The sequence below is a fragment of the Pagrus pagrus genome (genome assembly GCF_965226575.1).
Source record: "Pagrus pagrus genome assembly, chromosome: 10".
Lineage (NCBI taxonomy): Eukaryota > Metazoa > Chordata > Actinopteri > Spariformes > Sparidae > Pagrus > Pagrus pagrus.
The window spans coordinates 14,850,620-14,920,995 of NC_140194.1; the positions used below are offsets into that span (position 1 = coordinate 14,850,620).

Consider the following 70,376-nt stretch of genomic DNA (forward strand, 5'->3'; position numbering starts at 1 on the left):
TCCTGTGGTGTAGGTGCTGGAGTCCTCGGGGTCGTCTTCTCTCTGCAGTGTGTGTTTGTGAGTGTATGGAAGCACTGAGCGGCAGGGGAGTTATGAGATGGAGATGCCAGGGAGAGCTCAGCCCCCTCTCCTCTCTCTCCTCTCTCTCTCTCTCTCTCTCTTTGCTCTTAACAGTCAGTGTGAGCTGTTCATCTACTGCTCTGCCAGAGTCATTATTGTAACTGTGAGTCAACACGGGCTCCCACACACAGAAACACACACACACACACACACACACACACACACACACACACACACACACACACACACACACACTGATAGACACAGATGCTCTGTATTGATATCTGTATGAACTGCAAGTTCAGAGGCTGTAAACAGTGGAGATGTGAATGTTTTGCAAGCCTAAGAAGATGAGTTACCGATCAGGAACTAAAATTCACAGTCACAGCTCACTCTTTCTCTCTCCCTCAGAAATATTACACACCCAGCATGACAAAGCATTCTCGCTCTAGCCAACGCAAACAAGCAATTACTCCATTTACACACTTCACCCACATAATCCTCCAGATTTATTTCCTCCATGCTTGTACATGACCAGCACAAAAATGTTGTGTAAACAGCACACAGCCGTATTTTTTCCTTGGCCTCTCCTCACTCCCTCAAATGAGCAAAATCAATAAGAAAACAGAAACATTTGTTAAACTAGCCATAACCTGAAGTATACAATTATTACCAGAACAAAAAAAACTCTGCAACTTCCTCTCTGAGTAAAGCCACACACACACACACACACACACACACACACACGCACTGAAGAATTCCCCGGCCGAGGGGGAAACTGAAGGATGAAATAGTATCCGTATGGTGATGGCAGGTGAGAGGGCACGACTCACAGAGCAGGAATCTCACCCTGCATTCCTCTGGTGTGACAGGAAATGGAATAATTGTGCCTCTGTCAAACACCAAAGGCAAACATGCACACATAAGCCCGGCCCCCGTCACCCAACACGTGCTTCCTTTCCCAGTATCCGTTCCTGTGTGGTGAGTCAGCTGACCACGCGATGAGTCGCCTCTCATCCCTCCATCCTGAAGATGCCAGAGGAAGTGGCTGTGAGGGCTGAGTCAAATCAACCCCTCACCCTGGTCTCGCCCATCCTCGTCATCCTCATCCTCACTTTGATTCTGCTGTCAGTCCTCCAGCATCCTGCTACAGCGCCGTGTGCACCTGCTCTCATCTGATCTCCAACCCCCTATATTTCACTTTAATGCATCCTTACCGCTGTGTGTGAAACCGCAGCCTCAGTTTTTCAAGGAATGTCCACAGACCAGCAGCCAGCCTCCGGCCACTAACCGACATCCTGACCATCCTTGCAAGATCGCTAATCTTCCCAAGAAGACAACTCTGCTCTTAAGACTCTGAGAGACTGAAAATATCTCTTCGGTCTTCACTTGCTCTCAGTATTTCTCCCCCTTCTTCTTCTTCTCTCTCTGTTTGTGTAACTCTGACAGCCAGCACACAGACACAAGCTATATTGAGACTGTTTCAGTCCAGATCTTTCTCTCATGATCCAGCTCACTGAACTGTCAAGTGCTCAGTTTAACTTCACAGTCTGCAACTGAACTTAGAGCGGAGCTAAGATAGCCTGACAGCCCAGGAGGGTGTTAACTTTTCTCTATGGGCACGTTAAGCAGGACATGAAGAATCTAAGTGGCTTGTTTTGAATTGTTAGACTTCTTTGTTAGATGTATTATTTGCTTAAACTCTGGTGGGGAGTTTGATAATAAGATACCACTCTCATATCGGTTCATGAAATATGAAGCTACAGCTTAGCTTAGCAAAAAGATAAGAAACTAGGCTCAAGGTCAACCTGGAGAAGAATCAAAACACTGCTAAACTGTACAAAAAAAATGACAAGGAGAAAAAAACATGTTGCTTTAACACTTTAGACACATTTTAACTACTTTTTTAAGGAAAAATGGACAGTACATCTGGAATGAAGTTGAAAAACTACCCCTTAAACATAGAGTTGCAATAGCGACAATGATACTCTACACCTCTCTGTACCTACCGTGTATATGACCTGTGGCCGTGTGGGCTTCTTAAGATAACATCCCATCAGACGTCACGCTCTCATTCAGGTTGAGTCGGCAACAGGGCGACAGGACACTAAAAAACAAGCAGCGTTATGTAACAATCCTGCTCAAGTAGCCTGCAGGCTTCAGATGCGTCCTTGGTAACTATCACTATAGCACCATCAATGAAAGGACAGGATTGCATAACGACAAACGCAATGCCTTCCAAGAGAAGCTAAATGCAGCAGACTAAACTCAGATATTGTACATATAGAACAGGTGAAACTGTGGATAATTTGTCACTTACATCGTGATACTTCAGTAGCCAAAGTTGTGATGAACACAATGTACCTGTAGCCCTGCAGCTTCAGCAATGTTTTGTTGTTTCAACAAAGACATACGTACACCTCCCACACCTGCAGTAAAATAGATTAATAGTCACCTTTCAAAGGAGCTAGGTGTCTTTATTTCTGTTTCTAATGATAAAATGTGTTTAGTGCTGTGCTGTATTTTTCTTTCACTGGTTATTTTGTCCTGCTCTGAGGGCCGATGTTACTTTTTTGAATCAATACTATCACTGTTTCATAATTGCTTCCAGTGGAAGCCTTTAGCCATGTAGCTACATAGTGAGTGCAGACAACACATGCTTATAAACCACAGTGACGCTGCACTAACATCAGCAGTCACTTCCAGGTAACTGGCGTTTGATTTGCATTGTGGACATATGTGAAATTGCGACAGCATCGGCTGGTAATGTTTAATCTGTGTGTGTCATCATGGCAACGTGTTCCTGGAAGCACCTTTTGTAGCAGGAACTACCACAGAAGCATTTTTAATGTTTCTGTTGTGCGTTTGTTATGAACTGCGTTGCTTTGCTTAAAGGTGCACTATGTAGTTTTTGGGGAAGACATTTTAATCAGAAGAGGAAGATCTTCATTGACTGTTTTTTTTAAAATAAATAAACAAACTATCTATATTTTCATGACTAAATAAAGTGAATAAACAAACTGACCTTAAAGGACAACACAATTTCATACTGTTTCACTTTGCTTATATTTGGCGGACCCTGCCACCTTTCTAGCTTCACACAGTGTTCTGGGGACCTTATTTTCCTCTGAGAACAGCTTGTTTATTCAGTTATGGAAAAAATAAATATTTCTGAGTTTGAATTTCTTCTCCAAAACTACATAATGCCCCTTTAAACCAAAATGTACCCATAAGAAACATCTCAGACTAACTGGTAGTTTTGGGTAAACTCAAACTGTCATTTTTTCTAGTCTATGGCCCAAAAGGTAAATTAGGTCTCCAACCTAACATTAGTGAAAGTGTTATTCACGAGATATTAAAGCATCAAACATGCACTTTTCAATAGCATCATCATCGTCATGTCAGTTACGTAACACAGGGGACTTCTACTAGGATGTTATTGTAAACAAACATTGTGATTGGTTCAGAATTCAGAATGTTTGGTCGTATTGATTCAAAAACAGAATCAGTCAGATTCAATAAGGTTTCATTCAAATCTATTTTAGCTGAGCAAAATGGCGCATTTGGTTAATGAACAATTTCTTACTGAGAGAGAAGAAATATGTCTTTTCACTCTTATTTTTAGGTCAGCAGTCCACAGGAACGAAACTGCAGGTAGGCTAACTGCTGCACATTTAGCATAATTTAAAGAAAATCTAAGATTTAAATACAAGATAAGTTAACACTTGGAAAATGTATGACTTTGTTTTGGCAAATACAAAGGTGGTTATCATGAACAGCCAAGGCGAAGGGTCATCAAGATGGAGGTGTCAAACCTCAGCTCGTCTGCTGTGAGCGATGACCAGATAAAATCCTTGGCTGCCTGCTTACCTTCACTCCAGTGTGGACCCAGAACAGATGAAGAGCATTTTGACCAAATGTGGTATGAGGAAAGCTTCAATGTGCATCGATACGGCGCAACTTCCCAACTGAACACACCCCAAGCTTCAGCAGGAGCAGCTGGAACAGAGATGAGGAGGAGGAGGCCTCACCAGCCATACAGTAGTCTGCTGGTGACTCCAGTCCATCCGCAGCAGATCGACATACGGGCCCTGGCTAACAGCCAGAATCACTTCAACATGGTGGATTTTGAGGGGATGACGTTCGTGAGAGTCACCTCCTCTGTTCAGCCACTTGATATGAGACAGAGTCAGAGGAAATGGAGAGTGTCTGACTACAATCTGGAGGGTCAGAAGATCCTGTCTGTGATCTGCACCATGGTTGTGGACATGAATATATGAAGACTGATAAGACATGATAATATATTTTAATAAATACAGAAGAAAATATAGAAAGAGAGAGAGCCTTCATGTATTGCTTTTGGACACTTGGGAGAAGCAGAAAGAAGCCGTAAACACAACACTGACATATAAGTCAGTGATGAACATGTAGCAAACACTCACCTATTCAGCAGGCAAAGAGCAACATTAGCAGTAATTTGGAGTCGAGTTTTTGTCCATGTGATTAATGTAAACTAATTGTTCACGCTTGTTTTTTTGATCCCCACTCCTCCTGAGGGTCTCTTTAGCAGCTCAAAGCTCCATTGTGTTTACTCTGTTATTATGGATCCCACAGGTTTTCGTGCAGGACCCGTCCTACTCCACCTTTGATTGGCTTCCCCAGGAAGGAGGCCAAAGAAGTCAAGTGTAGAAATTGAAGGACACAAAGGGCCATTTTTCCATGTTTGCATTTTTTGCAGTAGATGTTTTCGCTTCATTTGACAGTAAAAACAGATCCAACACACACAAACACGCAGTTACATGCAGAGTAGAGCTATTTCCAAAAGGCAAAGGTGTATACAAATTAAATTACATGCAATTACATAATGTTCAACACGCACCACTCTTCTGCATAAACACAAGAAGCCACGGATAAACTTTGTAGAGTTTGGCCACTGCTTCCTCTGTGGCTAATGAAAGAACTTGACATCAGGTCTGGTCTGCAGACCACAGCTTTTCTTCTGTTTTACTTTCCTGGCCTTTCTTGTGCAGCGAGTAGATGAGGCTGTAAGAGGCCGATGCACTGAGCTGCAAAACAAACACCTAAGCGTCTGCTTCGATCCATCAATGTAGAAGTCCTTGTTGCAGGCATGGACGTGGTTACAATATCTTATAAAAATTAATTAGATTTATAAGATTGAAGCTTTGACAAACGATTCAAGTAATGTGAGGTTAAAACAACAGAACAAGACGATTAATGCAGTAAGACTGGAAATAAGTGGCCTAAATGGTTAAAACATAGTAAAAAGACTTTAACTCCAAAATGCCAAAATTTAAGGAACTAACAGAACCGGCCTTGTTTTCAGCTTGACAACCGTTCAATACTCAATGTATTCAGGAAGTTTCCATGTCTGTGGGACTTTCTCAACTTATGTAAAGAGCATGTAATCCTTTAATATATTCTCTTGCATGCAAATCACCAGAAGTGGAACATTACTCTATATAGTTGCATCCGCACACACGCAACTACATATACATGCAAACATTCACTTCCTCTTCATATCGACCAGGACGTTTGGTACCTAAAATTAGATGAGACGCTCACATGTTAACAGGCACGCAAGTCCCCGATTTAGCTGTGCTGCGTTTAACCAAAACTAGGAGCAGAAGGACGTGAGATTTGTTAATGTTCATTTCTATGGACTGAGTGTTGAAATTTAACTGACCACACAAAAAAACAGTACTGTACACTTAAGCACTTTTACTGCATATACTTAAACTCCTCCACAGTTCAGCAGCCAATATTGTGACTAAATTTATTTCAAGGCTGTGGTCAGTGTCGTTAGTCAATTTACACGTTACATATAAAACGTGATAACTTCATAAAATGTGAAATCAAACTGGCCTCAGCCTTTGTCGGCTAAACATTTCTATATTTGTATTGATGTCGATATTCTTATTTACAGGCTAAATCGAAGGAGACCTGTCACTGAACTCATTCAGCTGTTTGAGAAACAAAACATGAGGGACTCCAGCAAAAGGGGACACCATCCCTCCCTCAGTGAGGGACAGATGAGGAAGCAGCAGCAGTGTGTAGCTGCAGGTGGAGAGCCCTCTGCTGGTGATACTGCTGTTATCAGTGTCCTGTTGGTGTCAGACAGCAGTCGTCTGGGTCCTGTTTGACATTTGTTATTTATCAAAAAGAGGCAACTTATAATAAAAACATCTTCATTGAAACTGAGGAGTAAGACAGTTGTGAAACGACGTATTTCTACTTATGGCAAAAATTCCCATGAATTTTCAGACCATGAAGCAACAAGCAGCGGCACCCAATTAGTACTGTAGATACTGATATACACTACTATTTGTCTAGTCTATTTATTTTGCTGTTAGCTGAAAAATAAATCAAGATGCGTATCTGTTTTATACTTCTGTATGGAAGCCCTAAAGGGCCATGCATTCATACATTTTATTTCCTGTTTTCTCGTGATAACGAGTTAATTTCATTCGTTTTCTCGAGATCTCAAGTTATTATCTCGAAATAACAACTGCCGTTGATCTTGAGAAAACAAAACGATAGTGTAATATATTAAATCATTGCAGGAAACATCATTCAGTGTAGCAATGTCAGAGGAGCAGGAGCATATCGATCACCGCATCACATATCTTTTCAATCAAGGCCTGACACAGGCTGAAATAGCATTATGCCTTGCTATCTCGAATTAATTATATCGTTATCTTGGGAAAACAAAGTTTCGTTATCTCGAGATCTCGAGATAATAACTCGAGTTCTCGAGAAAACAAATGAAATTAACTTGTTATCTCGGGTAAACAAAGTTTCTTTATCTCAAGATGTCGAGTTCAGTTATCTCGGGAAAACGGCAGTTGTTATTTCGAGATTATAACTCCAGATCTCGAGAAAACAAATGAAATTAACTCGTTATCTCTGGAAAACAAAGTTTCGTTATCTCGAGATTATAACTCCAGATCTCGAGAAAACAAATGAAATTAACTTGTTATGGAGGAAACGGAGGAAATAAAATGTATGAATGCATGGCCCTTCAGGGCTTCCGTACGTCTGCCATATTTTTCATTGTTTATTAAAAATATTTAAATTACATATTATTCCATTTTATTTTAAGAAACATGGTCTCTCTACAACTGACCTAACATATTTATTATATTTACATCGGAATTAAATAAACTGATTGAAACTGAATCAGTAAGAAAATGAGGGAGAGAAAATTCTGTGCATGATAAACAAGAAACATCAGAAAATCCTCAGATGATAAAGAGAATTTAGAGCCAAATTTGACGGTAAGACAGTAAAGACGAAAGCTTTATTCTGCTGTTTTTGCTCCTGAAATTTGATGAATAGCTTCTATTCTTATGATTAAAAGTTTGTTTTTAATATTTGATTTTAAAAATGAGCCCTGATCTTCAACAGAGTTTGTATGAACTGCTTTATAACTGCTGCAACATGAAGTCGAGCTCTTTGAGATTGATGATTTAAAAATGAATCCTTTGTGTTGGAGATTAAACTGCAGACAGGCCTTTAAATCTTCAGCTGCCAAGAGTGAGCTCTAATCTCATCCATGGGTTGTTGGACGACGAAGGGGAATGCATGGAGGCTTAACATCTTGTTTGTGTCCCATGCTCTTTATGATTTATTGTTTTATTTTATCATCATTTTATCTTCTGCAGTACATCTCCCATTCTTTTGAATCTGTGTTCCATGTTTTGGATATTGTTTTATGACTGAATAAAACCAAACCAATAACAGTGAGTTGTGTTGTCTGAGAGTTCAGTACAATTGTTGCGACACTAACTTTTTAAATGAAGATAATTTGCCTCTCTGTAACTGCATCATCTTGTTTTTACAAAGCAACACTTTGCAAGAACAGAAAATCACTCCTTCATCCCTCTAATCGTCCTGCACGTGGAGGTTTTCAGCGACTTTGTGATCATTTATGCCGTGTGTCATCTCCTGTGACATCACTTATCCAGGGTATTATACATTATCATGCTGAACATTCACTACGTGGCACGTTTGCAGTGGTATGGGCCTATTCTATTTTTAACCACGGATTACGTGACTTTTTACTTTGTTGTGCCCCGTTCCACTTAATCTACATCCATCAGAGGACGGCAACCACCTGCATTTATTTATTTGCTTTAGTCACTAGTTACTTTGCAGATTACATGCTGCATCAGAGCTAGAGTAGCACATTTTTTAATTCATCTATTTTATCTGCAATTGGGAATGTAAAAAATGTATTCTGATAATCAGAGATGTTCTGCACATTGTGTCTGATCAGGCCAAAAAGCTGTTGACTCATTGTTTACAGTACTGTATATACATACATGTAAATATATGGATTTTTCACTTTTACTTATACAAGTACATTTAATATCAGATACTTTAAGACTTAATATATTCATATAGGTGACTCTCACTTTGACCAAATATTTTATTATCATATTTTAATATTTTAATATTTAACAGAATGTCTTTACTTTTACTCCAGTATGACCCCAAGGTACTTTTTTCTACAAGATTATAAATACAACAATTCGTTTATACTCACAGCAATCAATGTATATTTAGTTTATTTTACCAGCTGTACGGATTAACAGGGTCTTTCATTTTCAAATATTTTTGGTTTAAATAAGTGATTCTGTAGACGAAACACCAGATTATGTAGAAAATCAAGCATATCCCTGACCTTGAATACATAACAGATAAAGTAAGCGTATGAACCCTGAATGTCGTTCAACAACAAACTTTATTGTGATTGATTAAATTCTATGCATGCACCAGAAATAACCCCTGAAATAATTAATGTACAGTACAAACAACCTTAAACATGTGCAAGTCTTTGTTTCTTCACACTCACATGCATCTTCAATCTAATAATTAGCTCTCATAACTCAAAGGCACACATACATGATGATCCATTCAGTATATAAATCTCATACAAGTACCTCACTTGAATTCACACCTCGGTCCAAATGACAAACTGAAATCTTCTGTTCCTTTGTTGAGTTTCGCCTCATTCACAAAGACAAGCACTTCAAAATGTTACTGTTGTGGCACAAGTGGTTTAAAGATGATCCCAAGAACCAGAGAAGCTGCAAACACCAAGCTGCTAATGTTTGTAACAGACCAGACTACCAGCCTGACTGGTCTGAATGGCACTTCTTCTTCTTCTTCTGATTTTAAAGGCTGGAGCTAATTCTCCTGTGTTTCATGTGACTTGTTGAATTATGTCCATCAACTTTTCTAGTTGTCAGATGTCGTCTAATTCTCCAGATTAACCGCCAGTGCTCAGTTTATTCTGCAGACGGAGGAGAGAGAACAAAAAAAAGATAGTGACGAGTGGAAAGTGAGAGAGGTTAGAAGGAAGAAATCATTCTGTATGTTGATTCGTACCTTCTTGGCGTTGTCCACACACTGCATGTAGGCCGAGGCGATACTCGAACAGGACAGAGTCTTTCCTGTGTTCTCCTTGTAGCATTTCAAAATCTGACTCTGCAAGTCACCACAGACGGGCTGGATGTTGACACGCCTGAGAGAGAGAAAACGGAGCAAAACATCATGTTGGTTTGGACGTTAATACCACATTCAAACTATCCTATTATCTCTTTATAATGATTCAACCTCTTTTGTCCCTGTTCCATGTGTCACTGAACTCTACTTATCACATAAACTGTAAAAAAAATGTGTCTGAATAATAAGATTTGATTATAAAGAAAGGATATTTTGCAGATAATTACAGCGTTTATTCAAACACAGTGATTCTGGACTTACGCAAAACGGTTGTGCGTCTCCTCTTTGCCCTTCTGGAAGCTCTCAGCAGTTGCTTTGTAAAAGTCAGTGCACTGTCAAAGTGATAAAAACATGATGTGTTACCATCAAGTTCATACAATCACGCTGTCATTTGCACAGAAACACTGCGAAAACCACAAAAAAAAACTTGCTAAACAGTGAGATGAACATTTCTTGCTCCTATAATCTTTTTGAGTCATAAATATTTATCGTTATCAATAAAAACAGAGGATTTGGATCAAGTCTTGTGGGGCTTTGATGTAATCTAACCCTGAAAAGAGATGTATGAATGAGGAATAATCCAAATGTTGCCCACCTTTGCCTCAAGTTTTGCGACGTGTTCCTTGTAGAGTGTGTCTCGTTTCAGTAATTCTCTCTCCTTCTCCTCCAGTTGATGAGCCTGTTTGGGGTTTAAAATGTTTACGTCACTTCACCTCTAAAAACAAGTTTATATTCATGCCAGAGCTGCATTTCCATTAATATTTTGTAAATGGTGATGCACAGCTTCCACATGGTTATAAATGACTTTTTTGTCTCATCATGAAAGAAATACAGAGCAGGAAAACACACACAAAATGTAGATAAATAGAATGAAAGTGAAAAAGTGAGTCATGCACGTATTAACTTCTCCCGTCTTACCTTCACCTCCATCCACTGAAACAAGACAAGAGGGCAAGAAAGAAAAAGATATTAAGAGGAGGAAAGAATTTAAATTTACCAGAGAGATCCTGTCACACACACAGATCACACATGTTCTTACATAAAGCTGCACCATGAGCCTCTGATCTCCTGTCTTCAGCCGCTCCTTTGCGATGGCCTCCGTCAGGTTCTCGGTGTACGCCGCCTTCTCTGCCTCCAGCGTCGTCTTCACCTGCAGCTCCACCCGAGCCTGAGCTGCTGCTGCGGCCTCTGCATGAGCCTGAGCCCTCAGCTCCTCCAGACTTCACAAAAAAACCACAAAAATGAAGGTTGCATTATGGCACGATGGAAGCAGGTCTTTACTCATAGCGTATAAAAAATCTCCCTCCACACACACACACACACTGAGACATGACAGAAACCTTCACAGTAATTATTTCTTACTGCTGCTGCAGCTCCAGCCTCCTCTGGCTGATCTCCTCCTCCAGACTCTTCTGCATCTCGTCTTTGATCTTCACCCTCAACTCTTCCTCCACCACTTCAGGAGAAACAGGCGAAGCTGCACGTAAACACAAAGAAGAAGAAAGAAGAAATTTAGTTTATTTAGTTCAAACTGTGGCTACAATCATGAACACCGTGCTGATCAGCTCACCTGCTGCAGGTGGTGGCACTGAAGCGACGGCAGGTACTTCTTCCTCAATGGCCGCGGGCAAAGACAGGGTGATGGCGGGCTCCTCAGCAGGCGGTGCTGGATCAGGTGGAGGTGGAGGTGGTGCTAGAGGCTCGACGAGAGGTTCGCTTACAGGTGCATGTGTGGGTACGATAGCCAGCTCCAGACAGTGACAGGGCGGTGGAGGCTCTTCAATAGTGAGCTCTGGAGCAGGAGAGGGTGCTGCTACAGGCTCTGATGGAGGTGGTGGAGGTGGAACCAGCTCACATGGAGGCAGTGAAGCCACCACTGGAGGCACTTCCTCAACTGCAGCAGGTGGAGCTACAAGCTCAACAAGAGACGTCTCCATCGGCGGTGGTAATACTTCAACTGGAGCTGAATCAACAGGACAGGGTGGGGTTATTGGTTCAACTGGTGTAGATTCAACAATGGGTGGAGGTTGGAGTGTTTCCACTGGTGCAGTCGACAGGACAACAGGTTCAAGAGGTTCAACAGAGAGAGCTACAGCAGGAGGTTCAATAGCAGGTGGAGGTGTCACATGTTCAGAAGGCAGAGATGAAGCGAGAGGTTCAGTTGAAGCAACAGCTGCTGGTGCCTCCACAGGTGGAGGTAGGAAAACAGGTTCTGCTACTGATGGTGTAGATGGGGCTTCTGGTGGTGGAACGAAAGACTCAACAGTGGGTAGGACTACTGGCTCCACTACAGCAGGTGGAGGAGGAAGAGGAGGAGATTCAGGTGCCACGGGTGCTTCTACTTGTGGAGAAGGTGTAGATGGAGTTGAGACAACAGGGTCGGGTACAGGTGGAGTTACTGGTGGGGCTGCGGGCTCCAGGGAGGTAGGAGGAAGGGTTTGAAACTCTATAACAGGAGATGCTTCCACTGATGGAGGTGTGGATGGGGCTTCCTGAGGAGGTGGAGATGGAGGTGGGGCTGAGACAAGAAGGTCGGTTGGAGGTGTAGTTATTGGCTCTACAAGTGGAGGTGGGGGTGCAAGCTCCACAGAGGAAGGAGGGAGAGGGTGAAACATTTCAGGCAGAGGGGCCTCTGCTGCCACAGGTATGGATGGGGCTTCCTGAGGAGGTGGAGATGGAGGTGGGGCTGAGACAAGAAGGTCGGTTGGAGGTGTAGTTATTGGCTCTACAAGTGGAGGTGGGGGTGCAAGCTCCACAGAGGAAGGAGGGAGAGAGTGAAACACTACAGGCGGAGGGGCCTCTGCTGCCACAGGTGTGGATGGTGCTCCCTGAGGAGGTGGAGTGGGGGCTGAGATAACAGGGTCGACAAGAGGTGGAGTTTCTGGTGAGGCTGCAGGCTCCACAGAGGCTGGGGGAAGGGAGTGAAACTCTACAGGTGGAGGAGCCTCAGGTGTGAATGGTACATCCTGAGGAGGTGGGGGAGGGTCCATTACAGGTGTCATTTTTGGCTCTGCAAGTGGAGGAGGAGGTGCAGGCTCCAAAGACGGAGGAGGGAGAGAGTGAAACTTCACAGGAGGAGGAGTGACGAGCTTTACGGGAGGAGGAGGTTCCACTGATGGAGGTGAGGATGGGGCTTGCTGAGGAGGTGGAGGGTCGTTGAAGGGAGGTGGAGGAGAGGTCAGCAGAGGTATTAAGTGTTCGACAGAAGGGGCGGGAACTGGGGTGGGGGCCTGTGTTTCAGGCGAGGGTGGAGGAGGATTGTCATTCTGTGAGAGCTGAGGACAGACGACCTTTGAAGACTCTCTCATCCGATTGATGACTTTGTCTGAGAGCTGATAAAAGAGGGAAATAAAATATACGATAATTAGCATTTCTTTTAATTCTAATGTGTCCGCATCTTTCTGAAGTTGCTGTTTTTGCAGCTTTTTTGTCCACATTATTTCTACTGCCCCACACAGGTTAACTGTACGGTTTAGAGTTGATTTTAAGATTTTACCGCTTGTTTTTAAAGCCTTGAAAGTTCTGCCGAATTACTGTATGTGATTTGCTGACCCCCTATGAGCCTGACTGCCGTTTGAGACCCTCCAGCAGGGCCCTACTAATAGTTCCTAAACTCCATTTGGCCACCAAGGTGACCTTGCTTTTGCCGCCTTCCTGCCCGAGGATCTCAGCAAACTAAACATCCTCCTTTAAATCTCTTCCATTCTGGAGAATGAGTTCTGCAAAAGCAAATTTTCTCTGGAAGTTTGGCCAAATAAACTACACCCATTTCTCACCCAGGTCCTTTGTTTGCCATTTCTCCTTTTCCAACTCTGAAGCCAAAAACTGCCATATTTGAAAGTAGGGAAAGTTAGACAGCAAAATACAGATAATTAGTTACGCCTGCACACCTGACCTCTCCTGGACGCAGCTCGTTCCCAGCAGCGTTTTGCTATGACATAGATATCCAAACCCGCAAGTTGACAGGATTGGTTCCTTAGATCTGACTTGTAAAACACTGGTTGTCTGAATCTGTTTTTTTAAGACATTGGTACACTGGCCATGGCACTGACTGCTTCTTTTGCTCATGATATGTGTTGTATCATATAAAAAAACACTTGTAACTTGATTTTTATTGGAGGGGGTCTCTAACACTCAATTGTTGTAGTCATTAGATTAATTTATCTTGTTTATGGATCTTACTTACTGTAACCTAAAATAGTATAACAGATGATTGGTATTTGAAAGGTGCTATATAACTAAATTATTCTTGCTCATATTCTTATTATTATTATGATGTGAGGTGCCTGTCTACCTGTCATTCCCTCTTTTATTGAATTATGTTACCATCAAAAAATACTCCGAGTACCAAAAGTTAAAGTACTCTTCTGTCATGCAGAATGGCCAATTTCAGAATGATATGTATTATATAACAGGACTATAATTATTGACATAGCCTGATATTGATTTCATCATTTGAATGTTGCAGCTGGTAAAAGTGGGGCTAATTGTAATTACTTTGTTGACTGCTAGTTATTTTAACCTATAATAGTTTATTTATATTTTGTATTATTAACCTCAGTATGCAACTAGCAGCTAGCCGTGTCAAATAAATGTAGTGGAGTATAAAGTACAATATTTTTCTCTGAAATGTAAATCTACTTAGTTACACCACTGAGTAAAATAGTCCTTTTAAAGCTCCTTTAATTATGTTTTTGTCTTGTTTCTTGTTCAGGATTTTGAGTGTCTTTTTTATTTACCCTCAGAGGTATTTGTTTTTCCTGTTGTCCACGTGACACCTGACCATTGCCTTTCTATATTTAACACCAACACCAGAGCAGAGTGAACCATGAGGTCGAGATCAATACTTTCCATATCAGAGGATTAGGGGCTTTAAATTAAACATCTTCCAGGTCTGCACGTGTAAAAAAAAACAAAAAAAACCCCTCATGCACTCTGCAGCGACTGTGTCCCCCTACACACGTTTTGTTTGCATACTTTCTCCTGATTCAAATTCATGCAAAAGTCTCCCTGAGCTTTCACTCACCCGAATGCCCTTCACAAAAGTGACTCCTCCGCCTTCTCCATCCTCACGAGAGAAGTGACTCGGGCTGTTTCCCCCCATCCACGCCCGCAGCTGCACTCTGCCACCAGAAACACTGAGGTTACTGCGAATACTTTTTAATCCACAACGTGGATCTGAGCTCAGTGAAGTCAGCAGCTCCTGCAGCTGCAACAATCTGCCCTTCCCACCGCGGAGCGCCAACAAGAGCTGCTGCTATTGGCTGCAGCCGAACAACGTCCCTCTGGATTGGTCGACAGGTCAGAGACGTGAGGGAACATTGTGTCCCAGCCTGTTAAATGTGTAAAACTTACAAAACATAAACTCCACAAAGACTTTACAGTATTTGTAACCAGGTTGTGTTTAATTTCAGTGCGCAGGGAGTGTAAAGATTTATTCAACTAAACAATGAAATTCCTGTTGACAAGTACTGGATCAATACACCTGAGACAATTTGACACATGAGAAAAAAAAACAACAACACAATGTGCATAAATCACCTCCCTGTAGGGCATCACGTTATTGTGTAATCCTACTGATGCACGTTAGCATCAGTGCTAACATGGAGTGGAATATTAGCTGTCGCGTTTAGAAAATAAATATTCACACAACTTTACAGACAAAAGTAAGCTGCACCAAGATTTTGCATCTGTGAACGCTAACGAGGTACGAATGCTAACGACCAGAGCTGATGATATCCTTAATTTTTTTATAATCAATAAATCCCAACAAAAAACAAACTAACAAAGTAGTCTGTCATATCATTTTCTCTGTTATGGAGCTTTATTGTTCAAAAACAATTTAAAACACGTAAGTGCTGCTGCTACTGCAGATAATAATTAGCTTAACAATTGTGTATTAATCCGCAGCTGAAAGTAGTTCCCTACAAACGCACTATTCACTCGTGTTAGAGTAACGTTCATGAAAAACTACAGTGGCCAGATGTTTTAGGAAATGATTTGACCCCTAAAAAAAAATAAAAAAATATATGTATAATTGTGTCCTGTTTTTAAACCTGCATGTTTTTTTGGGCCACTTGGGGGCAGTGTAAACAGGCTGTGACCACTGCAGACATATTATCTACTGTGCAATAAGGCTGCAATTAAACTCTTTTCATTGTCGATTCATCTGCCTAATCATTTCAATCAGAAAAAAGTGAAACTAGCCCATCTCAATATCTTACAGCACAATTTGACATAAAAAATGTCTTGTTTTTTTTCCAACAATCCAAAGGCCATAATATTCAATATGTTTTAAGACCAAAAAAGGCAGCAAAATCTCACAATGACAAAGTGATCCATCAAATCTTGATCTTAAAAATTCCTTAAAATGGCTCTATGTTACAATCTGTAGGAATTTACATGTATTAATCACTTTTTTTATTGGCTATATGTGAGTAGATTGTAACAGGACATGTAAAATGAGACCTTTCCTGTTGCCTTCACAAGCCTGTGGATGATTTAAGTTGTATAATGCTGCTGGACTGTGGATTTCTTTGTGAAGGACTCAGATTTTCTGCGACAGTCCAAAGGATGTGACTTTATGCACGTTCTCGAGCGCCTCATCTCGGTGCGTCTCTCCGCTCCGCTAACAAAGAACTACAGCAGCTAGCTTTAATTTAGAAACGGAGTCGGCTGATGTAAAGTGATGACCTGCTTCCAGCACGACACAGAAGTTCCACAAAGCCCCTTTAAACAATGTTTTAGTTGATAATGAAAATAGTTGAAGATTAATTTGCCTTGAATCAAGAAATCGTTGCAACTCTAGAATTATCATCACATTTAACGCTGATATGGTGAAACAGTCTAGCAGCAATTATGGAGCAACATTATCATTCATCTGGAATCGTGTTTCTGTCGACATAATGATTGTAAGTCTAGTACTCTCTTTTAGTTCTGTTGTGGTCTTAACGACAAACCTCCTGAGGGAAATATCCAGCTCTTTAGCTGCTAAAAGCTCCACTATGTTCACCAGCTCGTCATTAACTATGTCCGTTTTCTGTTGGTGCTGAGCAGGAAGTATGCAATGTTTTATTAAAGCTTCTTTGCTGAAACCAGCTGTCGAAATAGACTCTGTGAGAGTGGAGAGAGTGTACCAGTGTGCAAATTATTTTGATTAATCGTTTCTGTAATTTTTTTTCAAGCCAAGTGTCCAATATTTGTTCTTTCTAGCTTCTTAAATGAAATGATTTGCTGCTATTCTTTGTCATTTATGATAGTGAATGAAGAGTCTTTGGGTTTTTGTTGGTTGGACAAAACAAGAAATTTGAAGACGTCACTTTGGGCTCTGGGAAATCTTGATGAGCATTTTTCAAAATGTTTTGACATTTTATCGACTAAACGATTAATAATGAAGAAAATCATTAGTTGCAGCCCTAAAGTGAACCACAACAGTAAAGTTGTGAGACAAACAGGTAAACAATGAGCTGAAAGACGGTAAAGATAACGCTCTGTAGAGTTGAGAGGAGTTGCAGATTCGGGCGATGACTCCGTTTGTTTCGTCACTACCAGCAACTTTTAATGGGATTTATTGACAATAATGAAAATAACAGCAGCTTTATCCTTTAACATGTAGTGTGTTGGTGTGAGGGGGGCTTACTTAAGTCCTATGATGTGCAATCAAGTATGAAAACGAAATGGCAAAAATGTATAAAATCGCTGCAGGATCGTCACTAAAAAACAATTACTAAGTCCAACACTGTGGCGGTTTATCTACTCGACCACCAGTCCCTTCTTCTTCTTCACTCTGCCTTCTTCTCCTTGACACTGGGTCCACGCAGTGCTGCATGTATGCTGCTGTGCACCTCCGTGTACAGCAGAGTTCCCAGGAAGACCACAGCTGTGCCCACCCAGTGCCAGGTAGTGAAGGGGTTGTGGAAGTAAAGGATGGAGAAAATGAGGCTGAGGAACTTCCTCAGAGTCACTACCAGAGTGACGGTCAGCGAGGCGCACTCTGTGGTCAGAATGAACACGCCGCGGATACACACATATCTGAAAGAACTGGTTAAAGTCTGAAACAAGAGAAGATTACACTTAAATTACAGGAAGGTGAGTTATATCTGTAAGGCAGTGAGATAAAGCTTGTTTTGACAGGATACTGTGTGATGACGTTGACCAGCAGGTAGACCCACATTATCGGCATCTTCAGTCCAATTTCAGGAACAACGACAGGAGCTGAGAGACAGAAGACATTTATTCAAATCTGTGAGTTGAAGATACAAATCATTAACTTTCCACCCGCTAAGTCTCCTGAATGAACTCACTGCTTTGACTGAAGTAGACAGCGTGGTTGTAGATGTTTGTGGAGAGCAGCAGGAAGCCCGGCAGAGGTAGGCAGTGCTGGACAGAGAGAGGAGAGACAAACTTACTCAACTCAAATGAAGCACAACTCTGCCTGAAGCCGTTTGAATTCTTTGGGTGTGTTTTGCGTGCCGGAGTAGAAGACTCACATTATAGAAGAGAGCCTCCTTAGAGTGTTTTCCATACTGCTTGTACAGCGTCTCTTGGAAAATACCCATCCTCGCAGACATCAGCAGAGCAAAGGTCAACATGCCGATACCTGAGTGGACAGAAGCAAACAAAAACAAATCTGTTTCATGGTGTCATTTTAATATCGCCGCTTGTTTCTATCGATTAAAAAAAAAAAGGTTTTCAAATTAGAGCTGAAATGTAAGTTGAAAGTCATTTATCAAGCGAAAATACCAAATATTTTCTGCTTTTCTCTCTTTAATGTCATTGTAGATGTAGCATCTTGGGGTTTTGGACTGCTGGCTAAAAATAAAAGTTATGATGGACATTTTCCCTACTTTCTGACATTTTATAGTCTCAATGATTAACTGATTAAAAAATCAAAATTAAACCTATGATGGAAATAATCGTTAGTTGCAGCCCTAGTCCAAATGAAACGTCAACTTAAAGAGTTTGCGACCTAAAAGTCACGGGTACCCTTTAATTTTAAAACGGTCAGGTCTGACTCAATTAACCAATCACAGAGGCGGAAGGCTTTGTAATGGAATGCTCATGTTGCATATTGCCATGTCATTCGGTCAATTAACCCTAACCTTCAATAAAAATGACACAACTGATTGAATTACACTTAACGACAACAGCCGTAAACATGCGTAAAGACTCCTTCATGTTCATGATAGGTGTCATGTCAGACCTCTTCAAATAAAGTGCTACCAACTCACCTATCAACCAGTGCATGACAGCATAAAAGCCTTGCTCTTCTGATCCCTCATTGGCCACATTCTGCAGAGACAAAATGACAACATGCATTAAATATATTAGGTATTTCAAGAGAGAAATTTGTAGTGAAAATATCACAAAATATACTTAATAAGTAAATTAAGCATTGTTATAGTGGTGCAGTGTGTTCTGCAGAGGACTCACCACTTGTTTGGCAGACATGATGGTGCAGATGAAGATGCCAGCTGAAACTAAAGCTATTGACAGGTATTTACTTGTTGAATACCTGAAAGGTGAGAAGACACAAATAACTGCAGTCAAACTGCGGACTAATACTGAGACATGAAGGTCATAGGTGTTATTGTTGTCAGAGTAAGCAGGTATTCACCTTTTCTTCAGGATTATTATTCCCAGGATCATGTTTGCGATCAGTGACCCCTGCAAATAAAAAAAAGGCAGCAGGTCAAACATGGAGATCAGACTGAGGTGGAGGTGAAGGATGGAGGTTAAAGCAGACAAACAACACTTCTTACTGATCTGAAGATCATGTGTAGCGGCATGGCGATGTTGAAGTTGAGAGCGTAGTTGTTGATCACACTGACTGTGAAGAACATGGTCACCATGATCACATAGTTTCTGGACAAAAAAGAGACATGAGGGGTTAGTTTTAACGTGAAATCTTTCCTGCAGTATGAATTTCAAACTCCATCAACGAGAGGATTTTTTTTTCTTACCTTACAGGGATTGCTGATTTCTTCCTCCCAAAGTTTGCTTCAAAGATGAAACCTTCTAATGCAATGAATAGAAACTGGGCGAAGGTGACGATGTTGCCGCATCCTGGAAACTCTCTGAAGAACACATCAGACAGAAATCAGGCAAGAAAAGACCAGATTTTACAGTATATGAAGTGAAACTAAAAATGTTTAGCTTTCAGTGATGCAGCTGCAAAACATTTACTATTTACTTAGTACTAGTGCTGAGTTTAGTGAGAGGCTCAACTGACTTCAAACACAAAGACACACCCTCAGTGCGAGCCGTCGCTCAGCAGCTTACAGCTTTACAGATGGTGAATACACCATTAAACAACCACCAGTGCTGATGAAAATCTATGTGATGTGACTCAGGCACAAAAAGCCATTTACTTGGCTGTGTTGAATAAGGATTAGCTGCTTTGTTTTTAATATTGAATCCATTCATGTTTTAATCAACGTTTTAGTTGGACATTTTTTATGTATGGACCCCATAAATATAGGCTAATGAGGATAAAACAGGCAAATAAATAACCAATGTTTTTTGTGCAACTTAATTTGTACCTTGTATCAACCTTTATTTCCCTTTTTTCTACTTTTGCCTGGTGTATCCATCGCCCATCCATACATCGCCTCGATGTATGTATGGATTTTATTTCACTATAGATGCATAAAGTATAATGTATATTTAAACTATGTATTATTTCCCTATGTAACTACAGTATGTTAAACATCTGGGCACAAAACCTACCTTTTAGATGAATTAAGTTCTCTAGTGTCTCATTTTATGAAAGTACCCGAGTGACCACTCATGAGAACTTAATGAAGAGTAAATAAAGGTTCAACACAAGCACAAGCACATGAGTAAAGCTACTTATTGAGTATCCAAATAGTTAGTTTCCACCTCTGACTTCATGCTAATGTGTCACTCTACTCTAACTACACTTTGCATACACTAACAGCTGCTCGTTCAGTGGGAAGTCACCAAGAATAAGTGACAGCTGTGAAAACTTTCATGTAATAAAGTCTACATGAGTCCATTCACAGTCTAAGTTTGTCACTGACCTTACAAGCAGCTCCAGAGACACCACATTGCTACAGCATCCGATAAAGACAAGACCAATGGCAAAAGCTGTCCCCATGTTGTCTCACTGCTGAGGAAAACTCGGTGGAGAAAATGTCACTTAATGAAGCGGATTTCTGATCGGAGCATATTTGCAAATAACCAGCGGTTAATGTTTACTGTGAGGTTTTTCTGCTTCCACTCAAACTCCTGTTTGAGAGAACACGTCTAAATCTGTGTTGACCTCTTCCTTATTGCGCGGGCTCATGGGAGTTGTAGTTCATTACTGAAATCAAGGAAAAGGGTGCGCAGTGTCCTTAAAAGTCTCTGTATTTAAAACACCAATGCAAATTAAATACACGTATTGTTTTGGGAGCAATAACAAGAGTACATATTAGTGAAATGTGTATAAAATAACGAACGGATAGCTTAAATTAACGCGTTAACGGCGCAATCGCTGCGCAGTCGTGACGCACAGAAATGTTCGAACGAGCATGCGCAGATCATTAGTTTCGTCAAAAAATATGAAGAGCACTCACTCTGACCGGATATCTGGGTACCAGAAAACACACAGAAGCAGATAAAGCAGTTAGTTTAAAAAATAAATACTCTGAAAATCTGAAAATAACTCCGACATGTACATACATATTTGGGTCCATACAGAACAGAGAGTTCTTAGGTAGCAGAGTATCAGATCAGTGTTAAAGATTACTGATATATTAAAGCACAAGCAGAATGGTGATGTTAAGCGGATCAAGAAGGAGACAGTTTAACTACTTCATGTTCTGTTGGGTAGTTTATCCTATAATTTATGTCAATCGTAACCAAAAAAGTAACAAGCTTGTGTTCAGCTTTCAAAAACACAACTGATGGTTGGACCAAGAGATCCATCATTCTACGATCTTTGTTGGAATACGCGCTTGCGTGGCTCCGGAAGACGTAACGTGACGTGACGTGGCGTAGCAGCAAACCGCTAGCTTTGCCTTCATCGCTGCTCCTGTAGCATCAGTTAGTTACCGCTAACAGCCAAAGAAGCAGGTTAGAGTCGTTACGAGCTTTGTGTGAACTGATAAATCCTCCTGCTGCTGCCAAAATGATTTCACTCACGGATTCACAAAGTAAGACGGGTCATGTTTCCACGCTGTTCTTTGTCTTTACAGTGTTTGTTTGTGTGTAAAGCCCGGGGTTAGCTAAATGTACGAGGTTAGCAGCTCAAACGCCATTGGCTGAGAGCGATGCTACGTCACGTAGCAGCACGTCACCGTTTCAAAAAGAAGAAATAACTGTGGATAAATTGGAAAAATAAGTCGTTTATTTTCTCCCAAGAACCTTCCATTTATCATCTATTGGTTTATTTTTATTATCTTAATCTATTTACACACTTATTACTACTAATTACTTAAATGAACAGGTTAAAAAAACAGTTTCGATTCATCTTTTAATGTGAAAATGTTGCTGACTGAATAATGTAGTGTTAGCATGATAGTGTTAGCATGTCTTATGATTTTCACTTTCATAATTTTGTTTAAAAAAAAAACAATATTGGGATTTGGCAGTCATATGCAGTGATTTGCAACATTACCCACAATAACCTGATACAACCAGAGATATCTAAAGGGTAGCTATGTGAATATAAACAGTGTGGCAAAACCTATTTAGTCTCACCCACATATATTGAATATTAAAGTTGTTTTTTTTTAACGCAGTCCTGTTCTTATTTCCTGTAGTTTTTGTTTGTAATGATGCTAGCGTCTGCAGCTGCTCAGTTTTAACAACAGCTTATGACGCGATGTAACAGCCATATATGTTTTGTTTCTTAAATCCTCCAGAAATTGGGATGGGGCTGACAGGGTTCGGTGTGTTTTTCCTCTTCTTTGGGATGATGCTGTTTTTTGATAAAGCTCTCCTCGCCATTGGAAATGTGAGTTGATCAGTAATCCTATCACCAACATCTCCCTCATATGTTCTGTGAGACGTGTTGCATCTGTGATCGTGTTGTTCGTCTTTGCTTTCTGTGCAGATTCTGTTTGTCTCAGGCCTTTCCTTCGTCATCGGCCTGGAGCGAACGTTCAGATTCTTCTTCCAGAGACACAAAGCGAAAGCCACCACCTTCTTCCTGGGAGGAGTGTTTATTGTTCTGATCGGCTGGCCGATCATTGGCGTCGTTCTGGAGATCTACGGGTTTTTCCTCTTATTCAGGTCAGATCAAACAGAAAATCAAACGGTCTCCTTATCATCGCTATCCTGAATTAGTCTTAATTTCTGGTCTCACCTTATTGATGCTCTCATTAACAGGGGCTTCTTCCCGGTGGCAGTCGGCTTCATCAGACGAGTTCCAGTGCTCGGCGTTTTGCTCAGCTTACCAGGGATCAGTACAGTAAGTACTTCATTACAATCGGTGATTTGAAATTTGCAAAATATAAATTATTTGAGATGTAAAACTTGCTTGAGACGACTAATTCATCACAAAGAATATTTAGTCACCTCTGTTTCAGTCCTTGTTATGTTATTTTATGTTTTAATACTTTTGAGGGAGTTTTTTATATAAAGCTGCTGCTACAACATACTACATTTGATAAATCCTGAAAAACACTGTATTCACAGGCTGTTTATAACACTAGACCTTGATGCTAATATTTTGACAAAGTAATCTAACTAGCTTTTGCCGGAGCTTTCATCAGATCCAGACTGAGTGATGCAATTGAAGCTCTGGAAGAAGTTTGAATTTGAGTGACTGTCAATCTGTGTGGATTTAGAAAATTTAGTTACAAACACTGATAGGAGGTCTTGTACTGAAATGCGAGAGCTGGCAGTCGCTCTGTTGTCTAGCCTGATAACAGTGTCTCCCTTGTATTTAAAACGGCCTCATGAGATTCCTCTCTTTAGAGTCTGCTGTCTGTGTGAGACCTTTGTACGTTTATGAAGACTGTCAGTGTCCAGGATCAGTTATCAGAATGTAATAGTCTTCATGGAAAACTTCTTTTTCAGTGGTTTCCAAATCTTGTTTTAGTCTTAAACGATATCTAATTGTGCCAACATCATGCTCTTATTTGGTTGAAATAAGCCTTTAATTCAATCCATTAGATGTGAAAATATTCTGGTTCCACGCGCTGTTTTTTTTCCCGTCTGTTTCTCTCCTCTCCTGATATTTTGAAATCTAACACAGTGAGTTAAAGGTTTATTTTAACCAAACCAGAGTTGTTGATTGTGGGAAAGTCAAAAGACATGGATCATTTTCTGTTGTTTTTGAGTGTGTTTTACGATGATAAAATGACTGTAACTGGAGTCCGGTGTCATTGACAATAATGATAGTGAAGGATCTTATTCAACAAAGACAGTGTTAACAACAACAGCCTGGCTACTGTCCAGAGCAACAAAAATACCTAAGAATCTCAATTTGACCAGGAAACCCTGATCCTCAGTGCCTTGAAAAGAGTAAAACACCTGGTTTTATTAAAGGTAGGCAGGTTTTCTCCCTTACTGATCTAATAGAAATGGTGTGTTTCATTACAAGTCAGAAGTCAGAACTGCCTGCAGCTGTAGCAGTCTCACTCAACACTGGACTCATTTCTGAAACTGTCCTCATTAATCACTTGGACAAAAAGAAAATCCTTGAGGAAATAGTGTTCAGGATGAAAAAATGTCTAAGTTACCCTTTAATATTGTTTAGATCTTCAGTTAATGAAACATTTTCACAGATATCTTAAGTTTTTTCATTGTGTTTTTTATCCGAATCGGTATAAGTTGTAAAAACTAACTGTGGATTGTTTTGTTTTTCTCTTTCAGCTGGTGGATAAGATTGGCGAGAGCAACAATATGGTATAACAGAGGGCTGCTTTTGAGCCAGAGGAGCGTTTTAGTATTTATCATAGTCTCTATTAGTGACTGTATATTTTGGTCGTTGCCACTCCAGAACTGTGAATCCAAACATTTTCCTGCACAAGAGACACAACTGTACCTGCGGACGTTTGACTGACTTCATGATGTTTTTTCTATCCGACTTGGACGACGCTACAAAGAGATTTTTTTTTCTTTTCTTTTTTGCATTTTAAAAGCTGGAAGCAGGTCTCCCATTTTGTATCATTCCAGTCTGATATTTATGGACTGATAACTTGGGACCACTGGATTAATTCAGCGGAGAGTCAGGAGCTCTTCACAGCGTCCACTTCTCCAGATCGTGTGCCTCAACCGTCACTGAGAGCTTTTTGTTTGAGTTGTTCCTGGAATTTTGTACATTAAAGTAAATAATGTTGAGCTAAATGTTGAACCTGAACTGTGGAAAAGGTTGAAGAGGTTTGTTATGGACATGTTTTACTGTAACTTTTGTAAGTGCATACTTGAAATAAAGTGTGTCTTTTATAAATGTGTTTTTATATTTTTTCGCTGCAGAGATCAGATTTTTATGCCGCGCAGTATTTCAGTGTAATAACCCTGGTTTAAAGTACTGTGGGTACTAACTCCCATTGCTTAAGTGTCATTCTCAACAAAGAGCTTTTGAGTTTTCTCACAAATCCAACAATTTTAGTTAAGTTAGATGAGTAAAAGTTTCAGTTCATGTAGCATTTTGATTGAAATATGCCTTTGATAATTAAAAGAAGCTTTACTCATCCTCTTAGTCTCTTATTTGATGTACCAATAATAATATTAGCATTATATTTTAACGCTTCAGTCCACCAGTTTAACATTTTTTAAAAGGTATTTACAGTAAGCATTAAAAAAAGTAGCAGAATTAACTACATATCAAAGTTTTAATTTATGTGATTATTATCTCTCCTTCTCTGTCACACACACACACAAACACACTTATGTTGTTTTGTTTGTCAGCTTTTTATGGAAACCATCAACACATTGACCGACCCGACACAGGTGTCTACACCCACATTCTCACTGACACGCTGTCATCACATCAGCTTCATTCATAAAAACCGCAGAGGTGACGTCATCGGGCGCTGACCCTGTGAAGAGACTGCTGATCAGAAAAGTTTAAACCTCTCGCTCATGTGTCTCTGATTAACGAGCAGTGACACTTTTAACAACACCTGTCACTCTCAACATGACGTAATTAAACTACCTGTCAGGCTCATCAGTCACGCTGTATAATGAGGTGGTTTGCTTTGTTTTCTTTATAATGTGACAGCAGAGGAGGATTGAAGCACTAATCAAAGACAAGCTGCAGCCTGCAGGAGAGCAACAAATCAATTAAACAGTAAGTTATTTTCACTATATTATTATTATTATTATTATTATTATAATTAAAATTATTATTGTTATTATTATTTTTTTATTATTATTATTTTATTATCTTTCCCTAAAATATCCAGGAAAGCCGGCATGAAAATTTCTCTTAAGATTGTGTTACCATTAAAATTAAAATGTAATAAATTTAGCATTTATAAGATGTATACAAACATATTATATGCTGTTAATAACACATTGTAATGTGGTTGTAAGCAGAAATTAGAGTCTATTAATGTTTTTGTTAACACTCATGAGTGGATGTTGGCATATAATGTAGTAAAAAAGCTATTACAATAATATAAAAAATAGTTTGTTAAAGAGAAGTCATATTTGTCGACATACACTTTGCAATAATTAACACTTGAAAATGTCCTCACCTGCTTATAGCTGCTATTTATTGAATAGTGGTGGTGTTGTTCCTTCTATTTCTATAATCATGAACTGCACTGTTTGTGCTATTTTTAATTAAGTTAAATGTCATTACAGGATTCAAGAATGTCTCTAATTGTCTCGTTACTTGTGGTGACATTGGTCAGCCAGTGTTGGAGTGCACCACAGGTGGGTCAAAGTGGATTTTCCTATTTAATGTTTAAGATGAATTTAAACATAATTCTGAGACACACTGTTTTTATTTTTTGTCACTTTTCAGCGGAGAAACTGGACCCCTCAGGCCATCTTATACCTGAAGGGAGCACGTAAGAATTTGCAAAGGAAATTTAAAACTGTTTTTATGTTTTGATCTGCCCGGTTGAATTAAACGCTGCTGAGTGCTGATCTGTTACAGAGGGACACCGCTCAGTGTTGGAGCGCACCAACAGAGAGGAAGGAGACACTTTACATTCAGGTGAGTGTAGTGAAGCCCTTCAGCTGATGGAAAATAATGTCATGTAAGCAGTGGTGTTGCATTATTATTGGTAATTTAAAGGTTTATCACTTCATAACAAGTGATCCTTTGAAAGGGGTTTACAAGTTAACTATTGACTTCATAAACAGTTATTAATGATTAACGAGTGCTTTTTATTGAACTTTGAACCTTTTCATTGACTTGAAACACCTGTAGCTGAAAACAACCATACACTGGGGACTCTGAGGACTTGTGTCCACCACTTTGTTTTTTGTACCTATCACTTTTCAAAAGCAGCAATTTTGTCAAATATGTTCTGAAAATAGTTTTGATGTTTTAATGTTACCTGACAAATGAACCTGAGATGCACACTGCAGGTGTGTTGTTGACATTATTTGACTGACATGGTGTTGAAGTAGTGGATGTGTCGTTTGCATGGCTGTTACTTGGTTGGTCAACGTTATCGTGACTCTGCCTTTTGATGTGCCCTCATGCAATTTTTCTTCCTTTATCTATCTTTATCTACTCTGACCTCATAATGACTCTAACATTACACTGCCTAAAATCACACATGTTAACGACTGTTAAAGATTTTAAAAAGGCTCTTTATCTGAGCTCTTATGTCTTGAATTGATGATGTGATGCTGTTTTTTTGTTGACATTAATAACCGCAGACTTGATCTGAATACTTTACTATAAATGATGACCCTGAAAGATGGATGTTTCACAACCTGGCAACCCAAAAGGGGCACTATGTAGCTTTGGGAAAAAAAGGAAGAAATTCAGACTGAGAATTTTAATATTTATGTATGTTATTTAGGTAATAATACAGAAATACTCATAAATATTTATTTTTTCCATAACTGAATAGACAAACTGTCTTCAGAGGAAAATAAGGTCCCCAGAACCCTGTATGAAAGCTAGAAAGGTGGCAGGGTCCGCCAAATATAAACAAAGTAAAACAGTATGAAATTGTGTTGTCCTTTAATGTCAGTTTGTTTATTCAGTCATTAAAACAAAGAGTTTGTTTATTTACTTTGTTAAGGCTTAAAAAAATCAGTCAATGAAGATTTTTCTCTTCTGATTACAAAAACTACATAGTGCACCTTTAATAGGTTACACTGTCCATGAGCTACAAAGTATATAAATATATATATAACATAAATGATTCATTAACCTTCAATAAAGCCATTTGTAAAATTAATTAATTAATACTTGAGTTACTTGTACTAAGAGACTTATCAGTTACATCAGTTTGATATGATGACTTTTTCTCCCAAAAATTAATGTCTGCTAACAGACAAACATGTCTCCTCTACATTTGTATTTTATTTCATGGTTCCTGGTTTTGTATCTGGTTTCCTTTATTAAATGTCTTCGTCTCACTGCAGTGAGTCACAACCTGAGCAGTGATGGACGCGGGTTGTCTTTGTCATCGATTCTTCTGGAGCTTCTGCAGCGAGCCGTGGCAGAAGGTAAAACCCATAAAGTTATTTCCAACACTCTGCCTCACCAACATCTGAGCAACTTCATGTTTTTAACTGAACCTTTTTTAAAATGTATTTTCTTCCTCAGGTGGAGGCAATCCAGATGAACAAGAACTTGATTTTAACTATTTTTGACGTGTTTTTTCTTGTATTCATCATGTTTTGTGTCACTTCTCACCGTAGTATAATTAATTATTTCATTAAACGTCCTGTATAAATAAAACTCCCTCGCCTTGTCTGTGAGCTGTGACTGTTCAATTATTTCTGGACTTGACTGATCACATCTCCTACTCATGAATGAACTTGCAGAATCCTCAAAATGGACGGATTTCCCTTCACAGTCCTGCATATTGTTATCGATTAAATAAAAAAAAAACATTTAAAAAGAGTCTGTCAGCTTGGGGCAACAATTAAGTCATTCACACCCCACCAGTGATTAACACCATGCTAAACACCATTCATCATCACACTGTCTACGCCGAGGTCACTGAGAGAGGCGGCTCAGTGAGTCTTATTGGAAACGGCAGCCTGAACCAGTCATGACTCGGTCAAACAAAGGTCAGCAGCTGACATGTAGAAGAGTCGAGCTTTTAATCCAGATAAAAGTCAATTTGTTAATTAAACCAGCGTTTTCTGTTTCCTGCTTCGACAGCCTGTGCTGATTTTTGTTTGACACCAGCTCATTCTTTAACAGGCTTTTCACTCGTACACAGTCAATGTAACCAGACATTTCAGATCTGTTAGATTTAGGAGAGAAAACATCAACTGTGCTGATATTTTGCATCATCTTTAACAGTGTTTCTCCTACATGTGATCAATGTCTGCGTTCTCTTGCAAACCTGATGCCCATTTTGGCTGTCCATGTAGATATTTAAGGTTGGACATAGACAGTGGGTGATTTGTTCGTTTATAACAGGGGGATGGATTCATCATGCAGCCATGATCGAGGTCATAGATTCAAACTTTTACAAACATCAGTCAGATAAAAGATCAATGAGTTAGACAGATGAGACGAGCATATCGAACTAAACAACCCCTCTGCCCCTGTCTGCTACTAGGACAGGGGAGATGACATCCCCCCTCAAATTGTCTATTGGACATGGATAAGGAGAAGGTAGGCATGTGATATATTCCCGAAGAAACTTTCCTTTGTTCTTTCTGTAAACAGTAAGAACAACTTTATAGCTTTTGTCACCTTGTGATTTAGACAATTATTAATAGTCTAATGGTCCCTTGTAAAGAGTATTGAAAAACAGACTAATTAAAGGGCTCATATAATAAAAAAACAATAAACATACTGACACAAATGAATTACCCAAAGACCCTCTGTCTGAGTTTTGATCATCACTCTGTGACTCATTCAGTGGGGATCGCACTTGTCTCTGGAGCAGGACCATCGCTGGCGCAGCTTGGCTCAACTTGGCGGAGCAAACCTGGTGATGGAAAAGCAAATCGGCGCGGCTTTGTTTGAATCAGCGAGGCCAAATGTGCTGGTGGAGAAATGGCATAACAGTCCCCCGGTCCCTGAGCTCCCAGTCTAAACCGCTAGCTGTAAGGCTAACTGAGCTAACTAGCCAAGGCGGCTACAGTTAGCAGCTGTTATTTTGGTGATGTGCAACCCTCTAGTTGTTTTGAGTAATATTTGACAGGTGTCCAATCCTTACATATTGCACCTTTAATAAATGGCAAATGTATAGTCAACCAAACTTTTTATTTCGCTGTTAACAATAAAATTCTTTATAAACCATCTATTAAGCAATTGATTGTTGTGAAGTTGCAACTGATGTCCATAATACTTTGAAAATGGTTAATAAATGCTGTGTAGTTTGTCTGTAAATATTATTTGGATGGCCATTACAAAGTCGCAACTGATTTATAAATTATAAAACATTTCTTAGTTTGTTAACAGTGAAATAACTATAACCTAAGGTTTAATTAACCACACAGTTACCATTTGTAAATGATTGTTACCCCTTATTGCTTAAATCTTTCAGTACACTTGTCTCTCTGCTTCTCAAAGCTGGTTCAAGTTGACCAATTTGAACTGAGGCTCGACGGCATTACGGAGATAATATGTAAATTCTGCTTTCCCTTTCTCACTGAATAACTGAACACATGCACTTCCTGTTCGGGCAACAACAAACTTTATTACACATCAGAGCGACATGAGTGTTCCCACACTGCAACACAGTCGAGGACAAATGAGTCAGGGCAGCACTTGACTCAGCTGATGTCACGTTTCATCTCCAGTGAGCAGACGTGTACGAACTGACACCTACAGCTACAAGTGAGGGTATTTAACAACGCCTGTGAATCTACAGAGGGCAGTGGGCTGAAGGTGTAGAAGGTGGAGCTGTCTGGTGTTTAGTGACTGCACAGTGATAATACTGTAGGTGATGAGCAGTCTGGAAGGTGCAGCTACAGCGTCCCCTGCTGCTCAGTTAGACGTCCTGCAGGTCCTTCTGGATGTCCCACAGCGTGTTGGCACTGGCCTGCAGTTGAGCCACCTCGTCATCTGTCAGGGTCATGTTGACCACGCTGGACACGCCTCTGCTGTTCAGCACGCAGGGCAGACTCAGATACACCTGGTCACTGATTCCATACATGCCCTGAACACAATGAACAGCAATCTTACTGTCGGTGTGAGAATATACATCCCAAAAACAGAGAAAGGTGTCAGCAGAGAGAAAGAAATACATTCTTTTGCTCATATTTAAAAAGGCTGAACCCCAAAAATAACATTTTGTAAGTCACATTTTGAATCTTAATGCAAAGACTTGAAAGCCATTATTACTTATCACCTACCTAACAAAAGATTCTTAAGTATAGCATGTATAATTCATCATATTGATGTCCTTGTATAAAAACAATACCACCAACTCAGGTCATTCAAGTGAAGGGTAATAAGTGTAAGTTTTTCACTGAGAACTTAATCTGATTTCACCTTGAATAAGAAGAACTACATTTGGAAATTACACTTTAAAGAGGTAATTTATGCTTTTGGGGTGTGTTCGCCTTTCCTTTATTGTGTTATGTTGCATTTCTCTGCATGTAAAAGGTCTGCAAAGTGAAAAAGTCCAAAGTCCACGCCAAAGGGAGTGTCTCTCTCCCACAGAAAACACTGCTCCTGAAACGCCTGGTTTGGAGTCGAGCCTTTACTTCCGTAACTTCATGTCACTGTGTAACAGTCAGTCAGCAGATGTACAGTTGCTACTGCTGTAGCGGCGTTATTTTAGATCATACTGCCTCGCTAGGCATGACCCGAGAGGTGAGATGTCTCACTCTGCAGCTAAAACGGAGCGTTCAAGACACAGTGTAATAAGGGATGCTGCAGCAATGCACCATATGAGGAAGATAATGTGTTTTTTGAAAATTAAAGTATGTAAACTTACTCAACTAGGACCCCCAAATAAAAGTACTGACCTGAAAATAAGCATAATATGACGAGGGTTTTTATACTTTTACAGTATTTATGTAACAAATAACCTGCTTTATAATCAGAACTGACGTGACAGTCTTACTTTCTACAATATGAGACCTTTAGAGATGCAATAAATTGTGAAAATGACTGTGTGTGTGAGCAGCCTTTACCTGCACCATGGTGGAAACTGGATGAATCCTGTTCATGTTCCTGATGAGGCTCTCTGTCAGGTCAGCTACACTCAGACCGATGGCCCAGTTGGTGTAACCCTTCAGTTTGATCACCTCGTACGCACTGAGAGACACAAGACACAACATGTCTCACGTTCATTCATGTTTGGATTTATTCGAGTCAGTTGGTTTTAATGTTAATAAGGTGGAAGAGAAGTGCTAAAAATAAACTGGAATAAACCCTTAGAAGCAGATTTTCTCTCAAGACTGCTGTTTTTGTCCGGATGAGAGCGACAGTAGACAGAGGGAGACAGACGGAGAGTGTGTTGAATGTAAATTAATATTTATGCCAAGTCACTGACTGTAAGATGATCTCACTGTTTTAAATCCTGACAAATAATGTCCTGTTTTCATACCAATGCAATACTTGTTTTTATATATGAGACAGAGGAGGGCTATATGGCTTAAATAAATATGGTAATCACTTTTGTCTATGTTTTTATGTGACGATTATAATGAAAGTATTGAAATTAGATGATAAAAAGTTTAAGCAATGTGTGATACCACTGAGACAAGTGATTTTTAGTGTTTAGTTTAGTTAGTGACTTATGACCAGATGCTTAAAAGAAACACCACATCTATAAATTCTGTATTAGTTAAGGAAGTGTGAGCAGGCCAGGTGACCTCTGACCTACCTGTCCACCACCATCTTGTGGGTTTCCTTCCAGTTCTCATCGTCGCAGTCGGTGCCGATGTCTGGGTTTAACGTCTGCAGGTTGACTCCAGCCACGTTTGTCCCGCTCCACACAGGCACTAAAACACCAGTGAGACCATCAACCTCCACACAGTCACAGTCTGTATCCAGTAACATGTTAGCAGAAATCCCACAAATCCTCACCGCTGGTGTCTCCATGCTCTCCCAGGATCCAGCCGTTGAAGCTGCTGGCGTGGATTCCCAGTTTGTCGGCCATCAGGAAGCGGAAGCGAGCCGAGTCCAAGTTGGTGCCGCTGCCGATGACGCGGTGCTTGGGAAGGCCGCTCAGTTTCCAGGTCACATAAGTCAGCACATCAACTGTTGAAGAGTGTTGATGTTAAGAGGGTGATCACTGTTTGTCAGAGAGAATGAACATATGTGAGTTAGACTCACCTGGGTTGGAAACCACGATGATGATGCAGTCGGGGCTGTATCTGACGATCTGAGGGACGATGTGTTTAAAGATGTTGACGTTTCTCTGGACGAGGTTCAGCCGGCTCTCTCCCTCCTGCTGACGGACTCCTGCCGTCACCACCACGATGCGGGAGTTTGCTGTCACAGAGTAGTCTGAGAGACAACGAGGAAGAAGAAGAGATTTGTCCTCACGGTTAAAAAGTTCTGAGATTAAGACTTCTATCGAAATAACGATATTCAAATCTGAACTGTGTTGAGATTGAGTTTCTTGGCACATCTGAGGTATTGACTTGCCTTTGTCTGCGACTATTTTGGGTGTTTTGAGGAAGAGGCTGCCGTGCTGCAGGTCCATCATCTCTCCTTTCAGCTTGTCCTCCATTACATCCACCAGGGCCAGTTCATCAGCCAGCTCCTGCACACACCAAGGAAAGTTCACAAGGACACACACAAAAACTGCTTCCCCTCAGAATCCACTCATTCAGCAACATACCCGTTCTTTCAGTTGAACTCACCACACTAACGAAGTTTAAGCTGTTTGTTTTTAGGGACTAAATATAGACCAGACACAGTGTTGGGGTTAGGGCTTGGTATTGTTTGAAAAATGACGATACCAGAACCAATATACAAATAGAGCAGTGATTCTCAAAGTGACTGCAGGTGGGCCTTGAGTCATTCTACTGCAGAGTTGCTAAACGAGGCAAAGTTAGCGGGGAATCCACAGATTGTGAGCAAACCTGCCTGTTAGAGCCTGCCTAATGCAATATTGGTTTCAATAAAATCCAATAACATATTTTTGGAAACTTTGGTGGCATCTCAGCAAGCTGAACTGCCAACTCCGCCAAACACGGCACGCTCGACTTCGTCACACCGCAGACTGTATGGTGGTTATAGGCCAATCACATGCTGCAGTGAATAGCTGCAAGCAAAACTATACAAATAGTCAGTTTTTATGAGATAGGGGGTGATTCAAAAAGCGAGCAATGCAGTCCAAAAAAGAAATGAGAAAGGAAATATTAAAAAGCTTTTATCGTTGTTGCCCAATCATTAAAGAAAGCCAACATGTTTCGACCATTAGGTCTTCCTCAGGGCTCCAAGGTTTGGAAAGGACAAAAAATGTGGGTCTTTTAATATTTCCTTCCTTGTTTCTTGATATTTTCTTTGTTGGAGTTATTCTGGTTAAACTTAAAGGCATAAGGTTTAGGATCTAGTTACAATAGGGCCTCCATCTGGCACATCCACTGGTCATTTTAACTACAGTTTTCTGCATGTTCATTCTCCCATAAAGCCACATAATATGTTACCTTGTTTATATTTTATACCGCTTTTACAAAGATGACAATCAGTTATTTATAGAGCATAAATTATGGCAAATTACTGAAATTATATTATTTTATTGCAGAATTGTCTCAAAGAGAGATAAGAACAGATGGCAAAACAGGATGCCTGTGTACGCTTGGTCACATATCAAATGAGAACCTGATCATAAATCTATATTACCTGTTTACCTATTCCTGCACTTCGCTACTGTGCCTACAAGAACATTTAATTACAAGGATTTGTTACTCTGGAGACAGGAGGAAGAAGAGAAGCCAGGCTGAACTACTTTAGCGGAAAGTCATTGTGGATTTTCCCTCTTGGTGACAAATCAATTTCTCTGTCATTGTCACCACACCTTAACAAGGACAGTAAAGGGATAAAAGCCAGATCAGACACCAAGAGGTCAGTAATCCAGTGTCAGTCTAGGAGGATCCTGGGTATTACCCCGTCCTGTGACACCAGCAGGCAGGCATGTAATCTGAGCAGAGGCGAGAAGCAGGGGTGCTCTTACCCTGAGCAGGATGCTGACAGCACAGGCCATGCCAACCTGGCCCACGCCCACCACTGTCACTTTATTCCTGGGGGGCTCGGGAGGACCACTGAACAGTGGGGTGATCAGCTTCTGCAGGATTGAGGCCATTTTCAGTGCTGAGGAGGGAGAGAGGAGAAAGAGAAGAGCGTTCCTGTTTAGGAAAGACTGTTGTCACGAACATTAAACACAGTCACGACTGAGGGGAACAGTCCTGCATCCAGAAAGTGGCTGCGTGCTCGAACTTCATAAATACTGCATTGGAGACATAGCATAGATATTCTGAGCGTAGAGGGATTACAAATTAAGCCTGACATTTATCTCACTAATGGAAGCATGACTTCCATGAAATCTACATCCATTACAAGGAAAAAAGAAAACACACTGACTCAGCTGCGTCTCACACATCGTTCTTCCTCAGAGTTCACCTTGAAAAGACAAGCAGCCACACACGCACAAAAACAACAGCAGCAATACTTGCATTTCTCTGCGATGCTCCGAGCTGCGAGGTATAAATACCACCATGTGATCAGCATGGCAGACTGAATGGATACCTAAGGTGTGTTCTCACAGAGCTGCGTACCCTCTGCATCCACAACACCTCCTCCAGTCAGTGTGTGTGCAGTCCAGACAGTAGAGGCAGGTATCCAGTCAGCTGCAGCGGCAGCACAGAGCGCATGTGACTCTGGGCCGGACTGTGGAGCTGTGAGCTGCACAGAGCTCCTCTCCTCTGCCTCCCTCCACCCTCCTCCCCAAATAGAGGACAGAGGACTATAATCGGATGGCGAACTTGACTGCAGACTGTTAAAGGAGTTACAGTAATCCCTTAACGCGGCCTCCATCTGCTGCACCCGAACTACAAGTAAACATTAACCTTGTATCTAATAAGATGAATCTGGAGATCAAAAACAAATTACTTCTATTATATACAGTGTAAGAAATGTTTTATAAATAGGTACAGTACAATGCATTATCTTATATCTGCTCCTCTGGTTCCTATGGCTGCGCGTTTGCTTGTTTTTGTGGAGGTGAGATTCCTTCTATAAGCCTCTAGAGGGTTGCACGTTTTGCTTTCATTTCCCTTGTTGTTATATTTCTGCGTTTTTTTTTTTGTGTGCAAAATACATAAATGACTGAATAAAAACATATTAAAACTATAATACTACCACTGTTCAATAACAGATATGTAAAAATCTGAATTATTCATGATCTAGCTACCACTGAATTTCAGCACGTTGCACATCTAGAGAACTGTTTTTACTTTATGCTGCAGACTGTAGATACTGTGATCTGTGCACAAGTTTACTGCTTTAAATTAACAGTTGTTGATGAACCAGTTCTGAAATGAATCATGTTTGTTTGTTTGCCAGAGCGAGCCATCTCCCTCTGGAATGAAAGTGCAGTGGTAAAACTGTCCATTCACTTGCCCGGAGTGAAACTGGATTAAATGTGCGCTCAAAGTGCGTAAACACAAGCAGTCATTAACGAGGTGGCTTAGTCTGCAAGGACACGGAGGGGAGAGCAGATTTTATGACTTTTAATAACCCAAAATAAAAATACATGAATGATCAAGGCACCACAGCACCAACAGAAAATGTATTTAATGTCGAAACTGTAGACAACATAGTGGTTTAGTGACTTGTCGAATGCTTGTGTGTGACTGAGCTTGAACTTGAACTCAGACAGCGTGCAGTACATGTGGCAGAGACACCTTAAGCATTAGAAAACCACAATCTAAAATCCTTATAAACAGTCAGTTTCAGTACAACTACTCAACTATACTATTTTTGGCTGGTAGGTGAAGCAAATTTACAAGCCACTTGGCTGGTGGCTGGTGCTAATTTGGAGCCCTGCTATCGGGATAACACCCTCTGCAAAACATTACTTTGATAACATTTCTTCCATTTATCTGGGTAAATATTTGATGAGACACACGCTCCTGAATAAAACTACATTTCAAGGAAACAGTCCATGAAACACCTCAAGAAAAGAAACGCAAACGACTATTATTTCCGTTTATATTTAGTGAACAGACAAACAGGAAGCTGTCACAGCTAGTGATGAAAAAAACTGTAGGTTGACCCACTTATACGTGATGGATGAATAGATGACTAAAATACATTTAATTTGCAATTCTATTGAGGCTGAAAAGCACCAAAAAGCCTTAAATGTGCACAAGGAGTACAGAGCATGAACATCAGGACGCATACAAAACAAATTCTGCTGTTGTCACTTCATAGAGAAAAGGTTGGACGAGTGCACCAGAAACCAAAATCCTCCCATATCCAGTCTAAATCTTCAAATTTCCACTTAAACAATTAAAATCGTGATGTTCACCTGTTGTCTCGAGGGTCCAGTTGCTCTGAATGAAGTCTTTGTCCTTTCTCCAACACTCGATCAGACTCACACTTGTTGTGTTGCACCGTGTGCCTGCTCTTCTTCCTGCTGTTCTGTCAGGCTGCAGCCTGCTGGATTTAATTGATTAAGCCTCTCCATCCCCTACAAAGTCTCAGTTTGGCACTCCGAGGGTCACCTCAGTGAGCTGCTACAACAATCTCCTAAAACAACACACACTGTAATTTCCTGTTAAACAAGAAAAAGAGACAGATGCTACATACTACTCTGACTGTTATTAATGCCATTAATCACATTTATGATCTATGATTTTTGTGCGACAGATGGAGTTCAGGAGTGTGTCTAATTTAGGTTACCTCAGACACCAGGTTTCAAGGTTCAGTGATTTTATTTACCCTCGGATCTGGATGTCTTGAGGACAGTTGACTGCTGAGTTGCATTTTTTAGACAGACACCACTGAGCCAGCAGGTGGAGACTCCTCTCAGAGCAGAACCACAGAGGGATGATCAGACAAGACAGATATCTGATAAGCTGCAGATACACTCAAGATCACTATTAGTCTTAGTAGCTGTGTCCGTTTGTTGTTTGTCAGCAGGATCACACAAAAACTGCTGGATGGATTTCCATGAAACTCGGATGAAGGATGGGTCTATTAACTATTAGTGTGGACCTTGACGTTTGTTAGCATTGCATTTGCCACATTTTCATTAATTTCTCAGGAAATAATACATGGAAGATCCATGAAAACAACAAAAAACAGGCATATTTATGTTGCTGGTATCTAATAAAAATCCAGATCTTGCGGATTTTAATGTTTTATTTTATACTGGATCAGGCTTGATTGAATTAAAGAGGACTGTTGGGACTTGGCGTAGGTATGCACTCTACTGAGTGCCATTCTAGTTTAAATTAGTCTTTACACGTTTCTCCAGCTCAAGCAAATCAAAAAATAAAGGAAATGCGACATTATGGTGTTAAAAACAGATTCAAGGATTTTACCAAGTAGGCCACAGCGTTGCAAGACAGCAGTGTGTGAGATGGACAAATGGTGCTCCGGTATTGATTACGAAATAAGTTGTCGTGTTTAAAAAATGGTCAGCTAAAACAAAAACTGCAATTTGGGAAGTCCGGAAGGCGCTCTAACAGGGAAAAGGATGCCAGAAGTGTGGGCGCGAGGCGCTGAAAGGACTTAACTGGTCAAGCTATCACATTAGGTTACACATTTAGGTGCACAGACGCTGAGAGAATAGAAGGAAAAAAATTATGTTTCCATCCATTTTGTAAGGCTGTGTGCACTTGCAATTGTTTTACATCACATTTCTCAAAATGTGACAAATTTTTAACTCCCTTGAGACAGCAACATAATCACTTTAATAACTTACATGTTTTCTTTTGTCCAACCAACAGTCCACACCCCAAAGACTCTTCATTCAGTCATAAATGACAAAGAAAAGCAGCAAATCCTCACATTTAAGGAGCTGGAACCAGCGAATTTGATATTTTTTGCTTGAAAAAGGTAGTGATGCATTCATGTGTTGTCATGAACTGGTTAAAACATGCAAAGCTCCTGGTATTGCCCTGAAAAGATGCAGAGACAAAGGACACACATCTGGTAACAACAAAGTTTATTTTATGATACACTGCCTACAATATCATAAATAAACAGATTAAAAATCCTTACCCACATAACCCCTATCATTTCTGTCCATTGTGGGAGAGCTGCCTGATGATGAATCACTTGTTTTAAGTCAGTAAGATTCAGATTAAGATACAGTATCACTTTGAAAGTTTTACATATTGCTTTCAAACTTTAAAATGTGCTATAAAAAGTTGAACACGTCACTTTAGAAAAATATCAAAATAGAAACAAAGATGCCCCAGAAATCTTCTCACCCCCAACATCACCCCCAGTGGGTAAAACACCCCCTTCAGTGACCAACAGTGACTTATTTTTTCACAGGCAAAATTATTCAATAGTTCTGAAGAGAATAAATTGATTAACTTTGTTTATGTGTCTTCTTTACAGATCTGCCATGTATGGACATATGCTGTCAGTGAGGTGGGCTATGTGGGTGCACTGCGACAGCCAATCCTGCATATAGGACTGAAGGATCAGAAATCTAATTAAAAAAATGGAGCAAAAAAAGCACAACAGACCACTAAAACCCAAAGCATGTAAACTCAAATGGGCACACCGGCAGGGCTGGAAAATCAATCCATGATCAAATGTTGTAATTTCAGTTTCCTTGGCAGATAATCAATACTTAAACACATTGTAATTTGAGCATTGTATGCAAATCAATGAGGATTTTGATAAAAGTACTTAAAACTTTCTTCATCAAATCCATTGACAGTAGAAATCATTATAACAGAGTGACCATAATTATCATTTTAATCGTGATCACAGAGCCCCGTAAACAATGATTTAAGCAGTGATCAGCCACTGGAAAAAATAAAACAAACTTTTTATACCTCAACCTGAACGTGGGCGGATTTTCCTCATGCAGTGATGTGACCTGATTACACCAAATGTCTCCTCCCAGCACAGACCACATTAAAAAGTTTGAGCTGAATTAACCTGAGCACCATAGAAATAATGAATCACTCTACCTAAATCTATAGCTACGGAGCAAATTTAGAAATTCATACAGAAACACTGAGACATTCTGGTATTAGTAGTAGCACTGCTTTGTGCTTTAAAATGGGAGGGCACTAAGTGCTAACAGTGTCCAGGCACTTCACCGTCAGAAAAACACCTGGCACAGAGAGTTAGAAACTACAGTTGACCTTCAAAAACTACAACCATGCATGGTTATCCTGACTTCTCCATTCTGCACTTGTTTCTACATACAAGGGTTAAATACACACAAAGACACAAAACAATTCACAGATTAAAATCCACATTAAAACGAGTCTCTTCTGACTGCCACACAACAGTGTTATCCAGAAGCTACTGTTTCCTCTTGTGGTGGGAGGAAAACTGGAGTCCAGAGAGGATTAAGTTTATCGTTCCAATTTATTCTGTGTCCTTTGTCCAACCATGTAGGTAAAAGGAAGAGGTGTGCCAAGTGTACTGCTTGAGTTGTGGTTTGCTGTGGCAGGTGGCGGGGAGGTGGTGTGGGCATGGCGAGAGACTGCTGAGGGTCTTTAATTGCCGGCGCTCTGTGTAGCACCGCTGCTGCTGTCACCGATGCCCAGGTAGGTGGCTGCGTTGTTCACAACGCCCTGAACGGGGACGACGACGCTGTCTAGGAGACCTTTAAGGGTGTTGATGTGATCAGCATCCAGGTTCTGGTAGACGTAGTAGAGAGAACCACCCACCACAACGAGGAGCAGGAGCTTAAGCAACACAGACAGGAAGCCTCGTCTGGTTGGTGCTTTGCTCGAAGAGACATTGCTGCCCGCTCTGGAGAAAGACTCTGTGTAAGAGCGCTTCTCGGTGTGGACAGTGTGCTGCACACGGGACTCATCCAGCCAGTATTCGGTTGGTTTAACTGGTCGACCAGCTGCTCCTCTGATCGGACGCCGACAGGTCGCACTGTTGAGGGAAACAACACAGTAAAATGTTGAGGCTAGGCACACACAAAAACAAACTTAAAGAAGAAGTATTTCACAGATGGAAAGATATTTATATAGCTGAAAACCTACATACAGCTACCCCTGCTGAGTGAGTGAAAGCTCCAGTTAACCCTCGTTCAAGTAAAATAAACAAAAAAATACAACTAGTGCTTGGTTGTTTGTGAGCTTGAAAAATCATCAACTGTTACCTGATGCCTGTTGGTGTGCTTATTTCATTGGCAAGGATATCTTCAACAACACTCTTGCTGGCCTTCTTCGGTGTTTCTTCAATTACAATTTCCTCCACCACCTGTCAGAATAATATAAAAACATGTTGACACAAACTCAAAAAAGACTCTTGTCTTTCTTTAAGGTTAGGGAAGGCAGAAAGTGCCTCACCTTGGTTTGTCGTCTGCTGCTGGTTCTAGTGGTGACTGGGGCTTTCCCTCTGCTCCTCACAGGCTTCTCTACGACAGGAACTGGCTCTGGTTCAGGGGCAGCAATGTCCTCTGTAAAAAACAACAACATTGTAATGTAAACACAAAGTGGCGATATCAGTACAGTCATCAGTTTTTTTAGTCAGGGACCTGTTGCAAGAAACAGATTTACCAAATTGTCTGGATAGTTTTGCTGATGAAAAGAAAACATGTTTTAAGATGCACTGACATATTCAGGTTATTAGTCTTGGAGAGTCTTGTGAAACTTCATTGGTAATGTGTGTTCAGATCTCACCATCCTCCTTGTCACTGTACTGGTCAGAATTTGTGTTGCCGTTCTGGTTACTGTCTGCCTTGGGGAGAGTTGTGACGTCTGTAGGAGCTTCAGGTTCAGCTGGAGGCTGGTCCAAAAGCTTCTGCAGCTTCTTCTCATACAACTTACGGGTGGAGGCTGGAGGGAGGCAAAAAAGGATAAATTACATATTCATATTATTTGAATATGATTGCTTGGAGTACAGCTGTCACTTTAATTATGTTTTTGACTTATCGATGTATGTATTATAAGCCCTTGATCATTTTAGCGGACTTCGATATAGTTTATTGTTGTGCTTATTATTATTGTTTCACTATTTAATTATCACTACATCAGCAGTAGGCATATTTACAGTAAGGATTTTTTCTTTAAAAAGTCTTAAATATTACAATAATATAGTTTTAATTTTTTTTTAAATATAGTTTTGACTAACTGCTAATTGAAACTTGAAAGATAAATCAGCTGGGCTGATGTTAGCATTTTGCATAAAGAGCGTATCAGTGTATATGATCAGTCATTAACACGAATTTGCAGTGGGTGACCAAAAACTGGATTCTTACCAAAAGTATTATTATTATTATTATACGGATATATATGATTTTTAAAACTAAAATATCAATATTGATGTTGGCCTCAAACATTCAGGGTTGTTTGGCTATAGTTAAAAACTAACTTGGAAGCCCTTAAATTGTGAATGACTGTTTTTCTGGGTTATGACTGGTTGAATATAACCAGATTTGTGTAGCTAAAGTGGACAAAAAGACAAAGCAAAACTGGATCCATTTTCTTTTAAGTGAATCCCTTTGTTTGATAATTGCTTAATTAATTAAAAGTATCAAAAATATAATCCTTATCAATTTATTGGCGTCTTTGAATAAGTTCAGTCTCATTTCTCAGGCAAAAAAACAACACACAAGACAAGTGTTTCCACTTGGAGTCTGAACCCGCCCTGCAGGAAACTCACCGACAATGGGTCCCGACTCCACACCATGTTTCGCCAGCTGCTGTTTCAAGTCTTCATCGGTCAGATCTGTCACCTCCACTTCCTCTGTGCGAGGTTTGTCTGTCTTTTTGGTTGCTTTCTGCAGAAAGATTTAAAGTTACACATCATACAAATCATAACACGCACTTTTGCCCTCAACACACACAGACGACCACGGCATCATCTCAGATATCCACAGATTAAAACTACTTAAAAGCTCACTTACTCTTCCAGATCGGCTTTTGTTGGACACCACGGGAGCAGGTAACTCTTCGTCGCTGGAGAAGGTGTCTGCAGGCGGACTCTTCTTGTTGTTCAGCACAGTCAAGTTTTTCAGATACAGCTGCACGTACACTTCTTTTTTATGCTCTCCGCTGGGAAGTGGCACATTGTTGGCTGTGAGCTCATTCTTCAGCTTATCTTTCGTGAGAACCGACGGATCTTCGAGGAATTCTGCCATGTTTAACTTTAGTTTAGCTACCGGGAGCCTTTTCTTATTTTGCCGCTTGCACCAAACGGAAATTAGCGCGTTCAGTCGGCAGCTACCAACAACAACACCGGGAACGTGACTGAATAGCGCTGTTGTCAAACACGACTGGCGCCTTGCCGCTGCCAATTCAGCTAGCAGCACAGAAGCGGTTTAACAAAATAAATGCCCGGTTTAGCTTCTTAGCCTCACAGCTAAAATACTCACGGGTAGCTTTGATTTTTCGGAAACAGATACACGCGTGTGCTGCAGGTGGAGCCAATGCAAAACTCTAAATAAACTAGCTGAAATATGACTGGATTAGCTTAGCTTCCAACCGGTCCACTTGCTTCTGTCTGTCCGCGGTCGCAACAGGGCCGAACAACAACCAGCCCCGCTATTGGATGGAACCCCCCAGTAAGCTCCCCTCTGATTGGCTGGCTATGAATGGAACAGTCGCAGGCCGCCGCCACAAAGAAACCGCAGGCTGTGTGTTTTCGATAACAGCTTTACATAAATCCTGTCGATGATATTTCCACTATTGTTTCAGCTTAGTAACGTTCGTAACCTCATTGTTTTCAACAAGTGGACAAATGCGAGTTTAAATAGTTAATTTAAGTCGTACTGAGTGATGAGAGAACAATGTTAATGGCGATCTAATGGCACTGGCTGTTACCCGCGTTTTCACTGCTGCAGTTTCAGTCTGCCGAGCACGTCTGTCGCATGAAGTAATCGTTGATATCGATTATGTGTTAATTATAATAACCACAGTGTCACTACTAGATGTTTATGTTACATAACGAGGCGGTGAACAAATGTTAAGCCATGTACAACAAGTCTGGATAAGTAACAGCAGAGGGCAGCATGAGCCGCATGATTCAAAAGAAACATGGAGAAGCCTCATGTTCCGTATCATGCCACTAAGTTGTACACCACAGAAGTAAAGTAAAGTTCATTATGGGGAGAAGAAAATGGGAGAGATTCAGATAAAAGAGACAGGGTGAGAATTAAATTAAATAAAATGTATAAAGAAAGAGCCAGAGAAAATTCATGGACTTTAAAGGATAACTTCACCCAAAAAATGTAAATACAGTCATTATCTTGTCAGTCTCATGCAGATGGAAAGTCCGGTGAAGTTTTGTAGTCCACAAAACATTTCTCGAGCTTCACAGCAAGACAGCATTGCAGTAGGCAACTATTCAACAGCACGTTTATAAATGTTAAAAGAAAACATAAAATGGCGTAAACCAAGTCTTTGGAAGTGCTGAAACCCCAAATTGATTTGAAAATATGTTATTTACACCCTTTTTATAGCCATAATTGCTGCCAAGCTAAAAGCATTAACGCACACCCCATCAGAAGTGGTTGCACAAGCTCGACGGTGAGTCGACTTCAAATAATTTTGGATCGCTGGGCTTCTGGAGACTTAGATTATGCTGGATGAGCTGTAAGGAGCCACTTTATGTTCTTATTTCGGTTGCGTTTCACATTTTACAACAAGTCTCTACTTCAGTTGCTGTGAAGCTCCAGAAATAGTTTGTGGACTACGAAACTTCAGCCGACTTTCCATCGGCATGAAGGGGAGTATATATTGACTGAATTTTCATTTTTGGGTGAACTTATCCTTTAAGGTTTTTTAAACATGCACTGTCTTTGCTTCTCTGGAACGGCTTGAGCATGGTCACCATTAGTTTTCAGCCTTCACCTTGAACCAGCTAGATGTCCCTGCACAGAAGATCTGAGGGACCTCACGCTGTCTTATGTCAAGAGTAAAATGACCAAATCAAGAAGATAAGAAAGCATAAAAGGACAAAAGATGACACAATCATCCCTTTCTACCAGTCCCCCTCAACAGACACAAACTGGTACTAGCATCTCCAATGTGAGGATTTGCCTCTTCTGTCTGTTTTATTCGTATTATTGTGAACTGAATATTTTTGTGTTTTAGGCCGGACCAAACCAGACATTTGAAGATGTCAACTTGGGCTGTTGGGAACTGTGAAGGATATTTTTGCATTAGTCAAGTCATTTTGTTTTATCTTATTAAACCACTGAACAAATATGGGATGTGTGCAGCAATACAGAGGTCTGGAGCAAGGCAGTGTTTTCAGTATTTTTTGACATCTTATTGGCAAAATGATGTATTGACACAAAAAAAACTGATAGATAAACCAACAGTGAAAATAATCAGAAGTTGCAGCCCTTCACTAGACACAGACATGGCAGTGTTTGACCACCTTCTGCCTGTCTCTAACTCTGTGGTGAGCCCCCCCTCCTGCAGTGGGGACAGTGGTTTGAGGTGGCACTGTGTGGCTCCCCACCTGTCCTTCAGACCTGCCTCTCCGGGGCTTTCTGGGATGCTGCTGCAGAAACCAAGCAATTGATCCCCACCTCAGCTCCAAACCACACTAAAATACAGCACTTCAAGTCGAGTTCAGCTTTTCCATAGTGCATTTGCCAATGGAGTGTAGGCATAAAAAATGTTGAGCCCTTGAGAAACACCTCTTAAGCTTTCTTTGTATGTAATTTATACAGAAAATAAGGCATGGGCCAAGAATCATAGAGAGTGCCTCTTTAAGCATAACAGTCATGGCCCCTGAAAAATGATCAAAGCCTGCTCTTTAATCGTCAACATTCACATTTTCAGAATGAGTTCGTTTAAAATGGAATTGCTCCACCTGATGTCGACCAGTCCGTATAATCGACGACATTTCTTGACAGATTATTGTAAAATAAATCTTAGAGAACAAATACAATAACCCACAGGAGAAAGACAAAAATCAATTTACAGGAAAATAATGGCATGAGGGCATTATGGAAAGTTGTACTGACAACTGAATTATTGAATGATATATAGTGTTTGGAAAAGACGGCACATCTCAAATGAACACAAACTCAAACACACTCGTTCTAAAAGTGGATTTCTGATCACTTAGAAAAATGTCAAGCTCAGACTCCTTGGTGAAGTTTATTTTGGATTTTAAGCATTTCTAAATCCCAATTGAGCCAACCACTGAAGTAGCTTAGGAAAAGTCAACCTTTACCACCCAGAGAATGTCTTATCCAATTCCACTGACACAACAAAACACATACTTGTAGAATTAATCAAAGTTATTAAATTTCAGCACGACGTATGATCACAGTCTTGTCATCCTAATGGGCATACATCTGTTGCTTGGTCCAGATTTACTTAATAACCAAAAAGTCAGCTGTATATATAATTTGTTAAGTTTATTTTGTTTGACCAAATGGACAAATGTAAGATTTTTACTTTAGCAGAGAATTTTGTTGTATCAACTAATACTAAAAAAAGTGACTTTTCCTGCACTAATCTATCACAACATCTCTAATCCTCAGAGGATGTTATTACTCAGTGCCAAACTAATTAAGATCAAGTCCTGGGCAGTTTCCTGTGCAAAAAGGTGGGTAGGATGCGGGCAGTGGTAGCAGTGTATTTCACAGGAGCTGGGATTTGTGTGTCCTGGCCTAGGAACAGCCATCCAGTAGTGCTCACACAGTATATTTTCATCTGTTGACAATCCAAACTACTTAAAGGACACATGCTTAGCTGTAGACATTTCTGTCAGAAGGAAAAATGAGACTCCCTCTCTGACCCCTGTTGATGCCCATTTGGCCACCTGCCTGTTTGTATCATAAGTACTCCTCCATGTATTTGTATTATTATGATTAAGGCTTTTCCCGTTTTATTTGGCCATTGAGTACAGAGACACACTTGCTCATGTCCTCACTGAACTTAAGGCACACATTACTGTGCACAAACTTTCATGTAGTTAAAGAAGAAGTCTCCAGTGAGGAACCCATGGGATGCCATGTTGGATCATTGAGGGGAAAACTTAATGTAGGCCATCCATCTCAAAGTGTAATGCACATAAAAGGATCAAGACTAATTTGATCTGTTAGAGCCACTGAAGTTGCCTCTTCTGCAGCACTTGGTGACCACTGCAAATTCACTGCAATGCAAAGGAGCTTCACTGATGAAGATCTTTTATCAAGTTCACAGTTCAACAGGGTCATGAACCCTGTATACTTAAAGCTGCTATAGTCAATATTTTAATACTGACAATGGACCAAAGGATTATCACTCGACTTTGCAGTTCCTCTCAATGCGACTGTGCGTTTTAATGTCTTTCAGCTCACTGTTTTGACTTTATGTCCCACAACTTTGTTTTGGTTCACTCGTACTCGCTTAGGATTGCCACAGTTTCAAAATTTTGGTGTTTAGTCTCAAAACCCGCACACATAAAATCTAGGTGATACAATCATACAGAACAATATCTGCAAACAGAAAACCATTCCTGCAATGGAGCATTTGAGACTGCGTGCAGTCCCGCGAGCATGGCGCTTTGACAAGGGTGGTCAGAAACAACACTCCAAATGAATGCTAATGTTGCTCTATATCTGCGGGAAGTGTAAATATGCAACTATTGCTAACAAGTTCCCCAAATAAACTTTATACGGTGATGTCAATGTTATGTTTTCAGCTTGTTTCAGCTGTACCCAAGTGGCCAAAAAAGTAAATTAATGCAAATGTTTAAGGAGAGCATGTGCTAGTGAGCTACTGTGTGCCAAACACAATCACAAGCTTTGCCCAAACAGAAATGTATCCACTGTCCTGAAGCAAAGACCAGGCTCCCCATGACACGGCCTTCAGGAACTCGATACTTCAGCACCTAGGGAAATTTCTTTTGCCAACACAACAAGCAAAGTGAAAATCTTCTTAGTTACAAGACAATGACACGGGGCGCCATGTGGTGTCAAAACACTCATCTGTTCTGTAAGATTCAGACACCACATATTTGACTTAACTCATGGTTCAACACCAGGTAGGCCTTTTTTTAACATGCCTGACACAGCTGAACTGAATGGCCGATGGCTCGCGACTAAAAGAGAGGGCAACCTCACACAGGTGACTGCCAGACTCTTGAGTTAACAGGAAAGAAATATTTCCGTGCTTAACTTGGCTGAAGCTCTCAACAGACCTGCCTCTGCTTAGTTTTTCTGTCCACATGGCTGAACACTGGTACCAGACCAGTATAGGAAGAGCCAAAGACTTCTCAAAAGCCTCCTGTGATGTGTCTGGTGTGACACCGCCATGCCCCCCAACTGTTTCCTCTCTTTCTCGGATGCCTGGTCTCTGAGCTCACAGCCCCTCACTCAAACGAGGAGTCACCGTCCGGGAGCGTCAGCATTAACCATTCCTAACGAATGAGGAGTAGACAATCAACAGAGACTCAGCAGCACTCCTACGTGCAAGTGCCAGATCAGGGAACGTGCCAACAGCTCAGTGCATTCAGCATTTTATTGCAATTGTTGGCAGGACTCAAGCTCAATTTTCAATTAAGAACCAGAAAAGAAAAGGGAGTGGATTTTATAAAAGCTGACAAAAAGAGACCTCTTTGGGGACCTTTGTGTGAGGCGCTTCCACAGACTGACATGACTGTGTTTGTAATTTCCTCACTGGTCCTTCTGGTGTCAAGTTATTTTAAGTAATAGCTCTCAGCTCTGTGTCTACTGCAGCCAGGACACATTCCCCAAAAACCTGGTACTTCAGCTGATATGATCTTATTTATTCAATCTTGAAAACTGAAACTTTTAGGCCTCATGCTGCCTGAATGGACTCCTCTTAGCTGGACCTACATCAGAACTATTTGGATTGTGGACTAGGAGGCACACCATGTTGAAAAAGCACTTGTCGTCATGTTTACTGTCCATCCAGGAGGTAGTCTTGATGGTTCGGCTCTTGTAGCAGCTCATAGTTTTGGGTAGTAAAACACCGGGGGCCTATCGATGCTCTGAAGCCTCACAGCGTGGCTCATCCGTGCCAGCGGTAGAGGACAAATGTGCCAAAGTCTGCTGGGTTTGGCTCTTTTCTCACCCCCTGGCTTCCAACACCGATGTATCCAGCTGAGGTACAATAATTTGACACCTCTTAAGCAGCTGGACCCTTTAGCGTGACAACCGCTGCTTTGTTTTATATTCCTGCGTATTTTGAACGCAATCAAAAATTACAGTCAGCAACATCTAAACTATGTTTTTATCCACTTTGGACTTTTGCCCCTCCACACCCCCTTCAATCTCCTTTATCCCTCCCTTTCCTATGTGGGATTTAACGTACACTTTGTGGTAACCTTGCTAAGTTATCAATTTTTTCAATGTTCTCTCACACTGAATAAAGGCTTGTTTCTCTGTGCCTGCTTGTTACGACTTCAAGGACAGCTCCCTCCATCTGGCATTAAGTATTCCTGGTGCCAGTGTCGGGTTAACTGACACTCCTGCACTTAAACTAATGGCAGCGAGCAGTCATCTCCCATGAGGTGCTCACCTTGGAAAAAATCACCCAGCTCCCTCATCCTCAATCATAGTGGTGCTCTCGCCACCCACTGAATGAAACCGTGGGCATGAAAAGAGGGATTGTTTCACTATTCAGGCATATATGAGGGCAAATGAAAACATGTAATACGCATGTCCTGTCTTGGATTCGCCCTCCTCCTGAGTTCAATGAGACATTGAGAAGTGGGAAGAGTAGAGCAGCATGCAAACAGAAAAAGACTGAGTCAGCAAATCGTCATTTTCATGAGGAAGGAAACATGCAACCCAATTTCTTCAGCAAATGAAGCAAAAAACTGTCAAGAAATAAACATTCAGACTTCAAAGAATACTTTTGAGAAGCTCAAATCTGGGCTAGAAAGCAAACACTTTTTAGGACAGAACTCCTATATTCTGATAACCAAGTAGTATACTAATTTAACTATTAAGGAGAGGTTATAAATCCAATGTAAGATAGTGCTGAACAGTTTAGTTGAAATATTATCAAAACTGTAATATGGCCAGAAGCAATATCCGAATCGAAGGAGCTGAGATTTTTTGTAAAACATGTCTTAACTGAGGTTGCAACCGTCCAATAACCATCTCAGAAATCGAATGGTTTTACTGTATAGGTATTATGAGGTTATTTTCATCAACAGAGGGGTTTTTTGGTCGCTTTACTATAATTTTACCAAACATTATGTCCGGACAGACATGAAACTTTATATAAAGTTGAAATATACATATTTTAATAACACTAATATGCTAGAGTTAATGTACAAGGTATTTTCATACCATGGTATACCTTGAAACCAGTATATTGCTGCAAACCTAGTCACAACATACTTTTACACATTAAGCATTGTGGTGCTACAGCGATGCCCTGGCCTACGAATTACATTAAACATGCTTGTTTGGTACAGACTCCAGCTAAAAAACACATCATCATCATCATCATCATCATCATCATTTTTATATTCTTTCAGTGAAATGAAATGCAGAAATTACCACTAAAGTCATGACTCATATCGAAATACCTGATATTATTCATATTTTCCTTTCACTGTGAATGACTAATTTTGTCCTGCACCTTCAATAAAGAGCAATCTTTTGTTTATTTTTTATCAGATTTTGTGTTGTTGGCATATGGATAGCTGTTTGGATGTAATTATGACTGTCCTTACATATGATGGGAACCATTTTAGGCTTCACACCCCTGACAGACTCAACAGTCTTTTCCATGTTAGAATTACATTAGAAAGCAAATCAGAAGATTAGAAGAAAGTGTTGAGTTTCAATTTAGATCCAGCTGTCTGTACATATTAGAGTCATTGGCAAGAAGTGCTCACATGTGTTTGAGGTATTTTTTTACACTGCTGGATTGCTTGATGTCATAACAATGTCTCATAAGGTTTTCCAGAACCCATCTTCTTATTTGACCACATTTTACTGAGCTGTTCTTCCGAGATAGGCTATTTCCATCCCAGGTACGTTGTTAACATAAGTATCTTGTACAGGTGAGTCCAAGGCATAAAAGAAGCACCTCTCAGACCACAGGAGAGCAGCATCACCACCCGTCCTCCTCTGAACCCCCTTCTCAATGGAAACCTAAACAGCTTTTTAAGAATGAAGAGGTTTTTCAGTTTGTTGCTAAATATAGGCCAGCCCGGTGGGAGGTGGCAGGTTCCAGAGCCATTTTCAACAAAGATGAGCCCCAGGTCCTGCCCAGGGCCCGGCGGGTGGTGACTGCCGGTGGTCCGCCTTTCTCTTATGCACCGGCTCTTAAGTAAACACTGCAATCCTGCGGTCAGCTACAGCATGGCAACGAGCGAAAGGACTCACTGTGCAGTTGCACACAGCTATGGTGTGTTGTCTCCTCCGGCCCACTCAATCTTGGCTCCTCCCCGTCACAGAGGCCTCGGCAGGGGTCGAGGGCCAGCGACAGACCTTGATGTGTGATCCCAGAACCCTGCTGGGAACTCCTGGTGGGGGCAGTGTTGGACTTCACCTTCTGGACCCCTCTGATGGACCATTTTCCATCTGGAAAAAGAAGTCTAATTTAAGAACATTATCATGTTTTCTTACATTATGCTAATTCATTGTTTTTCCACTTAAATGATTTACAAGTTCAATCAGTATTGAGGGACGTTAATGAACCATGATCCACTTGAGGCTGTAACAGATTTAATTTGACCAATTATGAGTAAATTGTTTAATCGTTTCAGTCAAGGGGAAACAAGAAATATAATAATAACACTTAAATTACTAAAGGGAATAATAATAAGTATTATTTAAACATCATATTCATGTAATTTCTACAGTTATATATTGAAATGGTTGATTAGGCAGATGTATATTTCACATTCAAAGTTGAGCATGTTAAGGAATAACAGCCAGGAATATCAGGTTCAACCAGGAAATATCTGAAATCTGAATGTTTTTATCACAGGGGCAACCTTTCCTGGATAATATGCCATTAATCATCAGGATCATATCCAATAAAGTGCCAGATTAATCAACACAGAGGAAAACTGACAGCCCCAGTCCTTATCCACTGAGGAAAATAAGGGGCAACAGGTATGCCTTTATCCATTGAGCTCTGTTCTTGCATTGCTCCCCTATACACGAAAATCATAATTTGGGGAGTCTCAGTGGCTACCTGTAAGGACCACAGGGGTGGCGAATAGCAGGGCTGTGGCTTTCTGAGCTTCTTAGTGGTGCGAGCAGAAGGATTTACGGTAACTCTCAGACAAGCGTTCACAGCTTGGACTCTTGGCATGGATTCGATATTGTACCTGGCTGAGCATCAAACCCACTGAACCTGAGGTCCAAAAGTACCTACACAAAACCCTGGGATGTTTGAATGATAAATCGCCGACATTTAGTGGCAGAACAAAAAATATTGGCCTTGCTGGGGATATCAATTTTAATTTTAATTCACAGTGAGAGCGCATACTGGGTGGCTTGATTGACCAGAGATCGGCTCCTAAGTTTAATTGACAGGCTCTTCTCTTTCGCGTTAGGATATGAGTTTTCCTGCAAATTCAGCACAGGTGCAATGGTAGAAGGTAACCCTGCGGTGTAAGAGGTGCAACAATTGCCAGTGGGGGTGATATTGAATGTCAACCGTGATTTGAAGTGCACTGACCAAGTTATGTTTAAGTTCATGTCCAGTCCTTTTGGGACACATAATCTATTTCTCGGTGTAACTGGACTCTTTCTGCTTCAGCCCGCCATCGCCAGCACTTCTGGTTTTGATAAAAGAGAAAGCAGTTCCATGAGACTTCCTGAATGGAGTTCAATGATAAAACCATGTGGCGAAAATAGCTCAAGAAGTTAATACATCTGACATGCGGAGAAGCATAATGGATCAATTCAGTAATCCGTTTTTGTTTTAAAGAAGGATTCAATGTTTTTGACATCACTGGTATCATCTTCTGTGTTACATTCAGGTAAAAGCATCTCACACAAGGTCGATGCTGAATCTTATTAATGTGCTGACTGCTGATTATGCCAAGAGGTGCTTTAGAAAGCCACAGGACTGAATTTAAGGTCAAAGAGGATGCACTGAGCCAAACACACCAACCGCCACCCTGGAGAAAAAAGCTATGGTGCTAATATTAGGGGGAAGACTGATTACAGTGCTACTATTAGGTTTTGGCATTGATTTTGGTCCAAAGTAGGAACGCCCTGGGCACTTCTCTTTGGTGTTCGTGCCCTCAATCCTCAATGGCACACTACATGATATTATGAAGAGCCAGACCAAACATGCCGAAGCAGACCACAGGGTTACTCACAGCCCCTGCACATTCTTCTGAGGCTGAAATGTGACCCGGTCCTATTTTTCAGCAGCTTGTCAGACTCAGTGTGGTGCAGGGAGGTAAACTAGGAGGGAAAACTGTTGTCACCTTTCTATAGCTCTTACTTTTTCTGACTTACAAGATGGCAACCTCGGGTGTCAAAATGAGAACAGATGGGTGGGTTGCGTGAGTGCTGGCAGTCACTACGGATATGGAAAGCAAAGACATACTTACAACATCAGCAGTGGACAGTAAATGGAAATTAGTTTATTGGTGAAGCTTTGCAAGTTGATGGACACACTCCGGTAAAGTAATAAGTGTGGTAACCACATGCATTAAGACGTATAAAGCCATATGTGAGACTGAAATTGAAGTGACAACATAATGATTTGGGGTGAATGCAGTGAAAATCTGTGTAGCAGCCTGAGGAAGCTGTGCGTGTCCAGCTGTGTGTAAGATGCTTAAAACACTGCTGTCCTGCTCCGTTTCCAAAAACATTTTATTTCGATTTCCTCCCTCTATACAGTTGGAGAGCAAAGTCTTTGTTGGACAGCGTCTTCAGAGACTTGGACTGGAAAACACTGTCGAGCATTCAATATGTCCGAGCTTGTCATCAGATGAAGCTCATTTTGAAAAATGCTTGTTATGACTGCTGCTAACCATATCCACCCACTCTGTGCCCAGCGAGACGGACAGCAAAGAGGAAGTCTTTCAGTCAGTAAGGTCATACTTCATCTCAGCAGGCTATTGAGCTGCTGGACGATGGACAGAGCTTTAGGTGAGACTTTACACATCTGAAACATGCTGGTGACACAATGCATAGGAGAACTATGCAGGAACACCTGAGAAGGTCACGTCAATTGAACAACTGTTTTCATTAAAATGTTATAACTTTATAGATATTTTGGCCAATAAAAACCTACAAAATTTAGCTTGGTTCCAGACTTTTGAAGAGAAGACTACATATTTTAAGCGATTCAAGTTTCTGGTGATGTGCTTATCGAGGGCTCAATACCAACTGAGCCAATCAAAGCTTTGTGGGCAGGATTCAAAATGGTGACATCACCTTCCTATGCTATGAAAATGGTAAAGAGCACATATGAGATTTACACAGCTGTGCCAGTTGTGAAAGAAATAACTCTTCAATTGACATATTTCTCATGTCCGACATTTCCATGTGTCTTAAATCAACACTGGTTGCAAATTTTGTCAACTCTAATGACACAACTGTCAATCACCGGTGCAAACAAGTACATTTTTTTCACATTCACACACTATAATTTTCACTCTCATATGCAGTGAAAGTGACATATGCTTCGTTCCAGAAAACTTGGAAAAATCAGACCTCCTGGTAAAAGTACAATGGAACGACATTTAAAGTCAGAATTCCTTCTTGTAAAATTGGGGCACATCCATCTACTCCCACTTCATTGGGGGGAGCAGTTGTCTGTTGTCACACAACAATGACAGTACCCATGGGGAGATGGGAGGGGTGGCATTCACGGAGTAATTCACAACATGATAAGATTCACGATGCGTTGCCAATACAGCAATTCTGCATTATCAATTACAAGGCAAACATCGAACAATACATGTCTGTCAGGATATTTGTCTAACTAAAGGATTAAAAATACCCTTAAAAAGGCACAGTGCAGGAAGTACATGTGGTGTTTGTTTCACAGGATTTGACATTAACTGGCAGAAGGCTGAATTGTCAGAAAGCACAACAGTTTTGGCGTTGAAATTTGTAAAGGAAGTAACAACTATGCCTCACCAAATTCTATTCAATTCTATCAATATGTGTGAATTAAAGTTACAGACGTTTACACCACAAGAAGTTATGAAGTCGCGACTCTGGTAAGTCAAATTGTCAGGGGAATCTGTTTAAAGCACCTGTGTGTTTTAATAAAAACATCGATATTTGGCTTTGTTTGACTCGGCCTGTCAGCTTGGCATGGCAGGGATTTGTATATCTATCACAACAGGGCTACTCGCTAGATGATGTGTCTTTAAAGAATAATGCTCTTGTCATGAGCCAATGACGTTTAACAGCAGCGTCCTCAATGTTACGATTCTGTTAGCATCTGTCGCTTCAAACAGAGATGGTATAGCAAAATTGATCAAGAAGGGGAGAAGGAAGCTACCACCCATCACCAGATGATACTGAAGACCATCTGATGTCACTGCAACCCGCTTGGAGGCGGCTGGTTTGACTCTGGAAACGGTCCATCTCAGAAGTGACTCGGCACAACTGGCACGTTTAAACTGCAAATCAACATGGTTTGACTCAGCACACCCAAAAATACCAATGAAACAGCCCTAATAGTGGGATAGCAGAAGCAAGACAAGAAGTGTGTTTTTCTAGTTTGAAGAACATCATAATTGGGTCATCTACTCAAAACACAATGTTTCCTGTAGCTGCAGTATTTTGGACTACTGAGGTGGCTGTAAGTAAGGAGAATGGTATTGATAACTTCCTGCAACACTTTTGAATGTGCAAATGAAACCCTTGCTCTTTTATTATTTCTATTACTGATGCTTTGATTGACACATTTTGTGCTGTCAGTACTCCATTCTCCAGTCAAACTGGCAGTCAATGTGACACTCTGCTTGCCACTTTTTGGCCACTTATCTGAAGGAATAAAATTCACACAATGTTTTCATTTTAAACATGAAAGACTGCTGATCAGTCTATACCTCACCATTATGACCAGTTCCTCTAACTGCAGGTTTCCACCGGCCACAAACCTACACATTCCTTCCTCCGAGCACACCACAAAAGCAGTTCACCTCCTCATTGACCAAACCTCGCTGTGAAAGGCTTGACTCTCCAAGAAACACAGCCAGCTTTACCACTGAAATAGATTTCAATAAATTTTAATTTCCGCAGCCACTTTTCCCGGTCTTGAGAACGTAATGAATTAGCAAACAAAAGCCTCAAAAGAATTCCCTCCCATTTCTCTTTACTCAATGAATTACCATCGACCACACAAGGAAAACAAAAGATGGCAAGTTTATTTTTCTGTGGTGGGGCCGTTTCAACGGAGCGATTATTCACTGACACCACCTTCAAAGGTTCCTCAATCAAAGGTTTTAAGCACCCCTGATAGTACTAAGCTACAGTGGGAACATTCCAGTACTGTGTATTACATTGTCACATTATAATTAGTTAAGAACTGTAAGGGTATATTTGTATATTTTTTCATAGAGAAAAGTATTGGTCCTAGAAAGGTTCAGGTGCTGTAACACTGATTGGCATGCTGTTTCAATTTATGACGTCAAGCCACTAATGTGTTTATTATTGTCATTTCTTTGGACAGTTTTGCCCACAAAGAAGCATATTGTTCAGTATGTGTCATAGGTAAGATTATATTATTACAGCAGCAAACACAGCACCTGGATCCACACCTTTACATCACTGGCCAAATCAAGATTTCTTCAGTGAGTAAGTGAAAACATATGACGATTCAGTCTGATTAGCAGACTACCAAAAGCTACACAGCAGGAAAAAATAAACAGAACAGAAAAAATAAGTAAATACACACTAAACACTTAACAAATAGGGCTACTAAGTGCTGTAAAGTCGCAAAACAGGCATTAGAAGGCATTTGAATAAATATTCAAAGACAGGCAATAATGATCAGAGAATAGGCACAAAATTGGGGTAAATAATCAACAATAAAATGCGTTTAAGAATAAATAGGTATTGAGATTTAAACATCATCAGTTTGCTAACCTGACCTGCGATGGAGGTGTATTGTATAATCTGGGAGTCCGGACTGCAAAAAGTAAAATTGATTAAACAAATAAGGATTACAGAAATAAAAAGTGACATGATAACTTGAACATAATATTTACAATATGAAAATGTATATATACCTTACAAAACACACAGTTAAAATATACACATATTCAATAATAATGATAGGTATATGGGAATATGAAGAAAACAGATGTGTGAAAATGTGTCTGGGTTTGTTGCATTTTGTTGCTCTGGCAGAGACAGGCTTATTGCAGAAATTGCTTATGTGTTTGTTTGTGTGTGCTTGTATAACTGTGGGGGTATATATGTGTGTGTGTGTGTGTGTGTGTAAGTGGCCTGTGTGTGGCCAGACTCTCTGGGCTGATCTTGGCCCCTGGCTGTTGCTGGCGTTCAGCATGTCTGTAAAGAAACAGCTGGAGGCAAAGCCAACACCAGTCCCGTTCAGGAGCTCGGCCCTGCCAGCAGCGACAGATTCCAGAACTTTCCATGGTCCCGCGTCGCCATGCCAACAGGTCTTGGCACGGCACAGCTGTCCTGATCTGCACACCTGGCCCACCAAGAGTCCAGAATCACCTCTCCTGTCACTGTGTGATGAACAGGTCATTTACAACCCAAGTGTTTGTGTGTTTTTAAGAGTTATGGGCCCAGGTAAAGAAAACACCGTGGCAGTGGACCTCCTGTGTGTTGCCCTAATCAAACAGAGCTGAGAACCTTAGCACTGCAGAATAGCCGGGGCTTGAATTTGTTCAGACCTGTACTGTGGAAAACCGACACAGAGGGATATTCAAAAAGAAACTGCATTATGGTAACGGAGCTTGATAAAGATTTCTTTTGTTTGTCTTTGATAGTGCCGCTGAGTTTTGTGGTTTCAGCTTGAACATAGCAGCAAGCCTGGGACAAATAACTAACTGCAGTAGCCTACTTTAGGCAGCTCAAGGGAATTACTTGGAATCAGTTCTTTACAAATTATGTAACATATTTGTCGTCTGTAAAGCTTTCCAAGGTGACAAAATGCCCAGGTTTCTCTGGACAGAGTGGTAACTTGCTGGAGAAAGTTAAGCATTTTGCTGTTATATCTAATTTCTCAACTCTTGTCAGCTGAGAAGGTACTGAATGCTTTTCCTAAATGCAGCCCAAATGTAAGATGTTGGACATTCATTTGGCAGATAGCTTTTTTCCAACCAAAGAAGTAAACCATTTTTCCAACACCCAAATCAGGTTTCATTGTCTTGCTTGATGACACTTTGACATATAATCAGGTAGAATGGGGGATCAAACCACTAACCCTACGATTAATGAGTTCTGACACCTGAACTTCACTCGCTCCGATGGTGACTGCCCCATCATAAAAATGTGAGGGATATGACACAGAAATGTATCTTGGTATGGCTTTGCAGTGTAACTTCACTTTATTTTCAAGTGATAATGTGCCGTTTAGAGCCCGACCAATACATCGGTTGGCAGATATTATTGGACAATATTAGCCTATCCAAGATACATTGGTATCATTTTATATATTGCCAGATGTGCACTGATATAAAAACTATTGTTTTTTAAGATAAGAATTGCTTGAGGCCATTTATAATTTACTGTTTCAGTGCACTGAAGTCATTTTAGATGAGAAAAGTTTTTGATAACTACATTTGAGGGATCATTGCCAAAAATATGTGTATATCAGCCGGTATATTAATATCGGAATTTTTCTTTTTTCTTTTTCTAATGTCAGTAATCCAGCAGTCCAGGGGCTCTATTCCTGTTTGCCACACTGTTGCTTGCTGACATACGACAGTCTTGTGGGCTTTTTTTGTACTACTGGAGGACAAAACAGAGGATTATTTGGAATGAATACAAGATCAAAAATGGGTAAAATGGGTAAAATGGGTATGGGAGGGGCAGCAACAACCAATAATTATGTCTGAACAGACAGAAATGTTAGTAACAGATCATCAGATTGACAGCCATGCCAAATAAAATTATGACCAACAACAAAAACAAGAAGTTTTAGATAAAAAGCCTGACAGTGAGGTGAAAACAAATGTTGATAACTAACTGCATGATGTAGGCTAACTGCAGATTCCCCCAAAGGTGTTTTATGTAAAATACAATCAATAGTTTCACTGTTTACTACCTTGGATTGGACCCTATTATAATAAGAGATCAGCCTTTTTCTCACTGAAAAGTCACAGTTTCATGTGAATTACACAACACAACACATGGAAATACTTAAGTTAGGTATTAATTCCTAAAATTAGTATTTCCTTGTACTGTGTACTACCTAATAATGTACAGTACTTGAGTAAAAGTACTGTGTTATCTTAAAATAAGGGGTGAACTGTGCATCACCCTTTTCTTATGTAACAATAGTTATGTCAACAATAAAATGAGACATTATGAAGCCAAAGAATCTTATGCTTAATCCGTCCAACGGATCGAGTGTTATATCACATCTGTTTTGCAACATCAGAACAAAACAATCACAGTGTTTGTGCTGCATCTATTGATGCTATTCTGCTGTGTACAGAACATGAAGACCAGATGATACTGATGTGAAAACACTGAAGCACAAATTTATGCCGAGCTTCACTATCATATACTCCCTGCAGCAAATATTTTGTTCCCTGCAGCACAAACTGACTAGAGCAGATCTTACTGCTGAAACATTACCTTTCTGGGAGGTATGTTGACAGAATATGAACCATGAAACACTCATCTGAACACAGCCAGATCCATGACAGCCAACATGTGTGGCCCACACAATTGAGATATCATACTACTAAAGCAAAAAGTGATAATTTAATCATGATACTGCAGTTCGTACTTTTGGAGTAAATTGTGAATACAGTCATAAGCTTGAGGTCTGTAAATAAGACAATATTCTGTTCAGCAGCTTGTCTACTGGTTTGGCCAAGTCATTCTTTGACAGCATCTGGGCTGAAAACTCTGCCGATGTGTTCCTGAGTCAGTTGTGACTAGCCACTCTAATTCAATTACAGAAAAAAACACTTCAAAACCTGATATTTAAGGAGGAAAAATAAGAGGTTATGCACATCATGAAAATGCACATTTCACCTGGTGTATCTTGGCTCGACTTGTCTAAAAAGAAGCCAAACTTTATTGCCATTGGAGAAAAAGTTGTAATTTTTGAAGTGGTGTGTGTATGAGGGGGATTATTTCTTGCTCTGTCTCCCTGGATATAGTTGCCACCCATGATATCTAACTCTAAACTTGCACACAAACACACTCTCACACATTCGGGGTGGAGTACGGAGAGAAAACATGATTTGTGTATGGATGTCCGGCATGTGAACATTTTGATTGATGGGCAGCTAAAGAACACAGGCCGATCCTTATTAGTGGCTGAAGGCTGCCAGCTCTGAGGGATGCGTGGGCATGTCCTCCTTGGTAAGTGATCAGGTGTTTGACTCTGTCTGGTAGGAAGGAAGTCCTTATTAATGTTGAGGAGAAGGCCGAGGCTCAGCAACCTCAGGCATGCCCGCCCACACACACACACACACACACACACACACACACACACACACACACACACACACACACACACACACACACACACACACACACACACACACGCTCCCATCCGAACAGCGCAGCACTGCTCTCACTGTGGTTCATTACTGTAGAAGAGAACCGGTGTGCTCTTACACGAAAAGTCCTGATTGGGAACAGATATCTACAGCTGTGGAGGTGTTAAAATAAATCTATCAACATCTTTTACTGTCTTTGACCCCACACCCTTGTACATTTTTTCTTCTCTGATTTTTATCAAAGCACTTTGAACCTGCATTAACTGATTTTCAAGCCCATTTGGGGCAGTGGAACAAGGCTGACATCATCTCACCTTAGAAAGTTGTTATGATAGAGACGGTTAGTGAACAGTTGTGTATTTAGACATCAGGGAGACGAGGAGCTACATGAACATCCATAAGGAGACGTGTTCTTGGCTTTCTGGTGACCGTAAGTCCAACCGGATCACAGTGACGAAACAACAATCAACTTGCGGTTGATTTACATTGTGGAGATACTGTATGTGAAGTTGTTAAACTTATTTATTTATGTTGTAATTTTCAGTTGTAACTGTAAAGTTTAAAGATATATAGTTAAACAAGATGGTCCGACCCATCTGATGTTACTGCTGTGCTTATTTTATGTACTGGGTTGCTTTGCTAGTGTCTTTGATGTCTACCCAACAGTGACATCTCAGACTAACTGCGAGTTTTAGGTAAATTCAAACTGTAATTTTCTTTATTTTGTGGCACAAAAGGTAAATTACGTCTCATCAAACATGCATTTTAGATGAATTAGATGTATCCACTTTGAAATAACATCATGAAAAGGATAATTTAATTGTATGTAAGCTACTGCGAGATGCAGGATTTAGTTGCTTGTGGTTGTAACTTCTGGGAAAACATCAAAGGATACGTGAGAGAGTGAGGAATGGTGTCAGCAAACGTGACTATCAAAGTAACTTCAATAAAACTTTAAAACATTAACTTTTCCATGAAGATTTCTGCCTGAGTCATTTAGATAGATTTTCACTTGCAATGACAGCAACTCCCATGATCCCACGCTACTTTTGTTTTGTTGATTGTGAGACCTCTAGTGGTAAAAATGACATTATGTGTGGAAATATCTGGCTTTTCAGTTGCTAAATGCTCCACTATGTTCACCAGCTAGTCGCTAACTTCAACTGTCTGACATTTGCTGGACAGGTAGCGTACAGTTCATTTTTCACTGAAGAAATCTGTCTGCTGAGTCTGGAAATGAGGTTAAAAGAGCGATGGTGAGAATTAACTAAAATTATTTTGACAGATATTGCTTTTGCAATATGATGGTTGATGGGGATGGTTATTTTTCCATCAACAATTTTATTTTCACTGAAAAAACTATTAAAATCATGATGATGTGACATTTGTTGAGGTCTGTACCAAACAAACACGTATTCTTACATCTGGAGACCAAGATTAGTAGGCCAGGACACCTCTGCAGGACAACGGGCCTTCATTATAATGCCGTTTAGTCACTCATTTTACCTTTATCAATCAGTATTTCAATGAGCTGTGCAGCCCTAGAGCTGAAGGATGCTAAATGCTCTGTAGAGCTGAGGAGAACCAGTGATGAATCTGGGTCATACAGGAGTGACTCCTTTTACACAGAGCTGGGCATGTGATATCAGTTCAGCTTTAATCTGTGTATCTTTAACCTTAGCATAAACACCTTTATTTTTGGGCCAGTGTGGGAATCCCCCCTGTCCCTATATCGTCGTGGACAGAAATGCCAGCGACCTGTGAAATGAACACATCACACCTACACAGCCACTTCACTCCCACCATTAACACTGAACTTTAAAGGTCTACAACAGCTCTTTTCCCCCTGTAATCCATCTGCACCACAGAGCTCAACTCTCCTTGGGGACAGTGTAATATAAACATATTCAGCATGCCTCAGTATTTCCAAAGCCACCCACACAAGCCATACCCCATCTGAGAGAAAGGGGATCTAGGTCTGAATCAGTGCTGCTTTATTTACAACTCTTACAAAACAAACTTTTAAAAGCTAATTCCCTTTTGCTCATGCAGCGGGGAGGCAATGAAAGCCTGGCTTTATGTTACAGGGTTGTGAGACTGTAGGCAGCACAAAACAAACAGTTGTGAGCTCTGCCTTCCTTCCTTTGCTTTACAAGGGGATGCAGATTGGAGAAATATGTTGGCTGTTGTGAGCAAATCCGCTTCATGGATTTAGACTGTTGGAAAACCACAGTCGGACAGAAAACAAGCTGCCTGGCCACGGCCCATGTTTGAATTACACTCAATGTTGATTTATCTCCTGCCCAGAGTATGTAATCGAATGTCTAATGGACTCACTGTTCATTAGTGAATTAACACTTTTTAACATTTACATCATCAACGCTGAGCACATGTTTTCAATTTCTGAAAGAAAAAGTTATTTTAGAGCTTTTTGCTCAGAGGGTGGGGATATTTTTCTCTGTGTAAACCATTCTGAAAAATCCACCATTACAGAACCAGATTCATCACCTAAAGGTCAACACAAGACCAGAAAACCTCCACAAAGTATGCCTCGTAAAGTTTTAAAAGGAACATTACAACAACAATTTTGAAGGACAAATACATAAAAGTGATACTTTGGCCTGAGTAAAAATAACATCATCCCAAATTGATGACAGCTACATGGACAGAACCTGATGTTCGTCCAATTACTGTGGGCATTTACTGTACATGCTCTCAAGCCTGCCACATAATACAACAATATCTTAGTGTCTAAGTTACAATTTAACTAATTGTGTTATTAACAGATGAGAGTATAGAGTTAAAGAAATTGTATTTTTATTTTCTCTGTAGCATCCATCTGATTTTGATTAGTTATTATCTTTCGTGTTTTTGTTTCGTGTCTGTTTTTCAGAGACAATTTGATGTATTTCGTTTCAGATTAAGCTATTTCAGTTGCCATGTTAACAGAAAATATACTGAGGATATTTGTAGCTTGAAATTGTATGCATTAATACTGAACATGGTTCTTATTTGGTCACTTTTTTAGTGCTGCTCTCATTAACTGTGTCTCACAGGAAAAAATACTGACAGAGCTCATGTCTGTCTGTGTTTGGTGAAGTCTTCAGTCACAAAAGATGTGGCCTTCAGTAAAAGAGCATGATGTCACTGTTTACCACAGTTGACTATTATAGCTTTATAAAGCAACTGGAAAGCATTTTCAATAAAATAACAAATCCCATCTTTGAATATTGCAGATTTAAGAGTTAGTATAATAAAAGAGAGTTCTGCTAAATGAGAGCACAAACTGAACCCTACCAAACATGACATATCCCTTCTCTATTTAGCACCAGTAAGTCTGACAATGAATGTGGCTTCTTCATTTGCTTTGCGAAACCAATAAAATTAAATGTAGTGCTTTCTTTGTATGTCCCATTTGCTGCTGCAGTGACCCAGTTTCATCTTATTATTCCTTGTCCTGTCTTTTGGATTCACCTGTAAGACGAATTATCTACAACAAAACTTTTTCATGAATCTCTTACGCTGGTCTGCGACCAACAAATATTTTCATTATTAATTAATCTGACTAATCTTTGTATTAAGTGTCTTTATTAACTGATTAATCCATTGGTATGTAAATAGTCTGACTGACCAACAGTTAAAACCCAAAGAATTTCAGTTTACTATCACACAAGACATAGAAATGCTGCCAATTACCACATTTGCAGGACTGGAAGAAATGTTCGGCATTCTAGCTTGACAAATGACAAACTATTAATTTGTTATTAAATGATGATCAATTTTTTCAGCTCCAATCTTAAATGAAGAAGCCAAAATATTCAATCAATCAATAGTAAATATATCTTTTGCTTTTCAGTCTATCAATTGTAGTTTTGGGCAGGAAATTTCAACCAGAAGACAAAGATCTTCATTGACCGATTTTCTTTTGTTAAAAAAACTAAATAAACAAACTCTCCTTGTGCTCATGACTGAATAAACTGAATAAACAAACTGACCTTCATGCTGTTTTACTTTGTTTATATGTGGTGGACCCCGCCACCTTTCTAGCTTCAAACAGGGTTCTGGGGCCCTAAATATTAAATAAATAAATATTTCTAAGTTTGTATTATTACCTCAATAATATTGTAAATATAAAAATTCTGAGTTTGAATTTCCTCTCCAAAAACTACATAGTGCCCCTTTAACTATTAAAATATATAATTCACTTAATAATACCCTCAGTGGAGTGTTTGTTAAGATGTTTTGCCTCATAATGTATTCCACCAAGTTTGAGACTTCCTATTCTTTGGTTGGCCTTGATATCCTTTAACAGCTTCAAGGAGTGTACAGTGTTCTCAAGTTTTCTTGGAGAAGCAGAAAACTGAGAGGTAAAAACTGAAGCCGAGGGAATGCCGTGCCAGTCACTGTGCCCTGGTGAGCACGAAGCGGGTGGCCTCGCTCGATGCAGGATAAAGCTGTCCAGAGGCTGCCTTCAGCATCCGTGTCTGTCTGCCAAGCGCTGCTAGCATATCCCAGGACAGGCTGGGAGGACAAGACCGCTCAACAAGGCCTCTGCATTGAGTGCAGTCCATTTAAAATAACCTATGGATAAATAAATACAAGACCTAAGTTCACTGTACAGTAATTGGTCAGGAAACCAACAGAGACAAGCTCATTTACAGTAAATGGATCAGCTTTGAGTCGGTGAAGTGCACTTGGCTCACACTGTGCATTATAACGATTTGGAAATTTCAAGTGAACCATTTTTTTCAGCATTTAAATATTCACTGAAATGTCTCATAGACATGTTTTTTTCACTGGGAAAACAAAACAGCGTGTGTGTCAGAGCACAAGTAAATATAGAATGATGTTAAATATAGAAACATTACAGCGAGTGCTTATAGATGATGTAAGCGCAAATTAATACAAGCGAGGAAAACAAGTCTGACAAATTCTGATAATGTTACTTCAGTTTCTGCATGTAACCTTTTTTTTCACTTTTCCACGACATGCACAAACATGTACATAGTCTCTCCGTCTCTCTCTCTCTCTCACACACACACACATGCACAGTGGTTAGTCTGGCCAACCTTGTTGACCCACTGGCTTAGCTGTGGTTGCACGCTGGACGCAAAGCACTCATTAACGATTTGAGCCTGCTCTTCACTTATGCAAACAAACAGTCTCAGCCCGTTATTACCGTAACACCATGTGTGTGTGGTCTTCTCAATCAGACCTCTATTGATTCTTCAATTTTCGCAGCGGCTGAGGCAATGCGAAATGGCACGATTTGTCAAGTGAGTGAAAGACGTGGAGCACGCAGACTTGTGGCATGTTTCAAAACGGTTAACACACTGGCGGACACATTTTTCATCAGCCTCAAATACTGCACAGTAGTTGTTACAGCGGGCAGGAGTCTGTTCCACAGGCAATGCCACGGCATCACCACAAGCCACAAAACATAAAACACCACAGTAGGTTTTATGTCGCGTGTAAAATACCGTCGTAACCGAGAGCGCTTACCCCTCTCCACCAGCTCAACTTTCTACCCTCAGACAGAGCTATCTTTACATGGTCGAGTCTGACTGTAAGCTCTAATGTGTGTGCTGCTTGGCAGCCCGGCAGAAGTTTATGGTAATGTTTTGGGTGATAGGTCAGGGGCAGGAGGGTGGCGGCCATTGGTGGTGACTGTGTGGTGACTGTGTGGGGTTTCAGGCTACATCCAGCTGGCCTGGGGTCTGCCTCTGAGGTCAGGAGAGTGAGAGGGGGGCATCAGACATGGGGCAGCTTGTGGTTTGGGTTTGGGGGGGTGAGTAAGGAGTAAGGAGCCCCCCTCATCTTCCCCAGAGCCTGGAGCACAGGGCCACTGCAGAGAGGCTGGCCACAGTCAGACACCCCACCATCAACATCGGCCAAGAGTGAAATGCTAATGTGGTGGGCACCTCATACGGCCAGGTCAAAGACTCTGGCTTTGGACTTGTTTTTCTGCTTTTTGAATCACTCTGAATCACATCTTGGGCATGATCAAACAAACGGTTAAATCGCAAGGTGAACAACATCGAAGCTTTTCACTAGAAACAAGCTCCAACATTGAATAGATGAGTGTAAAAACACACTGTAAAAATCTTCAACACAGATGAGAGTAGAGCTGTGCCAGGTAGGAATCATTTCATCTTAGAAATACATTTTACAGGCAAAATGTCCAGTGGCAGATATTTCCTGTCTGAAAAATAATGATTTAATGTACCTGTGCTCTAGACTGAGTCTGGACAACATGCTTTTGTCCTACTAAGACCTCCCCGACTCACTGTCTCCAAGAGCTTGACATTTATGATTAACATAAAAAAATCTAGCAGTAAATAAGAAATCAGCCCCAAAGCGCTACCTGAGGAGGATTATCATATATCAAGCAGCAGAAACAGAAACAGACAAATCTTGCAGCTACTTCCAGATCAAGTAAATGCGTGACGGAGGAGGGCATGTTTGGGTAACCCTGAGCAGGAATTAGGTAATGTTCAGGATGTATGCCTCTTAAAGTGTGGAGCTGTGACCCTTCTCTGACATCCTGACTAAACTGTCCATTGTGCATTGTGGCTCAAACCGAAGAGTCTGCATTTGCTTCTGGAAACATTGACTCAAAACCTGTAAATTTAAATAGATGTAATATAATGGATGTGAGGATGTAAAATGCTGTACTCAACATTACAGTTATAAATGTGAGCAGTATATTCTCTCAATAAATATGAGCTACAACCACAGTATCAGTGGGATCCAGGTAGGTTATTGATGGACCACAAACGAAGCAACTCATGAAAATATATATATTTTTAATTAATTCTTTAAACTTTACAAAGCTGACCCGCTGGTCAAATGTGATTATTTGCTACTGTTCTTTGTCATATGTGATAGTTAACTTAACATTTTTGGGTTTTAGATTGTTGGTCAGATATAACAAACAATCTGAAGACGTGCCCTAGAGAAATGACAAATTATAAATGCTCAATTTTTCCCGACTTATATTTCCCAAAATATTAGTTCATGGACAATATCTTGTCAAGCCGAAAACCTAACTCAAAACCTGCATACTAGTTTCTTCTGAAGCTAAGGAGCTTGTTCACTTATCATCATGTAACCCTACATAGACATGAAAAACCTGAAAATAACCTGAGAATGTTTTGATCTTAACAAGTCGACCTACCAAACAAAACAGTAAGTTATACTTTACAGCCTCAGCACATACAAAGCCTGGATTAGCAACCACATGCATAAAAGTATCTCATGGAAAGCTTAGACAATCGTTCCTTTTTCAGAAATTTCCCCCCAGCCAAATAAATCAGAATTCAAATACAGTAGCTCAAGATCACAGCATTTCATCTACAATTAAAGGTAAGCATGTATGTTTATTGTATAATACATGATTGTCCTACGTTCCAAAGCAAAGAGCTCTATCCTCTAAGTGCTGATTTCATGTCACTGTATAGCGTCCAGGTTTACTGTAGCAAAACCCGCAGTCAAAAAGTGACATTTTTAGCATCAACAAACCGCCAACCGAAAAGAAAACAGAGTGCATCAATTTCAAATTTCATCTCCTGAGCTTTTATTAATAAAAGCTGATGCCTCAGTAGCAGAGCTGTTGAAACCAGAACCAGAGGAAGGTAAAGAGGAATAAAGAGCATTCCAGAGATGACAGTTATGATTGGTAGGTGTGAATGATTAGACGAAAACCCTTCCAACAGCCCACAATACGACATTATGAAGCATGCCTCAAGTGAACTAACTGAAACGCTCCGTACAGTAACTCACCGTTAAAAAACCATTAAGGGGGAAAAGTAACTCTGCAAAACTCATTTTTCAAGTGAGGTTTTCCAGGATAACAAACCATGAGAACAAATGGCGAAACGATCAAAGCTCTGACTGCATCATAAAGGGACCATTATCAAATACACTGTAAAACCTCCAATTCTGCTCTTTACAGATAAATGTATGGTTACGGACGGCATTTGAGGTGTTATATAAGTGGTTTTGACTGTAATGTCAAACAGAAACTGCACTGAGTTATTGTTTTCTAACCAGATATTGGATGTTTTTAGTGTATATTTCTTCAGTTTTCTTTCACATTTCAAATACTCTGAGTTAAAGGGGAGTGGTGCTGTAAAATAGCAATAAAATAATAGGTAATGCTGACAGCACCAGAGTGTGACTTGTGTGGGAATTAACACTGACTCACTGGCACGGACAAAATCACCATGTACATGCCAAGAACATAGTGATTCTGAATGTAACTACTCCACAACAAAAGCAGGAACTGTTGCTGCCACTAAGGCCAGGATTTATGACATAATAGGGTGGGTCATTAGAAGGAATGGGTACAACACATCCAAAAATAGATGCTGAACTCTGAAGTTATACATGAAATGAGGGTGTTTCTCTGGATGCAGAGTGTGTATGAGCTGGATGTTTGGAACAGGAGGGTACAAATTCTTTGAAACCTGGGTGGGTGGGTGTGTATATGTTCTGTATGTGTGAATGTGAAGTAGGTGCAGTGTGAAAAAGGATGAAAAACGGACAGGAATACTGTTCTGTGTTGAGAGTGCAATTTAGCATGAATCAAAAGCAGCTTTCCTGGCTCCTGTTCCATGTGCTGCCGTCTGCCAGGAAATGGGATTTTTTTCATATTTTTTTGCAGGTAAAGTCTTTGCAGAATGGAATCAAATGAGGTATTTTTTCCTTACCGAATGTTAAAGTGTTGGAAGTTTGAGGCAGACTCGCTGGAAACACAGGAAAGCTGAGTTTTGGAGACAGCAGGGGGGGTCTGCCATATATTTGTCCCAGCCCCAAACCCCTTCTGGACCCCTTGCTGAATTGAATCATGACTGCTTGTAAAATACTGAGCCCTCTATTAAGTAATTTACCACCAACCGGTCTACAGTCTAGCCTGGAGTGATTCTACTAATCATCACTGCTCACAGAAATAATTTATGGGTTTTATTCATGAGGAGAAATGCAGTTATTCCATCCAGTAAAACAGAGCTAGTAGGTACGGTAACCACATAAATGACTCAGGTTTTGAATGGACTGTATTCATCGTAATCACTTCACAACGAATTTGAACAATTAATCCCTAAAAATAGACAAAGAAGCAATGCATTCATACAGTATCAACATAATGGTGGAGTTAATGTTGTTGCATTTTAACCTTTGTTTTTTTTCTAGAAATGGGTTTTCTCTGTTTTCCTATGATTCTGTTGTAAGTTACTCTCTTGTGCCATGTTTAGATGTTGAAATATTCAAAAGTGGTGTAGTCGCACCGCTTTTCCCATTTATTACAATTTGATCCATGGTTACACAAGCAGCCCTACAACACGCTGTTCAGCCTGACCCGCTTTTTCAAGGTGGTTCTGAAGGGGCCACTCCTGTAGAGACAATTCTGGGTGTGATAAGGTCTTAGTCTAATAAGTCATGAGAAACAAAAATGATGGTGTTGAGTATAATGAAGAGGACATTGGTGGTTTGTACAGAGGCAGAATTTCTGTGTCAGCACAGGCCGTACTATTGTCTTCAACTGATGGGTCATGACCCAGAAATGAATCACAGGAACATTTAACTGGGTTGACAGAACAATATCCAGGCTCATGTTAACAGTTTTATTGCAAAGTTTCATAGTTGGAACAACATGCAAGACAAAGATTAAACATTAAAGACTGCACTAAATTTGCAAAGGACAACACATTTTCAGTGCGGGTCAAGGGATGGTAATGTTGTTCTGTACTGAACTGTACTGAAATGTACTGAAACAACTATTGGACTGATTCCCATGAAATATTGTACAGACATTCATGGGCCCCCGAGGATCAATTCGTAAAATATATAGATGTGTGTGTGTGTGTGTGTGTGTGTGTGTATATATATATATATATATATATATATATATATATATATATATATATATATATATATATATATATAGGTGGCATATATATATACACATATATACAGATATTTTCCAATTTCCATATATATATATATATACTTTATAATGTTATGTCAAATG

The 70,376-nt window shown here is 40.3% G+C and overlaps 6 protein-coding genes and 1 long non-coding RNA gene across 11 annotated transcripts; 3 read left to right on the forward strand and 4 right to left on the reverse strand.

Moving 5' to 3' along the window:
* The first annotated feature begins 3,574 nt into the window (after window positions 1-3,574).
* On the forward strand, window positions 3,575-4,398 carry LOC311264425. Its single transcript, XR_014623462.1, has 2 exons — window positions 3,575-3,714; window positions 3,823-4,398. It is a non-coding gene; the product is annotated as an uncharacterized lncRNA (long non-coding RNA).
* Window positions 4,399-8,805: 4,407 nt separating this feature from the next.
* On the reverse strand, window positions 8,806-14,818 carry LOC311264407 (uncharacterized protein). Of its 2 annotated transcripts, XM_084365247.1 has the most exons (9): window positions 14,615-14,818; window positions 11,159-12,920; window positions 10,951-11,065; window positions 10,628-10,808; window positions 10,507-10,521; window positions 10,184-10,267; window positions 9,850-9,920; window positions 9,472-9,607; window positions 8,806-9,376 (listed from the first exon to the last, which is right to left on the reverse strand). In XM_084365247.1, exons 1-9 carry the CDS (start codon window positions 14,690-14,692, stop codon window positions 9,353-9,355), a joined length of 2,466 nt encoding a protein of 821 aa, XP_084221373.1. In that variant the 5' UTR covers window positions 14,693-14,818; the 3' UTR covers window positions 8,806-9,352. The 2 variants fall into 2 exon arrangements, with proteins under 2 accessions (XP_084221373.1, XP_084221374.1); XM_084365248.1 differs by lacking the exon at window positions 10,507-10,521.
* Window positions 14,819-14,971: 153 nt separating this feature from the next.
* Window positions 14,972-21,085, reverse strand: slc35b4 (solute carrier family 35 member B4). Its single transcript, XM_084365267.1, has 10 exons — window positions 20,631-21,085; window positions 19,551-19,664; window positions 19,350-19,452; window positions 19,205-19,254; window positions 19,021-19,102; window positions 18,819-18,879; window positions 18,078-18,187; window positions 17,892-17,967; window positions 17,727-17,802; window positions 14,972-17,619 (listed from the first exon to the last, which is right to left on the reverse strand). The coding sequence occupies exons 1-10, from the start codon at window positions 20,705-20,707 to the stop codon at window positions 17,370-17,372; spliced, it is 999 nt and encodes a 332-aa protein (XP_084221393.1). The 5' UTR covers window positions 20,708-21,085; the 3' UTR covers window positions 14,972-17,369.
* A 484-nt stretch (window positions 21,086-21,569) lies between these two features.
* Window positions 21,570-25,114, forward strand: golt1bb (golgi transport 1Bb). Its single transcript, XM_084365272.1, has 5 exons — window positions 21,570-21,746; window positions 22,458-22,549; window positions 22,649-22,827; window positions 22,924-23,005; window positions 24,415-25,114. The coding sequence occupies exons 1-5, from the start codon at window positions 21,722-21,724 to the stop codon at window positions 24,451-24,453; spliced, it is 417 nt and encodes a 138-aa protein (XP_084221398.1). The 5' UTR covers window positions 21,570-21,721; the 3' UTR covers window positions 24,454-25,114.
* Window positions 25,115-26,361: 1,247 nt separating this feature from the next.
* LOC311264424 (spexin prohormone 1-like) lies at window positions 26,362-28,397 on the forward strand (the record flags this gene model as incomplete). The annotated part of the gene is made up of 5 exons (XM_084365274.1): window positions 26,362-26,424; window positions 26,516-26,561; window positions 26,651-26,710; window positions 28,102-28,185; window positions 28,286-28,397. The coding sequence occupies 5 exons, from the start codon at window positions 26,362-26,364 to the stop codon at window positions 28,330-28,332; spliced, it is 300 nt and encodes a 99-aa protein (XP_084221400.1). The 3' UTR covers window positions 28,333-28,397.
* Window positions 28,398-30,322: 1,925 nt separating this feature from the next.
* ldhbb (lactate dehydrogenase Bb) lies at window positions 30,323-51,276 on the reverse strand. 4 transcript variants are annotated; one of them, XM_084365265.1, is made up of 8 exons: window positions 51,084-51,276; window positions 34,785-34,921; window positions 33,251-33,368; window positions 32,936-33,109; window positions 32,687-32,860; window positions 32,484-32,601; window positions 31,789-31,912; window positions 30,323-30,806 (listed from the first exon to the last, which is right to left on the reverse strand). In XM_084365265.1, exons 2-8 carry the CDS (start codon window positions 34,911-34,913, stop codon window positions 30,639-30,641), a joined length of 1,005 nt encoding a protein of 334 aa, XP_084221391.1. In that variant the 5' UTR covers window positions 34,914-34,921; window positions 51,084-51,276; the 3' UTR covers window positions 30,323-30,638. The 4 variants fall into 4 exon arrangements, with proteins under 4 accessions (XP_084221391.1, XP_084221390.1, XP_084221392.1 ...); XM_084365264.1 differs by lacking the exon at window positions 51,084-51,276 and adding an exon at window positions 37,140-37,236; XM_084365266.1 differs by lacking the exon at window positions 51,084-51,276 and adding an exon at window positions 35,386-35,519.
* tmpob (thymopoietin b) lies at window positions 38,769-50,845 on the reverse strand. The gene is made up of 6 exons (XM_084365262.1): window positions 42,675-50,845; window positions 42,431-42,548; window positions 41,449-41,604; window positions 41,116-41,225; window positions 40,926-41,026; window positions 38,769-40,696 (listed from the first exon to the last, which is right to left on the reverse strand). The coding sequence occupies exons 1-6, from the start codon at window positions 42,906-42,908 to the stop codon at window positions 40,306-40,308; spliced, it is 1,110 nt and encodes a 369-aa protein (XP_084221388.1). The 5' UTR covers window positions 42,909-50,845; the 3' UTR covers window positions 38,769-40,305.
* Window positions 51,277-70,376: the final 19,100 nt, after the last annotated feature.

Bases quoted from the DNA above. Each gene is read 5' to 3' on its own strand.
- slc35b4 (XM_084365267.1), bottom strand. From the start codon at position 20,707: ATGGGGACAGCTTTTGCCATTGGTCTTGTCTTTATCGGATGCTGTAGC. The intron at 17,968-18,077 runs GTGAGTCTTCTA...CTCTCTGTCCAG, and splicing joins AGGAGGCTCTCTTCTATAAT to CACTGCCTACCTCTGCCGGG. The intron at 17,803-17,891 runs GTGAGTTCATTC...TCTGTCTCTCAG, and splicing joins TGTCTACTTCAGTCAAAGCA to CTCCTGTCGTTGTTCCTGAA.
- ldhbb (XM_084365263.1), bottom strand. From the start codon at position 35,338: ATGCTGATCACATGGTGGTATTTATACCTCGCAGCTCGGAGCATCGCA. The intron at 33,110-33,250 runs GCAAGTCAATAC...GTTGTCTCTCAG, and splicing joins CAAAATAGTCGCAGACAAAG to ACTACTCTGTGACAGCAAAC. The intron at 32,602-32,686 runs GTGAGGATTTGT...CTGGTGTTTTAG, and splicing joins AGAGCATGGAGACACCAGCG to TGCCTGTGTGGAGCGGGACA.
- LOC311264407 (XM_084365247.1), bottom strand. From the start codon at position 14,692: ATGGGGGGAAACAGCCCGAGTCACTTCTCTCGTGAGGATGGAGAAGGC. The intron at 10,809-10,950 runs GTAAGAAATAAT...TTTTTTGTGAAG, and splicing joins AGGCTGGAGCTGCAGCAGCA to TCTGGAGGAGCTGAGGGCTC. The intron at 9,377-9,471 runs GTACGAATCAAC...CTCCGTCTGCAG, and splicing joins GTGTGGACAACGCCAAGAAG to AATAAACTGAGCACTGGCGG.
- golt1bb (XM_084365272.1), top strand. From the start codon at position 21,722: ATGATTTCACTCACGGATTCACAAA. The intron at 22,550-22,648 runs GTGAGTTGATCA...CTTTCTGTGCAG, and splicing joins CTCTCCTCGCCATTGGAAAT to ATTCTGTTTGTCTCAGGCCT. The intron at 23,006-24,414 runs GTAAGTACTTCA...TTTCTCTTTCAG, and splicing joins GCTTACCAGGGATCAGTACA to CTGGTGGATAAGATTGGCGA.
- tmpob (XM_084365262.1), bottom strand. From the start codon at position 42,908: ATGGCAGAATTCCTCGAAGATCCGTCGGTTCTCACGAAAGATAAGCTG. The intron at 41,226-41,448 runs GTGAGATCTGAA...TGTTTTTTACAG, and splicing joins GTACAGTGACAAGGAGGATG to AGGACATTGCTGCCCCTGAA. The intron at 41,027-41,115 runs GTGAGGCACTTT...TTATTCTGACAG, and splicing joins GCAGCAGACGACAAACCAAG to GTGGTGGAGGAAATTGTAAT.